This window comes from Erythrolamprus reginae, chromosome 8, assembly GCF_031021105.1.
Source record: "Erythrolamprus reginae isolate rEryReg1 chromosome 8, rEryReg1.hap1, whole genome shotgun sequence".
NCBI classification, from domain to species: Eukaryota; Metazoa; Chordata; class Lepidosauria; order Squamata; family Dipsadidae; genus Erythrolamprus; species Erythrolamprus reginae.
In genome coordinates, this window is record NC_091957.1 from 7,449,122 (window position 1) to 7,521,210 (window position 72,089).

Below are 72,089 nucleotides of genomic sequence, written 5' to 3' on the forward strand. Positions count from 1 at the left end.
GCTCTAGGGCAACGGCGAAGAGGGGCGGAGAGGGCGGCATACAAATCAAATAAATAAATAAATTTTAAAAAGAAAAAAAACCAAACCAGAAATGTCTATAAAAGTAAACTTGTGCTTTTATTTATCAATTTTAAAAAAAAATTACAATCAGACACCGTCCCATTGAGTTTTCAAAAACCATGGGCTTCTATTCTTTTTTTCTTTTTTTTTACAAAATGACACAAATTTAGCTTATTATTATAATCTTCCTCCTTCCCCACCCCCATTTATATTAATAATATTAATTTTTTAGGTGGAACTGTTTCCTCCTGTTTTCCTGGTACTGAGAAATGGATGGACGGACGGACAAAGAGATGGCAGAAAAGAGATATTCCAGAGGTTGAACTACTGGTTTGGAATAGACGCAGACACCGTTTTTTCGTTTCTTCTGTCTTTCGTTGTTTGTGGCTGGTTTGTTTAAGCGAGGGGGGGGTTAAGGAGAGAGAAGTCCTTCCGTCCTGCAGCTTCTGCTCCTTTTCCTCTGAGCCCCCCCCCCCGAAAAGTTTCAAGTCAACAAAAGCCCTCAATGAGAGAGAGAGAGAAAGAGAGAAAGAGAAAGAAAGACAGAGAAAGAGAGAGAGAAAGGGAGGGAGAAAGAGAAAGAAAGAAAGAAAAAGAGAAATACTGTATATATAGAGAGAAAGGGAGAGAGAGAAAGAGAGAGAGAGAAAGAAAAAGAGAAAAGAGAGAGAAAGAGAGAGAAAGGGGGAGAGAGAAAGAGAGAGAGAAAGGGGGAGAGAGAAAGGGGGAGAGAGAAAGAGAGAGAGAGAAAGAAAAAGAGAAAAGAGAGAGAAAGAGAGAGAGAAAGGGAGAGAGAGAAAGGGGGAGAGAGAAAGGGAGAAAGAGAAAGAGAGAGAGAGAAAGGGGGAGAGAAAACGGGAGAGAGAGAAAGAAAAAGAGAAAAGAAAGAGAGAGAAAGAGAGAGAGAAAGAGAGAGAGAGAGAGAGAGAATGAGAGACTGCATAGAAATACATCCCTCCCTCCCTCCCTATTCCAAAATTATCTTCTTTGGTGCAAAGAAAACCATCTATGGACAAGGAAAGAAGAATGCTCCACTGAGTACGCTACATTCTGAATTTCCCACCCTCAACCCACCCCCCAGGAAAAAAAAAATAGAAGCTGGTCAAAGAGAGCCAAAGTGGATTCTCAGACAACACTGATGCTTTGGTACACGGTCTCAGCTTTGTCACCAATCTCTCTCTCTCTCTCTCTTTCTCTCTCTCTCTTTTTTTCAATTTTTCTTGGGGTGGGGTGGGGAGAAAGCACCCCGTCTTTTTTATTTCCACCCTTTTGTTCTGGTTTTTCCTCGGTCAACGCCAAAAAAGAAATGAAAAATGAAAAAAACAACAACAATCCTTTATGCTCTCTTCTGCCTTCCTTCCAAGTTCCTAAAGCTGGAAGGGCGCAGTTTCATCTCCGCAAATGGAATGGAGTGCTCGTGGCCTTTCCAGTGGAACCAGTTGACGCCCTGAAAAAGATGAAAGAGATAAGATGAGGTCGGAGGAGAGGGGCAGTCGATCACACCAGGAGCACGGATGGGGAGGGGAGGACTTGCCACAGCCATCTTCCTGTGGGCAATTCGCCATGGCCAGCTTGCTACTCACGGCCAACTCACCATGGACAATTAACCATGGCCAACTTACCATGGCTAACTCAATATGGGCAACTCACCATGGGCAACTCACCATAGCCAATTAACCATGGCCAACTCACCATGGCCAAACCATGGCCAACTCACCATGGCCAAGTTCCTATGGCTATCTCACCACAGCCAACTCACCATGGCCAATTAACCATGGCCAATTAACCATGGGCAACTCATCATAGCCAATTCACTATGATCAACTCACATCATGGCCAGCTCACCATGGCCAATTCACCATGGTCAATTAACCATGGCCAATTCACCATGGGCAACTCATCATAGCCAACTCACTATGGTCAACTCACATCATGGCCAAGTTGCCATGGCCAATTCACCATGGTCAATTAACCATGGCCAATTAACCATGGCCAATTAACCATGGGCAACTCATCATAGCCAACTCACTATGGTCAATTCACATCATGGCCAAGTTGCCATGGCCAATTCACCATGGTCAATTAACCATGGCCAATTAACCATGGCCAACTCATCATAGCCAACTCACTATGGTCAACTCACATCATGGCCAAGTTGCCATGGCTGACTCACCATGGACAATTAACCATGGCCAACTTACCATGGCTAACTCAATATGGGCAACTCACCATGGGCAACTCACCATAGCCAATTAACCATGGCCAACTCACCATGGCCAAACCATGGCCAACTCACCATGGCCAAGTTCCTATGGCTATCTCACCACAGCCAACTCACCATGGCCAATTAACCATGGCCAATTAACCATGGGCAACTCATCATAGCCAATTCACTATGATCAACTCACATCATGGCCAAGTTGCCATGGCCAATTCACCATGGTCAATTAACCATGGCCAATTCACCATGGGCAACTCATCATAGCCAACTCACTATGGTCAACTCACATCATGGCCAAGTTGCCATGGCCAATTCACCATGGTCAATTAACCATGGCCAATTAACCATGGCCAATTAACCATGGGCAACTCATCATAGCCAACTCACTATGGTCAATTCACATCATGGCCAAGTTGCCATGGCCAATTCACCATGGTCAATTAACCATGGCCAATTAACCATGGCCAACTCATCATAGCCAACTCACTATGGTCAACTCACATCATGGCCAAGTTGCCATGGCTGACTCACCAAGGCCAATTCACCATGGGCAACTCACCATAGCCAATTAACCATGGCGAACTCGCCCTCACTAAGTCCCGATGGCCAACTCGCCCTGGCCAAGTCCTGATGGCCAACTCTGCATAGCCAATTAACCATGGCCAACCCACCATGGCCAACTCATCAAGGCCAATTTGCAACAGCCAACACATCGCAGCCAATTCGCTGTGGGAAAGCTCACTGTGGGACAATTTTACCAATTCTGTTTAATTGTTTAAAACGAATAAAAATTAGTTTATTTTTTGCAATTCACATTTCATTCTGTCCCTTTTTTGTTTAATGATTTCATTCCATCCATTCTTTGACATTAGTGTAACTCTTGTCCCCCAGTGAGTTGAGTCCTGCAGAGTGAGTTGGTTGTGGCAAGTTGGCAGAAGCTTGTAAACCGTGGGGAGCGATGTGGAGTCTTTGGTGACCTCTGAGCTGGGTTGTTTTTCTTGAAGGCCATACTAGGAACATCTTCTAGGCCAGGGGCAGTGTTCCCTCTATTTTTTTGGGGGGGGGGGGGGGCGGAAAAGTATAGTGTCTGAGCGGCAGTCTCTTCGGGACTGGGCAGCACAGAAATAATAAATAAACAAACAAACAAACAAACAAATAAATAACCCACCCTGTTTTGCCTCAGAGAATTTCAAAATAAAATACTGTACTGTGTGTCTATAACAGTGAGCTCATAATAGGGCAACTCTATCAATATCAAAATGCCACTTAAATAGTTGAGCTAGTTTCAAACTAGATTTTGATTTTCTTTCTCTCTTCCTTACTCCCATTCTTTTTCTTTCTCTTTTCCTTCCTCTCTTTTTTCTATCTGTTTCTCTCTCTTCCTCTCACTCTCCTTCCCTCTCACTCTTTCCCTCTCGGCTTCTGGGCAGGTTTGGAAAACTCTGAGTTGATGATGATTTTTAAGTGAGCAATTGCTCACTGCTCAGCTTAGAGGGAACTATGGCCAGGGGTCCCCCAAACTTTTTACACAGGGGGCCAGTTCACGGTCCCTCAGACTGATTGATATGGAGGGTCGGACTATTAAAAAAAACCTATGAACAAATCCCTATGCACACTGCACATACCTTGTTTTAAAGTAAAAAGCAAAATGGGAATGTACTATTTAGAGGGGGGAGAAGGTCTGAAATTCATATATGTTTATGTTTTGTTTTTAATTTTCTTTTGTTAACATCTGATTGGCTATACAAGGTTTTCTTGGCTTATGAAAAATGTATAAAGAAAGAAGGAAGCACTTTAGCATAATGGTTAATAAGTTAGAAATATAATTGGTGTTGCACTTTTTGAAGGAACATTAAGGAGGAAATTTAATTAAAAGAAAATGAATGTAACTGGATGACAAAATTAGAAAAAAAAACTTTTGCAACTTTTTTGATGATTGATATTAGTTACTAACAAAATACCGCATTTTATTCATAGAAAATTAGATGGTACACTGTGTTGTTTGAATGTATGTTGAGAGAAAAATTAAAAAAAATTACCCCCAAAAAAACAGTCCTTCCTTCCTCTGTCCCTCCATTCATTTCTTCCTTCCTTCCTTCCTTCCTTCCTTCCTTCCTTCCTTCCTTCCTTCCTTCCTTCCTCCCTCCATTTTTCCTTCCTTCCTTCCTTGTTCCCCCCATTTTCCTTCCTTCCTTCCTTGTTCCCTCCATTTTTCCTTCCTTCCTTCCTTCCTTCCTTCCTTCCTTGTTCCCTTCATTTTTCCTTCCTTCCTTCCTTCCTTCCTTGTTCCCTCCATTTTTCCTTCCTTCCCTCCTTCCTTCCTCTCCACTTCTCCCTCCCTCTCTTTCCCTTTTCTTTCTTTCTCTCTCTCTTTTTCCTGTGCTCTTGTCACTCACTGTCGGGTCGGATAAAGGGCCTCAGTGGGCCGCATGTGGCCCACGGGCCGTAGTTTGGGGACCGCTGTTCTAGGCTAATGGATGAAAATGGACTCATTGAGAACAACTTACTTGGCTGTGACTGTTGTCTCCATACCGACCCATAAGGTTGACTCGGTGGCAGTTTTTGTACCAGAATGCCCCTTTGTATGATAAGGCACAATTTGTGATGGCGGAGTCGTTGTCCTTGTCGAAGGTGGAGAACGAACGCCCACTGTGGTACCCCATGGAATCACCTATGTGATGGGAAGAGAGGAATGTTTTCAAATAAGGATAGTCATATACCCTGTTTTCCCCAAAACAAGACATCTCCTGATAACAAGCCCAGCTGGGCTTTTGAGTGCATGGCAATAAGGCCAAGGACTTATTTCAGGATTCAAAAAATATATAAGACAGGGTCTTATTTTCAGGGAAAAACAGTAATTAATGGGGATTATTATTACTATTAGGTCATGGAGCACTGGGTTATTAAAACAAGAGACAGACGTAGCTAAGAGAAGAGAATATGTGCTGCTCAAGGTTTCTCGCAGATGTTTCCTTGCTCAACTAAGTAACATCATCAATTCCACCAATTCCACCAGGAAGTGGGGTTTTCAGAGAGTAGTAGTAGTACTGTGTCGTCTTTGGTGCTTTGGACTTGGTTAGGTTCTTGCTGACATTTGATTACCTAACTAAGTAGCATCATCAGTGCTAGAAGGGAGTGGGGTTTGTGGAATGGAGGAAAAAGAGAAAGGGAGGAGGAGGAGGAAGCAGAAAAAGAGGAAGAAGAAGAAGGAGGAGGAGGAGGAGGAGGAGAAGAAGAAGAAGAAAAAGAAGAAGGAGAAGGAGGAGAAGGAGGAGGAGAAGGAGGAGGAGAAGGAGAAGAAGAAGAAGAAGAAGAAGAAGAAGAAGAAGAAGAAGAAGAAGAAGAAGAAGAAAAAGAAGAAGAAGGAGGAGGAGGAGAAAAAGAAGAAGAAGAAGAAGAAAAAGGAAAAGAAGAAGAAGAAGAAGAAGAAGAAGAAGAAGAAGAAGAAGAAGAAGAAGAAGAAGAAGACGACAACGACTATTGTGGGGTGCTTGGTGCTCTCTGAGCTTGGTTGCTTTCTTGCTGATTTTTCATGACCCAACTGTATAATATGACGGCTAGAAGGGAAAACGATTCATGACGAGGAGGAGAAGAAGAAGGGAAAAGAGTAGGAGGAGAAGGAGAAAAGAGAAGGAGGAGAAGGAGAAAATAATAGGAGGATGAGGAGAAGGTGAAGGAGAAGAAGAAAAAGTAGGAGGATGAGAAGGAGGAAAGAGTAGGAGGATGGGGAGAAAGAGAAAATAATAGGATGAGGAGAAGGAGAAGTGGGGAATTGGAGGACATGGAGGTGGAGGAGGATTATGGGATCATCAGTACTCTTTGAGCTTGGCTGTTTTCTTGCAGACATTTCATGACCCAAGTAGATAACATTCCCCAATGCTGATGATGCCCTGATTGCTCATGGATGATGTTGCCTAGTTGAGTCATGAACCATCTGCAAGAGAACAACCAAAGAGCACCGAGGACCTCAGAGAAATAGCTGCCAATCCTCCTTGTCCCAGAACAAACAGAAAGATCTACCTGCGTCACCACTGTAGCCATCTACTTTCAGCCGATAGCGTGTCCTGGCATCCCCGACGGTGAACGTGTTGTAGAGAGCGTAGGCAGTCTCGCCGCGGTCGCGCAGATCCACCCTCAGCTCATAGGGGCCTTGGGAAGTGATTTTGTGAAGCTTGTCCAGCCCTGCAAACAACAAAACGATGGGCATTTTTGTCTTACTCTAAGGCAGTGGTTCTCAACCTTTCTAAAGCCGCGACCCCTTAATGCAGTTCGTCCTGTTGTGGCAACCCCCAACCATAAGTCTAGCGCCAATTCTCCCAACAGAGCTTTAAGCTGATTGGCAGGAAGGTCAGAGGGACAACCCCACTGTAAATGCCTGATTGGTCAGATTGTAAAAATGTGTTCCAAGGCACCAGAAATCGACATTTTAGTTCCTATCATTGTAGGAAATTTGTTTTTTCCCATGGTCTTAGGCGATCTATGTGAAACAGTCGTTCGACCCCCAAAGGGTTTTTTAGGAAAATGCACATTAGAACTCAAAGATTCATCTGTCAAGGAGATTTGTTGTTGTTGTTGTTGTTGTTTTAAAAAAATCAAAATCTGCAACAGAATGGATTGTTCATTGCAACTTCTTAAGTTCTTAAGATCCAGGTATGGAGGAACTGAGACATCTCCCCTGGGCTTATACAGTTTATACATGGTATGTTTGTGTGTATGTTTGCTTTTAATAATGGGGTTTTTAGTGTTTTTTTAAATTATTAGATTTGTTCTTACATTGTCTTTGTTATTGTTGTGAGCCACCCCGAGTCTACGGAGAGGGGCGGCATACAAATCTAATTAATAATAATAATAATAATAATAATAATAATAATAATAATAATAATTTAATGATAATGATAATGATAATGATAATGATAATGATAATGATAATGATAATGATAATGATAATGATAATGATAATGATAATGATAATGATAATGATAATGATAATGATAATGATAATGATAATGATAATGATAATGATAATGATAATGATAATGATAATGATAATGATAATAATATAACTTACATGGATGAATTGCATACAAAAAAAGTGGCATACCATATTTTTAAGAGTATAAAAAGCACCTGAGTATAAGATGCATGGCAGTATTAGACGCACCTTAGTTTGGGGAAGGAAAATAGAGGAAAAAATCTACCCATCAGGTATTCATCTGACTAGCATCCTTAGTCTGGTCAGTTTCTTAGACTTAGCATTCTAAGTCCGGTCAGTTTCAGCATATTATTTTATCCCTGGGTCAGGGCTGAAAAAAATCCTTTTTTCAGAGGGAGTAACAATGAAAACAAGCCTGCAAAAACATAGGAAAAAGACTTCTTCGGAGGGAGTAGGAATGAAAAAATCCTGCAAGATGGGAAGATCATTAGCACCTGGTTAGGGCTATTAAAAAAACCTTCTTCGGAGGGAAAAGCAATGAAAACAAGCCTGCAAAGACAGGGCTAGGAAAAAAACTTCTTCAGAGGGAATAGGAATGAAAAAATCCTGCAAGCTGGGAAGATTGTTAGCACCTTGTTAGGGCTGAAAAAAACCTTATTCAGAGGGAATAGCAATGAAAACAAGCCCGCAAAAATGTAGGGTTGGGAAAAAAACTTCTTCGGAGGGAGTAGGAATGAAAAAATCCTGCAAGCTGGGAAGATCGTTAGCACCTTGTTAGGGCTGGAAAGAACCTTATTCAGAGGGAATAGCAATGAAAAGAAGCTGCAAAAACTTAGGGCTGGAAAAAACCTCTTTGGAGGGAGTAGGAATGAAAAAATCCTGCAAGCTGGGAAAATCATTAGCACCTGGTTAGGGCTGAAAAAAACCTTATTCAGAGGGAATAGCAATAAAAACAAGCCTGCAAAAATTTAGGGCTGGAAAAAACTTCTTCAAAGGGAGTAGGAATGAAAAAATCCTGCAAGCTGGGAATATCATTAGCACCCTGTTAGGGCTGAAAAAACCTTTCTTCAGAGGGAATAGCAATGAAAACAAGCCTGCAAAAATTTAGGGCTGGAAAAAACTTCTTCAAAGGGAGTAGGAATGAAAAAATCCTGCAAGCTGGGAAGATCGTTAGCACCTTGTTAGGGCTGGAAAGAACCTTATTCAGAGGGAATAGCAATGAAAAGAAGCTGCAAAAACTTAGGGCTGGAAAAAACCTCTTTGGAGGGAGTAGGAATGAAAAAATCCTGCAAGCTGGGAAAATCATTAGCACCTGGTTAGGGCTGAAAAAAACCTTATTCAGAGGGAATAGCAATGAAAACAAGCCTGCAAAAATTTAGGGCTGGAAAAAACTTCTTCAAAGGGAGTAGGAATGAAAAAAATCCTGCAAGCTGGGAATATCATTAGCACCCTGTTAGGGCTGAAAAAACCTTTCTTCAGAGGGAATAGCAATGAAAACAAGCCTGCAAATCGTTAGCACCCTGTTAGGGCTGAGCAGCACTGATATAGAAGAACTAGCAAGTCTTGATTGGCTCCATGAACTTCGTATCCACCTACCTATCCAGAACTCATTGTTGGGATCTCCAAAACCACTCTCGTATGTCCTCCAGTTCTGGTAGAAGTTGACTTCGCCGTTTTGCCTTCTCAAAAAGACCTGGAGAAATCCCAATGCAATCACAGTAGTCATTTAAGAAGAGTTGTAAACGACCTGAACAGAACACTGACAAGGACAAGTTACTTAACCTTCCTTAATAGGGGTTCTTAATAGTGTAGGAAGTTAGCACCCACCCCTCTCCTAGGAAAAGGAGATCTTGTAGGAAATATGAAAAGGGCAAAATATGTCCCCTAAAAGGGAGGTAGAAACTCAGCCCCCGCACCTTTTTCAATGGGCCATTAAGTCCTGGACCAGTCTATTCTACGTAACAAAGATCTACCTCCTTCAGGTTGAGCCATAGTAGGAATTGCCTGAAAAGCCAACTCCACATAAACTCTCTACTGTATGGATTTAATATTCAGAGAAGTTAAAGTATGGCCAAGGGTCCCTCAGAGGTATGGGAGAAGCTTCTACCCTGTCTTAGGTTCTCCAGGTACTGGTGCAAATCACACACACACACACAAACTGTAAAGAAGGGCGGAGGAAAAAGCCCAAGAGAGAAATACGTACAATCCAACCGCCTCCATCAGAACTCATGTCGCAGTACACTTCGAGAGGCTGAGATTGATTGCCGTTGAGATAGATGGTGTACAATCCAGAAGCAATTTCTCCATTCAGCAGAGCTTGGGAGCAGTCCTTGGGATAAGGGTACAGAAGCCCAGCTGCAGAGAAGAGAAGGGAAGTCAAGGCATGTTGCAAATTATTATTCATATCTGTTCTGCCTGACTGGCTCAGCAATGTGTAATAATCCAATGAAAAGAAATCAAACACACAGGTGCTTTGGTAAGCAGCAAACTTGTATTAGATAAACAAAAATAGCTTACTCAAAAAACAGTTCTTAATGTCCGAAAAACAATGCAAGGCTTACTTCAGCTGCATACAAAAAAAACACAGGGAAAAACAAACAAAGACAACCTGGAATGAACAAAGACGTTTCAGGAGTCCTTTTGAATCTTTGGAAGTGAACAGCAAGTCCCAGAGTTTTCACCTCCCATTTGTCTGACAAAGCTGGGTTGAAAACTCCAACGGCACAGAAACTTCGAAGCAGGAACCACAAAACAACACAGATAAACAGCCACAGTTTGCCTTGGCCCCTGTTCCCTTTTTATCCCCTTAGCCTTCATTAAGGGAAGCACACCCAGCCCTGGTGCTCCTATAATGACTTATAATACTTCTTAAAGCGATCCCTTTGTTGCATAGCTCTTTGGTTATGTAAATCAATATATTGCTCTGCAGACGAACTGAGCGAGGCCAAATCCCCTGGGCTGTCTGCTGAATCCTCCTGGCTGTCTGCCACATCTTCCTGGCTGTCTGCTACATCTTCCTGGCTGTCTGCCACATCTTCCTGGCTGTCTGCTACATCTTCCTGGCTGTCTGCCACATCTTCCTGGCTGTCTGCTACATCTTCCTGGCTGTCTGCCACATCTTCCTGGCTGTCAGCCAGGCTCTCACATTCACTTTGTGCCGCGTCTCTCCCATCTGTGGGAGCAACAGCTGGCCCAGGCCCAAACACAACAATATCTACTGACTATCTGCTGGATATCTGATAGAATTCCACATTTCCTTTGAGTATGCATATCCTTGATAACTCAGGGGTCACCCTGCATATTCATTTATAAGGGGAACAGAAGCTGTACCATTCCCCATATAAATGCATTGAAAAGAGCGTGGATACGTCTTTCTTTGGAAACGCTAGTCCCTTACTTGTGGTGAACGTGGTCTGGATGAAGTTGCTTTTTAACGTGTGGAGCAGGGCCTGGAGCTTTGCGGTGTACAAAGTGGAAGAACTCAAGTCCACCAAGGCGTAAGAAGTAGATTCGGGCCCCAGGATCACTTCCTGCCAGAGAAATAAATGCAGAAGACAAAAAAGAAGAAGAAAAGAATGAAGATGGACGCGGGTTGAATAATTCGTGCAAATTAAATGCAACAGTTCCGTAGGCTGATGGAACCCGGGCTGCAATTTTTATCCCAGGTTTACTCCATTCCCATCCCTGGATTTGGAATGCTACTTATCCAAAAATTACATGTGAACATACCGTATCTAAAATGTCTCTAGTATACCTGATCTAGTCCTGAATGGTTTGGAGCTAATCAAAATACACAGAGCTGTGAAAATGGAGGCATTGATCGACAAATTGACTGTTTTCTAGAAGGTCATAACCAGTGAAGGGCTGCAATTTTTTTTACTACTACCCTGTGGGCTTGACTTATTTTGTGGGTATGGTTCACTGGCCATGTGACCAGGTGGGAATGGCTTGACGGTCATGTGACCAGGGGGGATGGCTTAAAGGACATGTGACTGGCTTAAAGGTGGCCAACCCTTCCTGGCATCGGACCAGAATATCTCCGGGACCACCTCCTGCCGCACGAATCCCAGCGACCGATTAGGTCTCACAGAGTTGGCCTTCTCCGGGTCCCATTGACTAAACAATGTCGTTTGGCGGGTCCCAGGGGAAGAGCCTTCTCTGTGGCAGCCCCGACCCTCTGGAACCAGCTCCCTCCTGAGATTAGAACTGCCCCCACCCTCCTGGCCTTTCGTAAACTCCTTAAAACCCACCTCTGTCGTCAGGCATGGGGGAACTGATATAACTTCCCCAGGCCTATATTGTTTATGTATGGTATGTTGTGTGCATGTTTTTTAAATTATGGGTTTTTAGTTTTAATTATTAGATTTGTATTGTACATTGTTTTTTTCTATTACTGTTGTGAGCCGCCCCGAGTCTACGGAGAGGGGCGGCATACAAATTTAATAAACAAACAAACAAACAAACAAATAAATAAACTTGACGTCACTCACGTCCAGGGTTAGGGTGCCTGTCCTCTCCTCGCTTCAAGAGAGATACAATTTCCCTCTCTATTTAATATTACTGAACCTCCAAAATATACTATTTAATTCTATGTATCTATGCCCTATGTGTACATACATATTACACACAGGCACACAAAATATTATTTATTATACACAAAAATATTATTTATTATATAAAGTATATGTACACACACACGTACAGAGCTCTTCCAAAATGATACACATTCAACCTCATTTACTGCGATAGGAAAAACATACCCAGAGCCCAGAAGGGAAAAAAAGAAAAAAATTCAACATTTTTCTACCGGTTCTGTGTACCTGACCATACCCATAGGAGCCCATCACTGGTCGTAACCCACCAGGACTAACTTCAGAACTTCATTTGCATTTGAAAGACAAAAGCCACTCTTTTGAAGACAGCAAATTGAAGACAGTTTAATTTCCACTGCTAACATCCATGCTGTCTTCACAATATTATGGAAGCACCGTTGCCTTCCATTTTATCCCTTTTATTTCGCAGTCTAGCCAATGGAAAGGTCAGGAGAAAGTCCTTTAAATGCCACAGACAGAGCAGAGATACTCCATTGATGGACCAATTCTGGACCAATTCTGGACTTCCTTACCTTGATTTTGCCATCGGCAGATTCATAGATCAGGAGGTAGCCTGTGATGGAGCCCTGGGGCGGCTTCCACGTGAGCAGAGCTGTTTCAAACTGGACATCAGAAGCAGTCAAAGATCTGGGAGCATCAGGACCTAATATTACATAAGAAGAAGATGGATTGCAGAAATCCGATTGATGGAACCCCATCAGCATAAATCTAACTGGTAACAGGTCATCAAGATCTGGCAAAGTAGAGATGATGTGTCAACCACATCCTTAACAATGCCCAAGAACCAAGAATGACACATATAATTACTCAAATAGTTCCTTTTATTGTTTTTCGCCTACAGACGGAATCTTGCCAGACTAAAGCAACTTATTGGCATAACTTGAGACAGACTCTGGGAATTGCTAAGGGGACGCCATTTTAACTCCCTTCCCATCAACCAAACTTTCCCCTTTTGCTGTCTGGAAAGCAGTCTCTCCTTTCTGGGGATCCAGACTACATTTCCACCACATCACTTAAAACTTTTGAAAAAGTGCTAACTAGTTTGAGAGGCCCAAAATGTACAAGAGGCCTGACCTCACTCTGCAATCTTTATGAAATATTTTCTTTCTACTGAAACGAAAGGATGGATTTTTTTCAGCATTCTAGGAAGCTTCCCTTCAGGTCTGAAGCTTCCCAATAGGGGTTTCATTCCATTTAAGACAAGACAAGATACCTGTATTGTCACTTTTTTCTGTGAACACACTGGTACACATTAGAAAAATGAAATTTGAATGCCTGCTCTTGAAAGAAAAATAAATATATAACCATGCACGTACACACACACACACACACACAAACACACACACACACACACACACACACACAAACAAACATATTCTCTCTTTCTTCTTCCTCTTCCTCTTCTATCTATCTATCTATCATCTATCTATCTATCTATCTATCTATCTATCTATCTATCTATCTATCTATCTATCTATCTATCTACCTACCTATCATCCATCTATCTATCTATCTATCTATCTATCTATCTATCTATCTATCTATCTATCTATCTATCCACCCTTCCACCCACCCATCTGTCTGTCTGTCTGTCTGTCTGTCTGTCTGTCTGTCTGTCTGTCTGTCTGTCTGTCTGTCTGTCTGTCTGTCTGTCTGTCTGTCTGTCTATCTATCTATCTATCTATCTATCTATCTATCTATCTATCTATCTATCTATCTATCTATCCACCCACACCACTCACACACCCATCTGTCTGTTTGTCTGTCTATCAATCTATCTATACACCCCCCCTCTCTCTTTTAATCACAGTCCATTTTGAACACATTGATAACCATCTGTCTGAAGTTGTGTAGGGTTTCCTGCCTAAGCAGGGGGTTGGACTAGAAGACCTCTAAGGTACCTTCCGACACTGTTGTTATTATTATTACTTAACCGAAAGGAGTCTTCAGTGTTAACAAGGCTGATACTAAATGATACATATTTATATCTCCCTTTACTGTTTTGGAAGCTCCCCGAATAGCAGGCTGCTTTGGGACATAGAAAACTGGATTAGAGGTCATAATTTGATCCAACTTCAGGGATCTCAGTAAATGAGACAAAACCCAGCCAGGTTACCTGTGATGAAATTGGTAGAGAGGACCCTGCTTTTCTGAGAGCCTTTGATGGCTTGAATCTTGAGGGTGTATTCAGTAGCTGGTCGAAGGCCAATGAGATCGTATTCCATGGTGTTGCCGGATACCCTCTGCGTCACTTCTGTCTCTAAACAACCAAGAAGGACAAAACATGTGATAAATGAGCAAAGCGTGGATTGTTCCCCTTGCTTGGCTTATTCTAAAAAACAAAACAAAACCATGAACATTCATTCATGCCAGTGTTTCCCAACCTTGGCAACTTGAAGATATCTGGACTTCAACTCCCAGAATTCCCCAGCCAGCATTTGCTGGCTGGGGAATTCTGGGAGTTGAAGTCCAAATATCTTCAAGTTGCCAAGGTTGGGAAACACTGATTCATGCAATGCTTGTGGATGTTGATAGATTTCATGCAGGAATAATCTGTGCGGTGCAGAGTAGAGTTGCTGAGCTCAGTGTGGTGTATTAAATGTAAAAGATGGCATTGGAAGGTTGGTTGGGGGAGAGGGGGGGAGAGAGAGAGAAAGAAAGGGAGAAGGAAAGAGATATAGAGAGGTGGGAGTGTGGGAGAGAGAAAGAGAAAAGTTTTTCTAGGTTTGTTTGTTTGTTTATTCTTCCTTCCTTCCTTCCTTCCTTCCTTCCTTCCTTCCTTCCATTCATTCATTCATTCATTCATTTAATCAATCAATCAATCTATCTATCTATCTATCTATCTATCTATCTATCTATCTATCCATTTACTTACTTACTTACTTACTTACTTACTTACTTACTTACTTACTTACTTACTTATTTGATTTCTATGCTGCCCTTCTCAAAGCGACTCAGGGCAGCGTACAATGTTATAAATACAACAATACATAAAAGAAATCTAATTTGCTTTAAAAGACTGGTATAAATTGCTAAAAGTGTTAAGACCCCATATACCAGTGATGGCAAATCTATGGCATGAATTGAATTGAATTCTCCAGAACAATCAGAATTTACCTCCTTCTGCAATATAGGAGATCAGGTATTCGTCCACTGCAGCGAGAGCTGGTTGCCAAACTGACAAAGCTTTGGAATCCGTAATGTTCACTACTCTCAGTCCAGATGGACTATCCAATTCTAGAACAAGAGAGACAATAGTGTTAAACTGTGCGCAGAGCAACCCTTGAGTTATCAAGGACATGCACATAAAACGGGATATTGCAGTAGATATGAGCAATTATCCAATCACACATGGAGATACGTTAAAGTACATCTAGGGTTTACTTTAAGAAATAGCACATTCCAAATAAACAGTCCAGGTCATACACGTTCAAATCAATCAATCTCTAGAAATACAATAATCTTCTTACAAACACATCAGAATATCAGAAAAAATAACACAGAGATCACTATCAAGTCAAAGAGTCAATCAGAATGAAACAACAGAAGGTCCTTTTTTTGATTTTTTTGTATGTCTGTTTATATGTATTTATGTTATGTTATGTGTGTATAAGTATAATCAATGTTCTAAATGTATTTTTAATATTTATATCCAATACATTTAAAAAAACCACACAGAATGAAACAACAGAGAGAATATGCCATGATCTCTAGCTCCCTCTTATGGCAACTTGCAATACTACAGCCAATCAGAACACAGCCTACATTTTAAAGCTATATTACATCAATCCATACAACCATACATCGTTGGCTTGTTTATATACAGTGATCCCTCTATTATCGTGAGGGTTCCGTTCCAAGACCCCTCGCGATAATCGATTTTTCGCGATGTAGGGTTGCGGAAGAAAAAACACCATCTGCGCATGCGCACCCCTTTTTTCTATGGCCGCGCATGCGTAGATGGTGGAGTTTGCATTCCCCGCCGCCCATGCAAAGGGGAAACCCCGATTTGGCTCCTCGCTGCTGCTGTGCTACCGAGCAGATCAGCTGCTGGGCGGCCGAAGGAACCTTCCCTGGGTCTTCCCCCTCTTGCTGGCAGGCGGGCGAGCGGCGGGCATCAGCGAGGAGCCGGGGTTTCCCCTTTGCGTGGGCGGCTGGGAAGACCCAGGTTGGGGGTTCGGGGGGGTGCTGGGAAGCCCCCCAGGCCGGCTGCGACCTTTTAAAACAGCCGTGCCGCTTCCCAGCTGACTCCTGAAGCCAAACGCGGAAGTGGTTTTTAAAAAAATTAATATTTTTTTAAAAATCGCGATATAGCGTTTCGCGAAGATCGAGATCGCGAAACTCGAGGAATCACTCTACCACCAACCCAACCGTTTGGACAGAGTACTAAGAAATATTACAATAAACAACAACTCCGTGGCATAGAAGTAACTCCCAATGATGCTTTTTTTTTTCCAAGAGGCATCTGGACTTTCTTGTTTTTTTCTTTGAAGATGTTTTGCCTCTCATCCAAGGAGCTTCTTCAGCTCTACAATAATAAGGTTTCCAAAAAAAAGAAGACAGAAGAACCCACGCGGTCCCTCCTAAATTTCTCCAGGCTGCCCCAGAATATGAGAAGTCCAAGAAGAACACGCAGTATCTGGACATGTAGTCCCAAAAATAAAAATAAAATAAGAAGAGGAATGGGACAAGGGACTTAAAAAAAACATGTTAAAACAAAGCAGCCGGGCTTATATTCCCTTGTAAAAAGAGGCCCCTGGCTTAAAAAATATTCAGTCTGAACTCATCAATCTGTCTCTGCGGGACAGTTCCTCTGTTTTTCTTTCCAACCCCAAAGCCATTTCTGGGGGAAAACAAAACAATGATTGGGGATGGCGAGGGGAAGGTTGAACAGAAGGCCAAAATCCAGTGGCGATTTTTCATCCTCTGCTCCCAGCTTCCTTGGCGCTCAATCAAAGGAGCTGTCATACTTTGCCTGAAAGCCGGGGAATATCTCGTCTTGGTTGGGGCTGAATTGGCTTGGCGAGAGGGTTGAGTTATGGCCTGATTACCAAGGGAACAGCTCATTGCTTAAACTGTTCCACATCTGTTTTGCCATCCATTCTCAAAGAGTAACCACCTCTGTGCAAATGGAGAGGAATGAAAAGGGTTGGAACGTTGACGTTTTGAAGAGTGCAGAGAAGAGTGTTAGCAAAAACTTCAGAAGAGAAGGATTCGGGGGTCGTGATTTCTGACAGTCTCAAAATGGGTGAACAGTGCGGTCAGGCGGTAGGGAAAGCGAGTAGAAGGCTTGGCTGCATAGCTAGAGGTAGAACAAGCAGGAAAAGGGAGATTGTGATACCGCTGTATAGAAACATAGAAACATAGAAACATAGAAGACTGACGGCAGAAAAAGACCTCATGATCCATCTAGTCTGCCCTTATACTATTTTCTGTATTTTATCTTAGGGTGGATATATGTTTATCCCAGGCATGTTTAAATTCAGTTACTGTGGATTTATCTACCACGTCTGCTGGAAGTTTGTTCCAAGGATATACTACTCTTTCAGTAAAAAAATATTTTCTCATGTTGCTTTTGATCTTTCCCCCAACTAACTTCAGATTGTGTCCCCTTGTTCTTGTGTTCACTTTCCTATTAAAAACACTTCCCTCCTGGACCTTATTTAACCCTTTAATATATTTAAATGAGCACTGGTGAGACCACATTTGGAGTACTGGGTTCAGTTCTGGAGACCTCACCTACAAAAGATATTGATAAAATCGAATGGGTCCAAAGACAGGCTACAAAAATGGTGGAAGGTCTTAAGCATAAAACGTATCAAGAAAGACTTAATGAACTCAATCTGTATAGTCTGGAGAACAGAAGGGAAAGGGGGGGGGACATGATTGAAACATTTAAATATGTGAAAGGGTTAAATAAGGTTCAGGAGGGAAGTGTTTTTCATAGGAAAGTGAACACAAGAACCAGGGGGCACAATCTGAGGTTAGTTGGGGGAAAGATCAGAAGCAATGTGAGAAAATTATTATTGTTGTTAGCCGCCCCGAGTCTACGGAGAGGGGTGGCATACAAATCTAATAAATAAATAAATAAAATAAATAAAATATTATTTTACTGATGCTTGGAACAAACTTCCAGCAGACATGGTTGGAAAGTCCACAGCAACTGAATTTAAATATGCCTGGGATAAACGTCTATCCATCCTAAGTTAAAATACAGGAAATAGTATAAGGCAGACTAGATGGACCATGAGGTCTTTTTCTGCCATCAATCTTCTATGTTTTTATGTTTCTATGAAGATGGTTAAGGGGCTGGAGGCTAAAATGTATGAAGAAGGGATGCAGGAATTAGGTATGTCTAATATAATGTAAAGGATTTAGAGCAGTGTTTCCCAACTTTGGCAACTTGAAGATATTTGGACTTCAACTCCCAGAATTCCCCAGCCAGCGAATGTAATTTATTTATTTATTAGTAATTTCTGCCCTGTACGTACCTGTAACTAGAGATCCAGAGAGGGGAACACTTTCTTCGAAACCTTTGATCGCTACAACATTGACGATATATTCTACGCCAGGGATCAGATCTACCAGCTTGACTCTACTCCTGTTTCCATCCACGGTCAGAGATTTGAGGTCATCTGAAATAGAGGATGAATAAAGCCGTCAGTTTAGACTTTTACAGAGGGGTACTAAAAAAGCAAAGACCCCACCCTGCCAACAAAAGTGCGTATAGTCAAGGCTAAGGTTTTCCCAGTTGCAACGTATGCCTGTGAAAGTTGGACCATAAGGAAGATTGAGTGCCAAAGAATGGAGGCCTTTGAACCCTGGCCCATTGCCCTTCCTGTTGCCAGTATGGAGTTTTGTTCAGCAGATATATAGATTCATTGTGCCCAGAGAGAGAAATATCTGCCTCTATCTAGGATCGAGCCCTGACCCGGTTACCTAATTTGTGTTATGAAATGTGTGCAAGAAAACAACCGATCTCAGAGAGCTCCAAGATCTCACAGTCTCCCTCCTCCTCCTCTTTCTCCTCCTCTCCGCAGACCTCACTCCCTTCTAACATTGTTGGTATTACCTGGTTGGATCATAAAACGTCTGCAAGAAAGCAGCTAAGCTTAAGTTGTTCTTTCTTTGACAATCAAACACACTTTCTCATGCACAGTGTTACTTTAGGTTACTTTACACTTTCGCAAGCCCCTTCCTTTAATGCAGTGCTTCCCAAATATTTTCTATTATGCCACCCCTAGTGTTTTGCCCCCCCCCCCGGTGAATCTGCTGATGAAGGCTCCTCTGATCAAGAAGGCATGAATGACAGGGAGGAGGAGAGCGTGGCAGACAGTTCAGAAGGAGATCAATTATCTAGCTCCTCCTTGGATTCGAAACAAGAGTTAATGATACAGCCATGCATGAGGAGAGCAATGCATAGGCAACAACAACTGAGACATTATTATCAAAGAAAATGAGGCCACCTGTGGTTGGGTGGGGCTGTGGTCATTAGTGAGGCTGCTATAAATAGCAGCCTGTGGGTTTGGCCATTGTGGAGGACTATCTGATTGTTGTGTTTCGTGACTGCTTTACTGACTTTGACCTTTTGTGTGCTGATTTTCCCCCGCTTTGAAACTAAACCAGAGCAAAATGTGTTTCACTTTGTGAAAGAAGAAGGACTGTGAATTGCCTCAAAGCTGCAAGCTAAGTATCACAGAACTGATAAGGGACTTGTACAAATTACCAGTTTGTTTGGAGAGGGCTTAGATTAAGTGAATTTTCATTATAAAGAACATTGTTTTGAATTTTCAAACGTGTGTGTGTGTCTGAAATTTGTACCTGTGAATTTTTGGGAGAAGTCTACCAGAGAGCCCGACAGAACACCTAGTAAACATTTAGTGCCCCCCCCCCCCAACTCTCTGCCGGGACGATTGCAATGTTTGGCACGTTTTCGCTGAAAAATCTCAAACGGCTTATCAGGGTGATTGGGGTGTAATGTGTTTAAGTGACGTCTTAATTTATTTGGCTTCAGGCTGTCCACTGCCAACATTTTTAGACATAGTAAACATAGCAATCTTTCCTTGTCTCCCATCATAGTCTCAATGAATCCAAGTGCAACCTACGCTTCATCTTATTTCCTCGCCTTAGCTTTTGGGAGACTTACGTTTGTCTCATTATTTCTGTCTCTCTCCTCCTTTCTTTTTATTTTTAGACATAGTAAACATAGCAATCTTTCCTTGTCTCCCATCATAGTCTCAATGAATCCAAGTGCAACCTACGCTTCATCTTATTTCCTCGCCTTAGCTTTTGGGAGACTTACATTTGTCTCATGATCTCCGTCTCTCTCCTCCTTTCTTTCATCCCTGTTAAATATTTTTCCATGGTGTCTTTAGGGGCTTGTTATCTGCATTTCATATCTCCTGCTCTGTGCTGTTGTTCGGTGTAAAAATACCCTACTCCCTGCAGCAAAAACATAGCACGTTTCCGGGGTTGCGTGCCCCTCCCTGACATCACTCCATGCTGCCTCCCCAGGGGGACCCCTCCCCAATATTTGAGAAGCACTGCTTTAATGTAATACATTCTGCGCTTGGTTTAATCAACCTGTTCTTCAAAGCAGAACATAGGATTAGCCAAGGTAGGCAGGAAGCCCTGATTCTTACCTCCAGGTTCTGCACCATAGGAAATTCGGAAACTGTCAACCCGCGTCAAGGGAGGCTTCCAGCTAACCACCGCTGAACTTTCTGTTATTTCCGAAAAAGAGATCTCCTTCGGGGATCCCACTGCTGTATAGAGAAAGTGATAGAAACAAAGCAAAGGAGTTAACACACATTTTCAGGAGCTCGGTTGAGCTGGGAAAAATTCACAGAGGATCTCAGGAGCAGGAGCTACAGTAAAGATTGTGTTAAATCCAGTGTTATGACTAGAACGAAAAGCTCCATAAAAGAAAAGTCTTTGTTTGTAAACAAGTCTCTCTTCTTTATGTGTGTGTAAAAAATTTTTATTTTTATGGAGGAAAGCAAACAAGCCTCTTCTTGACAGCCCTTGTTGACTTTTAATAGTAAACTTTTTGGCAGGGGGAAATACCGGGGATGAATAAACACGGCAGAAAAATAAAACCATCTTAATTTTGGACAACGAAGAATCTTGATTCTGAGTATTATGGCATCCCTGAGTTATACAGAACGTTTAAACATCATAGCTGTACATGTAAAATTGTGGAATTTTGTGTTGCTCGAATATGCTTACATTTCTTTTACCCTTTTTTCTAATTTGTCTGTCTCCAAAAGATTTTCTTTTAACGTCCCTCAAAATGAAAGTTAGAAAGAGAGAAAGAGAGACAGACAGACAGAGACAGACAGAGAGAGAGAGAGAGACAGATGGACAGACAGAGAAAGAGACAAAGACAGAGAGAGAGAGGCAGAGACAGAGAGAGAGAAAGACAGACACGGAGAGAGAAAGAGACAGAGAGAGACCGAGACACAGACAGACAGACAGACAGACAGACAGACAGACAGACAGGCAAAGAATTAAAATCCATGATTGGGGTATTTGCATTTCAAATGGTAGTGTCTTGATTACTTAAAAAACATCAGGAAGAAATAAGGTTGAAAGATCTATATCTAATTTAACAAATGTTAACTGTTTACTGTTAGCTTGTTTGTTTATTACTTATGATTCTAAAGGACTAGTTGGATGTGCACAAAATCTCAACCTTTCCATATTCCATTTCTAAAACTTATCATTACCCCAACCCTACAGGAAATAAGCTTTCCAAGTCTACTGATTTAAATAACAATAAGTACGCTCTTTGGGTTGGGTGCCCGGGAATTTCCACAAAATTATTCCTGTTTTTTTTCCTAAAATGGGGATCGTTTCTATGTATGCTGCTTAGCCTAAACAAGGATCACATTTGAAACCCCTTTTTTTTTTGGTACAGCAAGAAAATAAAACCGTATTCGAAACCTTTGAAATATAGACGATTAAGAAGGGTTAGTTCGGTCAAGAGACATAAAGGGAGAGAGGAAAAAATAAAGGCACCCTAGAAAGAGAAAGCATACAAGAAAGCTTGAATTATTAGTCTCTGTGGACACAATACAACAGAGTCTCCAACACACAAGTCTTGTTGAAAAGATTGAAAAGTAGGCCAGAGCATTTTTGGCTACTTAAACCAAAGCACACAATAAGTAAAAATTAGACCAGAGGGGTGAAAAATGTGGATTCTCTGAGTTAGAAGGTAAGACAATTTTCTACCACAAAAAAAAGGAGAATCTAGATAAATGAGGGTCATGTTGAGAATTTAAATAAATATAAATGAGCACACACAATTCTATGATTCCATGTTTATCCTCATATACAAAGGGGCCTCGTTGGAATTCATTGTTGGAATGTGTTTTTATGTGACAGACAACTGCAGTAGTATTCAGCCAGTAGATGGCAGTGTTTACAAGTTTGGATCTATGGTATATTCTCTATGCTCTTTCCTGTTTCCTGTTATATTTAAACCGTTGAGCAGTAAAGCACATGGTGACGGTAGAGTAGTTGAGCAGTAAAGCACATTTCTTTGCTCTCTGATACTATATATAAATAGAATTCCCAACAGGCCTGTGTTGAGAGCTTATCTGAGGATTGTACTCAGCATTATTACTTGGAAAAATACAGGTTGTCCCCGACTTATGACCACAATTGAGCCCAAAAATTATGTTGCTAAATGAGGCATTTGTTAAGTCAGTTTTGTCTCATTTTATGACCTTTCTTGCCACAGCTGTTAAGCAAATCACTGCAGTTGTTAAATTAATAACAACCTGGCTTATTCATGGATTTTGCTTGGCAAAAGGTCGTAAAAGCTGTTCATATGACCCTTGGACACTGCAACCGTCATAAATATGAACCAGCTGCCAAGTGTCCAAATTGTAATCATGTGGCCATGGGGATGTTGCAACAGTCATAAATCTGAAAAATGATCATAAATCACATTTTCCACTGCCATTGCAATTTTGGCCAGTCACTAAATGAACTGTGGTAAGTCAAGAACTACCTGTAAATGCAATAGGCGCACACACACAAATGCAAACACAAATACGTATACAGGCATGCAAGTGGCCAAATGGTGTGATTGTGTTCTTTGACAAGCCAGAGGCTGGACTGAGGTACCTGTCATAGCAATTGCATTTATAGGCTGGGAACGCCGTCCGCTGATAACTCCATAGAGATCTACATAATATTCGGTCCCTTCTTTCAGCCCATGGATATCCTGGGTTCGTTGATGACCTGGCACGATCAACTCCAGAGGATCTAAAAGCCTTTTGGAATCTCTGATTTTAAGGACAAAACTGTCAAAGGTCCCTTCGTCCGCCGTCCAAGACAGACGGAAACCATTGGGGGTAGCGTCTGATACCAAAAGGTGATCTACTTCGGGTTCGGCTTCTGCAATGGCAAAGGAGTGGTTTTTTAATGTTGTTTTGGGGAAAAAAAGAGAGAGAGAGAAAGAAAAAAAAGAAAAATATCCAGTAGAGAATCTAGTCCGGGTTAGCTTAGGAGGTGAGCATTCCAACCGAAAGTCCAGAGGGATGTAAACAAACACCGTGCTATTTGGAAAGTGGGGAGGAAAATACATTCAGTGGTTAATAGGAAGATCCATTCCAAACCGAAGATGGAGGTCGCATGGCCGATCTTCATGGGATTCAAACTTGCAGCAATCTGTAAAACCCACGTTTTCCCCCACCATGCAAAATGAAACATGCTAGTAGTAGCAAGAGTGACATTCATCCATTCCCGAGGGAGAGACATGATAGCAGTGTTCCAATATTTGAGGGGCTCCTAGGAAGACGAGGGGTTCAAACTATCTCTGAAGTACCTGAAGGCAGGACCACAGATGGAAACTAATCACAGAGAGAACGAAGGTGAAATTTCCTAACAATGAGGACAATTGACCAGTGGGACAACTTGAATTCAGAGATTGTGGGTAGTCAATGACTGGAGGTTTTTAAGCTGAGACTGGGCAACCCTTTGTCTGAAATGGCATAGGATCCCCTGCTTGAGCAGGGGAACTTGGACTAGAAGACCTCCAAGGTCCCTTTTAGATTCTGATTCTGGAAGACTGGAAAATTTAAGACTACAGCAATAGCAATAGCACTTATATACCCCTTCATAGTGCTTTACAGCCCTCTCTAAGCAGTTTACAGACTCAGCATATCTCCCCCAACAACCTGGCTCCTCATTTTACCCACCTCGGAAGGATGGAAGGCTGAGTCAACCTTGAGCCGGTGGTGAGATTTGAACTGGTGAACTACAGCCAGCAGTCAGCAGAAGCAGCTTGCAGTACTGCACTCTGACCACTGCACCACCACGGCTCAGTAACAAACCTAATTTGGATGTTGTGTGCATGTTAATTTTCAAGGGGACAAATCAGTGCAGATAGTCCTCCATTATAACAGTTTGTTTAGTGGCCATTCCAAATTACAATGAGCTGGAAAGAAGTGATCTAGTCATAAGTTTTTCATGCTCAGTATCGTTGTGGTCCCGTGATCAAAATTCCATGACTACCTAATACTAATCATCTTTAAAAGTGTGGGGATAGTTGGATGCTTGTACTTAAGGAAGCAGTAAATTCCTATATGTGTCCTCAACTAGGTTGCACCTCGGATCCTATAAAATTCTCCATCAGGAATGAGAGGATGGTAGATAAACCCTGTACACGAGTGTTCATATACAGTAGTACCTCTAGATACGAGCTGCTCCACATGCGAGTATTCCAAGTTACGAGCCGCGACGTGAGCAAAATTTCTGTTCGACCCGAGCTCAAATTCGGGATACGAGCCAAGCTTCTGCTAGGTGGTGCAAAAATCTCCTTGCTTCCAGTTATCTCGGTGCGAAAAGCAAAGTCTAAAGGCATTCGTTCGAGATGCGAGTTGATCGACTTACGAGCTCGGGTCTGGAACGAATTAAACTCGTATGTCAAGATACCACTGTACTGGGTTTAACTTTGAGTAAGATAATCGGTTCCAAGTAATGTGTCCATCACAAATTGAACTCCAAGGTGTTCTTTTCAACTCCAAACTGGGTCAAGCCGAATGCATGTCAAAATGTCCAAGAGTACAAACAATCCCACACCCCAATCAAATTCACGCTTAACAAATGCACTGTAGGATTGAGGCTCAGCAATGGAGCATTTAAAGTCCCACATACAGTCTTTAAGTTGCTCTCTTTGGGATAGAAGAACAGTTGAAGATTAGAGAAGACAATGCTCAGCTAGACAAAGCAGGGATGGCAGGACACATCCAAAAGTGAATTAATTAACTGTTCTTTGAAACCAGGTTGGTCAAGAGCTGACAACTTCTGCGACGCGCAAGTAACATGTCCTTTTGATGATGTTCAACTTTGGATGATAGCGAGCTTGCCTTTATATTGGAAACAACGATGCTAAATGAAGATCACCACAAGGATGGATCCTAAGGTTGTTTAAAAGATGGAGTGCTGAATTTTGGAAGTGTCCCCCCCAAGTTTAGCCAGTTATCTAATACAACAGTTTAGAAGTCTAGGAACTAACCTAAACATCAGCTTAATCATTCTGGATTATATCGTTTTCTTGACCTTCTTTTATAGACATTGCTTTTCCAAAGATAGAGTTGAGATATTAAATCCGACGAAAGATAAAACATGACTATTCTTTTGACTAGGATGTCAAAGATATTTGAATGGAACAACTTGCCTTCAGATGTTGTGGGTTCTCCACCACTGGAGGCTTTCAAAAAAGAGACTGGACAAACATGTGTCTAAAATGATACAGGGTCTCCTGCTCAAGCAAGGGTTTGGACTAGAAGAACTTCAAAGTTCCTTCCAACTCTACTCTTCTATGTTCTATGAATGATTTGACATGTCTCCACCTTCTGTTGCTCTTTAAAATGTTGGTCCATCGAGAGACAGGAAGGAAATGGAGAAAGAGGTGATAAAAGAGATATATTAGTGAAAGGGTCAGTAAGTGGTACTGAAGGAAGTCATGGTTCCATGGTGAATGGAAAAGATGCGAAAGACTTTCCAATGGTGAGAAGGGATGAGCATTCCAGTTTCATGATTTTTTTTCAAAAACAAATACCTGTTAAGGCAACAACGCTTAAGGGTCTTGTTCGGCGGCCATGGATCAAGCCATAAAGAAGGACTTCATACCCAATGCCTGTTATGAGACCTCTAAGGGTTAATTGGCGCTGGCTTCCAGGAAGAAGGAATTCTTGGGGGTCTAGCAGCTTGCCAGAATCTACCACGATGACCAGAAAGCTTTCAAAGGCATCTTCTGATGCCATCCAGGATACCGTAAACCCGTACGGATTAATCCTGGAAACCGTGAGGTTATCCAATGAGGGCAACGCTTCTGCGGAAGGGGAGAAGGGACAAGGAGAGCTAAGTTAGACGGAGTCATGTGGGCCGTTTGATACAAGCCACAGGTCTCTCTGCCACAAAAGAAAGGATCAATTTAAAATAATGATATCCAATGTCTACTCCAGGGATGGCAAACCTATGGCATGGATGCCACAGGTGGCACGCGGAGCCATATCTGCTAGCATGTGAGCTGCTGCCCTAGCTCAGCTCCATCGTGCTGATTTTTGGCTCACACAGAGGATCTGGGAGGCCGTTTTTGGCTTCCAGAGAGCTTCCAGGGGGATGGGGGAGGGCGTTGTTATCCTCACCCAGCTCCAAGGAAGCCTTTGGAGCCTAGGGAGGGCGGAACACGAGCCTACTGGGCCCACCAGAAGTTGGGAAACAGGCCATTTATCTAACCTCCAGAGGGCCTCTGGGAGGTGGGAAAAGCTACTTTCGCCCTCCCCACGCACTGAATTATAGGTGTGGGCACTTGCACATGTGCAATAGCATGCACGCATGGTCTTTCGGCGCCCAAGGAAAAAAAGGTTCACCATCACTGGCCTAGTCTGTGGGGTTAACTATGGGAAGGTCATTGGTTGTGCATGTGCCTTGTTATCTTTGTGGGTTGCCAAGTGTGTGAACAGCATACCGACAGCCTCCATTGAGCATACTGACTATAATTAGAAGGAGTCTGGTGTTTGTGTTATTCTTGGCTAGGTTTGGGGAGCACGTTGTGTTAATTTAGACCTTCAACCAGATGAGGACATTATGATTATGGGATAGATTGAGTAAATTCCAAAATGACTACATTTGGAAGCCAGTATGAAAGGCTACCATGAAATTCTGGGATCATTAATGGCCAGGATGGCTTGTTCTTTGAGCTTGTTGAGCTTTTGAATGTTTCCTCACCAGGTAAGATGACATCCTCAGTGGGTCTTTGGTCGAAGCATTTTATTTCTATAAATTTAAGTAAGTAATAAATAAATAAATAAATAAATAAATAAATTTCACCTCTGAGAATGTCACAGCCTGATGATGACACGTTCAGAAGCTCAACAACCAGTTTAGAGAATGTGCCATCGCCAACATCTACTACCCAAGCTACAAATATTTTTCTATCATTTCCAACAGGATCAGGAGAGCAGTGCAGTGGCCTAGAGGGGGAGCCCTGGCTTCATAATCAAGAGGATGTGAGTTCGATCCTAGGTAGTGGCAGATATTTCTCTCTGGGGCCACCATGAGAATATGGCAAGAAGAAGGGCATTTGGCCAGTAAACACTCAACTCCATTCAGTTGTCCAAACTCAACCCTACAAGGGATAACAGCAGAGAAGTCCTGCCATCTTCGGCACTAATGGTGCGCCCTCTGAGGCCGTCGCGGGTGCGCCCACGTACAGCAGGCGCACACGCACCCGTCAGTACAAGATTTTACTTCTGCACATGCACTGTAAGTGGAATCTCATATGAGGATGAACACATGAGTGAGATTTCGGCGATTGTCACAGATATTTTTGCTTCTGCTCATGCGCAGAAGCAAAAAATCGGCAAAAGTCGCTGAAATCTCACTCGGACGAGTGTCTTCACACAATATTTCCCTTGCTGTGCATGTGCAGAAGTGAAATCTCACATGGAGTCGCATTGGGGGCACACAGCTGCACACACCTCCCCAAAATCGCTACAGGAACGGAGCACCTTACCATTCCAGTGGCAGGTCTTCACTGGATTACGGGGTCATTAAACAGCAAAAATAATAATAATAATAACAACAATAAACTCCAATAGGCTCATTAATTTCAGCAGAGGAGTCTTTATGGCCCTCAAATGTGCTGGGATTGTTAATGCCTAACGGAAAACAAATTGAAACAAAATCAACCATGATTTTTTTTTTTTGCAAAGATAACTATTAGTGTCAAAGAGAGGAGGGGATCCTGTTCGGCCCCCACCTAGAGTTGTGCCCTGAGCGTAAACCTCATAATCCAAGTAATCTACCATGCCTGAGATGAAGGTGTCAGGAGCCTCTTCTGATATGGCCAACTTCAGAGGCGCCTGAGATCGGCGGAGACCTCTAACATTGACTGTCATGTGTGCGAACGCTTCCTCTCTTGTAGTCCAGGAGAACTCGCTCGAACGAGCGTTTGTGAGTGTGAAAGGGCCCAACTGTAGCTTGAGTTCTGAAGAGAGAAGGGACATAAAAGGGGAGGAAAAAAGAGACAACCATTATGGGTGGAGATCTGGCTGACGATGAAGGAGGTGTCCTGTTAGGCTGAGGATCCTCAATCAGCTTGGATGTAGGATTCAACTTGAGTTGTTTTGAGAACATCGTCCATGTCAAGGTCAATCAACCAGTGGCACAACTTGCCTTCAGAAGTTGTGGATGCTCCAATATGGAATCTTTTGAAAGGCTTTGTCTGAAATGGTCTAGGGCAGTGATGGCAAACCTATGGCACGGGTGCCACAGGTGGCACGCGGAGCCATATCGGCTGGCACGTGAGCTATTGCCCTAGCTCAGCTCCAACGTGCATGAGGGTGCTGGCCAGCTGATTTTTGGCTTCCAGAGAGCCTCCAGGGGGGTGGGGAGAGCGTTTTTACCCTTCCTTGGCTCCACAGAAGCCCGAGGAGGGCAAAACACGAGCCTACTGGGCCCACCAGAAGTTGGGAAACAGGCCGTTTTCAGCCCCCCAAGGGCCTCTGGTGGGTGGGGGAAGCTGTATTTCTCCTCCCCTGGCATTGAATTATGGATGTGGGCACTCACACATGTGCAATAGTGCACACACACGCTCTTTCGGCACCTGAGGAAACAACGGTTCGCCATCACTGGTCTAGGTTCTCCTGCTTGAGTAAGGGTTGGACTAGAAGGCCTTCAACTCTGTTGTTCTATTGTTCTGGGTTTGATGGCCCATTAGGCCAAAATGTAAACGTCATTTCATGGTGACTTTCAGAGACGTTCCAAGATCAAGGGGAAGGAGACAGTACTACGAAAAAAGATGCACGTGACTGTTTTGGGTGACGAGTGCTGGAGTGGCCTCAATTAAGGAGACATGCAAGACATTGAGGTTGTCAGAAAAGGACCAGCAAAAAAAGCCAGCAGGCAAAGGTTTTCCTGCTGCAATGCCCAAGATCCATGGAAGCATAAACCCAGCAAGGTGGCTAGCTTCCTTAAAAGGGAAAGAAGACATAGATAGAAGAAGACGTGACCATCCTCAGGGTCATGCGGTCTGAAGATTGCTTTCTCAGGACATCACACTCTTCCTGGCTTTGTTCGAAGCATGCGTTTGCATTCGGATCAGGCATAATCCTTAGGCTTCCGAGATTCTGACATGCAATCAGATTTAAGGAAATCTCTCAGAGATCCCGACGACCACAAAATTGTCTGGAATCCCCCAGAATCTGTGTCACAATCCCACTGGAGGCTTTACGAGGCCACCGCGAAAGCCTTAAGGAAGAGGGAGATTTGATTTTTCTGCTACGGATACCACTCTGGTATCACAATATAAACTAAACTACCTATACCTTTCTTTATCTTAACGCATATTTTATTGTGGTATATATTTTCCCAAGTAATCCTTTATGACTAGGTGTTACTGCTTTTCTTCAATAAGAACATCTGTCATCTATCCATTGACTTTCGTTGCTATGCGACTTAGTATTACTATACTGTAATGGTTATGTTCTATCTCTCTAAATCAGGTTTGTCATTTTCACTAATGTGTATAATTAATTAATTATTTAATTTAATTCAATTTCTGTTTGCATGTGTGAGTGATGAATTTAATGCCAATTTTATTTCATGTTACTTAACTATTTCCTCTCTTTGAGCCATTTATACCATCTTTCCCAGGCTGTATAGACATTTTAATAAAGTTAATTTGTTTATTATTTTTACTTTCTTAAATATTTTGAAGTATGTAATAAATAAAATCTAGACTTTACAATCGGGGGTGGGGGCAGTACAGCCTGCATGATAAATCATTGAAGTATATTTGAAATTAATTTGTTAATGAGAAAAAAGCATGTACTCATTTATATACTTGAGACAAATTATAGTCTGGTATATAATGAATATAATATAGAAATAGTGACTTTACTGCTAATATCTGTATGTACTATGATTAATTTAATTTTCTTTGATTTTCTTCTGCACCTACTATTGTGTTTTCTTTTTTAAAAGTGGAAAATTAATGACAATATTTAAAAAGAAAATATATGCAGAATGGTCAGACAGAGAAGACTTTACTGCTAATTGACTTTACTGCTAATATCTGTATATCTGTATATACTATGATTAATTTAATTTTCTTTTATTTTCTTCTGCACCTACTATTGTTTTTTCTTTTTTAAAAAGTGGAAAGTTAATAACATTTCAAAGGAAAATATATGCAGAATGCTCAGACAGAGAAGACTTTACCGCTAATTGACTTTACTGCTAATATCTGTATATCGGTATATACTATTATTAATTTAATTTTCTTTGATTTTCTTCTGCACTTACTATTGTGTTTTCTTTTTTAAAAGTGGAAAATTAATAACAATATTTAAAACGAAAATATATGCAGAATGCTCAGACAGAGAATAAGACGCTTGGGGAAAAAAATTGCATGCAGGTTTTTGCTTGGTAGGTTGCAGTATTGAAAATGCAGAAGCCTTCGGCGCACTGCAGCAGGCCTTTAGTTCGTACACCAAGTGCAAAGAACATCCCATGCAAAGAACCGTTTCCTAAGAAGTCAAGATCTTTGGGGGAGAAGCCAAGACTTCACAATGTGGGAAAACAAGGCAAGCAACTGAGAAAGAAAACCAAGATACGGCAGAAGTAGCACAACGGAAGTTGGAATCAATCCCAAGCACGTTCTACAGAGGTGCCAAGTAGAACAAACACTGATACATATATTGTCCTAAGCATTATGTTGCACATAATCCTTCTAGATATATGTATCTAGAAAAGGAAAAAAACGGAAGCGTAAATGCATGTTGATTGAAACGAGGGCATCCGTAACAGGAGAAAAGTTCCATCCATCCGACTGCCTTAATTGTGGGAACACAAGCACTGTGGTTGTGTTGTTTTGCCTGGTAAGCTCACTCAGGTCCAGTGATGGGGTCCTACGGGTACGGTTGGGTACGCAGAATTGGTAGAAAAAAAATGTATTTTTTTCTTTTTTTTCCTTCTGGGTTCTAGGTATGTTATTCCAATTGCAGTAAATGAGGTTGAATGTGTATAATTTTAGAACAGCTGTGTATGTGTGTGTCTGTACATATATATGTATATTTTTGTATGCCTGTGTATAATATGTATGTACACATATGGCATATATACATAGAATTAAAGAGTATGTTTTGAATATTGTAATAGTAACTAGATAGGGAAATTGTATCTCTTGGAGGCGAGGCCAGGCCAGGCACCCTAACCCTAATCCTTGACGTGAGTGACGTCAAGTTGGCCACCTTTAAGCCAATCATATGACCTTTAAGAGTCTTCAGAGAGGGGTGGCATACAAATCTAATAAATTGAATTGAATTGAATTTAAGCCACCTCCCAGTCACATGGTTGTCAAGCCACTCCCACCGGGTCACATGGTTGGCAAGCCACACCCACAAAACAAGCCACGCCAACAGTGTAGTAATAAAAAAAGTTTTTGCAGCCCTTCACTGCAAAAATCCCTAGATTTTTAGATTCCTCGAGTCAAGAGCAACTAGATGAGATGGGCTTGGAAGATTATAAATCAAGGAAAAGGAATCACAGTATAAGCAACTAGTGTAATAACACACCCTCCCAGTTCCTCCCAATTGGGACTGGTAGAGACCCACTGGTGATGTCACAATGACATCACGGTATAAATTTACATCATGACAGTGACAGGAAGAAGAATTTCATTAAATATCTCCTATGTGTACTTTTATCACACATAGAAAATTATTTGGACCGGGGGTGGGGAAAAAAACTCTTCTCCAACTTTCTCCTAACATGTTAGATGTCTGTGTGAATGGATGGATCTGCATTTTGTGCGGAAGGTAATATTTTATCATGCTAGTCCAGGGATCAGCAACCTTAAACAATCAAATAGCCACAAAAGTCCTAACCGGAAGTCCCCTATTTAATCCTAGAGCTGACCGGAAGTCCACTTCCCCCACCATAGAGTCTCCTCCTAGCACAGCATCCTTTTCCCTCTGCTGACTGGAAGTCGGTTCCCCCACCATAGAGTCTTGCCCTAGCACAGCATCCTTTGCTGACCAGAAGTTGGCTCCCCCACCATAGAGTCTCCTCCTAGTGCAGCATCCTTTACCCTCTGCTAACTGGAAGTCAGTTCCCTCACCATAGAGTCTTGCCCTAGCACAGCATCCTTTTTCTTCTGCTAACCAGAAATTGGTTCCCCCACCATAGAGTCTCCCCCTAGTGCAGCATGCATCCTTTCTCCGCTACCTGCCCTATCCAAAGGCCCTATTAATTGTGGAACAGACCAGCTACAAGGAGTTGCAGCAGAGGGATGAAAGAGCCACATGCGGCTCCAGAGCCTTTGGGTTGCTGACCCCTGCACTACTCCTTCCACTTAGCTCAAAATGAGATAGTCCAGCACCACGCTGACCATCTCTGTCAAACCCAACTATTAGTGGGTAACTTGCAGACTCATCTAACTCCAACTAAGTATATAAGACTTTCTGACAGTTAAATGGATTTGATGTGATCATTGACACATTTTTGAGGTTGCCAATAGGGCCTCAAATGTATGTTTTCTCATTTTTCCAAAGCTTAAGCTGGAACAACAACAATAAAAAAGTTACCTCCCGCCTTTCCCCGGTCTGCATGAAAATTTACACTAGGAGCCATCGGGAGATGATCTAGCAAGGGTCAAGGAGGAGATAGAACGGTGGGAGTGGCCCAGCTGAAAACAAAGGTTGAAAATTAAGAAAGGACTGGTTAATTTTTGAGGATCGTAATGTACCTGTTATGGCAGTTGTGCTTAATGCCTGAGTTCGGAAGCCACGAGTGACTCCGTAGAGGTAGATAATGAAACTGGTTTGAGGGGGGAGCCCCGAGATATGGGCAGTCCTTAAACTGCCCGAAATGTTGTATTCCATGGGTCCCAGCAACCTGTTGGAATCAATGATTTCAAGGGTAAAGATCTCAAAGTCGTCTTTGGCGGTCGTCCACGAGAGGTTGAAGCTTTCCGAGGTCACGCCCCAAATGGTCAGGTTTCCAACTTCGGGTTTTGCCCCTGGGGAAAAATAAACAACATTTGGGGAAATGTTTCCAGAGAGGAAAGAGGGGAGACAAAGAATGCAAAAACCGCACGCAGAAGAATGGAACGAGGGTCGCTTCTTGATATGTTTCACAACGGATGTGGTTTTGCCACATCTATCTCCATCCCAGGATTAGTGATGCATGTTAAGGCAACGCAAGAGCATCCGAGAAGTGAATTACCAAAGAAACAAGAGTGAAAACAGAATCCAAATCAATTACAATGGTACCTCTGCCTACAAACGCCGCTACTTATGAACTTTTCTAGACGAGAACTGGGTGTTCAAGATTTTTTTTGCCTCTTCTCACGAACTATTTTCCACTTACAAACCCGAGCCTCCAAAACTGTAACCAGAAAAGGCCGTGGGGCCTCTCTAGGAATTTCCTGGGAGGAAACAGGGCTGGAAAAGGCAGGGAGGAGCCTCCTGGGGCCTCTCTAGGTATCTCCTAGAAGGAAATAGGGCCGGACAAGGCAGTGAGAAGCCTCCGTGGGGCCTCTCTAGGAATCTCCTGAGAGGAAACAGGGCCTCCACCCTCCCTGTGGTTTCCCCAATCGCACGCATTATTTGCTTTTACATTGATTCCTATGGGAAAAATTGCTTCTTATCTCTAGAATAAATTAAGTTCATAAGTAGATTTTCCATTGTAATTGCAGAATTGAAGCTTGAAGCCCAGGCTAGCATCTTCAAGAGTTAGAAGCAAAAAGAAGTTATATTCAAGATCATCTCAATGGCAACCTTTTTTACTTTTTCTAGTACCAATTATTCTTTTAGAATAAATCCAAGAAGGGCAACGTAATGTCCAGCAGTGATGGTGAACCTCTTTTGGTTCGCGTGCCAAAAGCGTGTTTGTGCGTGTGTTAGCATGCGTGCACATGCCTACAGCCCTTCCCTCCCCCACACATACGTGGGCACCCCCTCTGTGCTGTCTCTGCACATATGCACAATCCACTCCAACCCCGTGCATTGAAGCCTGGGATGGTGAAAAAAATGGCCAAACGGACAAATGGGAAGTTTGGAAAAATGGACTTCCGGTTTGCCCCTTTGCACTCCGCAAAAAAATTCTTATTTTTGAAAAAGCAAATTAAAAAAGCAAAAAAAAAAAGACATTGTTAAAATTGAACGGGTCCAAGGATGGGCTACAAATTTGTGGAAAGTCTTAAGCATAAAACCTATCAGGAAAGACTTCAAGAACTCCATCTGTATAGCCTGGAGGACAGAAGGGAAAGGGGGGACATGATCAAAACCTTTAAATATGTTAAAGGGTTAAATAAGGGTCAGGAAGGAAGTTTTTAATAGGAAAGTGGACACAAGAACAAGAGGGCACAATGTTAGGTTAGTTGGGAGAAAGATCAGAAGCAACGTGAGAAAATGTTATTTGACTGAAAGAGTAGTAGATGCTGGGAACAAACTTCCAGCAGACGTGGTTGGTAAATCCACAGGAACGGAATTTAAACATGCCTGGGATAAACATATATCCACCCTAAGATAAAATACAGGAAGTAGTATAAGGGCAGACTAGATGGACCATAAAGTATTTTTCTGCCGTCAATCTTCTATGTTTCTATGCAGTTTCCGAACTGGTAAGAAAGGTAAGTAGATTTCACTGCTGGTTTTTTCTGAAAACAAAATAATAATGAAGAAGAAAGCAAAGTGGGCAGGTGAATCTGAAGAAGAATAGTGGAAAGAATACCTGTGGTAGACTCAACAAAGATGGGCTTTGTTTGGTAGCCCTGAGTTACTCCATAGAGGGTGATTGTGTAAAGAGTACTTGGTGACAATCCGGAGAGATTTATGGACCGTTCTGTCCCTGGAAGGGTGAGAGTCCGTGTATCTTCTGCTTGGTTGGACTCCCGCACCTGTAGGACAAAAGTCTCATAGGCCCCGTCAGCTGCTGTCCAGGTGAGGTAGAATCCATCCCAGTAGACTTTGGCAATGGATAAATTGCCCAGCTCAGGTTCTTCTTCTACAGAAGGACAAAAGAAGTCAGTTGGATAATCAACTCTACCGATCCAAGTAACCAGAGTTTGACCCTTTCGGCTTGTCACCGGTTACCTATTTATAAATCCAGCATCAGGTTTCCTCGCAACTCCTTGGCAACGTGGAGGAGAAGGCAAACGTACACCTGATATTAAGTTACGGCATCAGTAAAGCAATCGGTAAACTTGGGCTTCTGCCGAAGTCGATTTTTTAAAAACGAGCATTTATTCATTTATTTATTTTGTCAAGTATGTTATTGGGTCATTCTTGGTCAAGTGGACCCATTTGCAGACTCTTCCCCTCTCGTCCGCCTTCAATTTCAACGAAACTTTGCACATACAGTACATTCTTTATGGTATAAAACTGAGGTGTGCAAAATTATGGACCTAAAATTTTGCACACCTGAGTTTTATACCATAAGGGACATAGGTGCAAAGTTCCATTGAAATTGAAGGTGGTCGAGTGGGGGACACCTGGTCCACTTGACAAAGAATGACCCTGTTGGTAGTATACAAAGATATAGCAATGTTTATATACATGACACTAGTAAGAGAGAAACATTAGGACAGGGGACGGAAGGCACGCTGGTGCACTTATGCACGCCCCTTACTGACCTCTTAGGAATCGGGAGAGGTCAACAGGGGATAGTCTAAAAGGGTAAAGTTTTTGGGGTTAGGTGATGATACTACAGAGTCAGGTGGTGAGTTCCAGGCATCAACTACTCGGTTACTAAAGTCGTATTTGGAGCGGTTTACTTTAAGTTTGTATCTGTTGTGTGCTTTTGTGTTGTTCTGGTTGAAGCTGAAGTAGTCGTTGACAGGAAGGACGTTATAGCTACTACAATATCCATTTCATGATTTCATGAGATTTCATGAGATCTTTGGGGGTTTCCCTTCTGCTATGGAGAGGGAGGGGTTCCCCCACTGCTTTGGCGAAGTTGTTTAACCACACAGTGCTTGGCTCGTTCCAAGCAGTTATGGTTTTGTTATAAGGAGGCAATGCCAAAGTTCTAATATTCATGTTACCCCTGGGATTTTTCTCAGAAGCATGAATGTGGGTTTTTTTCACCCCCTTGTCTGTTTTATTGCTGACTGTGCAGATCTACCCAGAAAATGGTTTTATCTTAAGTATAAGGAAGGAATGGGCTCTCCCTGCCTTAGGTAGAAAAGCCAGATAGATCAGCAGACACCTCTTTCTTTAATCCAGATGTTGGGACAGTATCTGGAGAGAGCAGCAGGTTTCTCTGGGAGACTCAATATAGTCTAAGGAGGAGGAGGGGGAGAGGAAGATAAGGAGAAGGAGACGAAGTGAAGGAGAAGGAGAAGGAGAAGGAGAGGAAGTGGTGGAGGAGGAGAAGGTGGAGGAGAAGGAGAGGAGGAGGAGAAGGAGGGGGAGAGGGAGAGGGGGAGGAGGAAGAGGAGTAGAAGAAGAAAGAAGGAGAAAGAAGGAGAGGAGGAGAAGGAGGAGGAGAAGAAGAAGGAGAAGGAGAGGGAGAGGAAGAGGAGGAGGAGGAGGAGGAAGAAGGAGAAGGAGAAGGAGAAGGAGAAGGAGAAGAAGAAGAAGAAGAAGAAGAAGAAGAAGAAGAAGAAGAAGAAGAAGAAGAAGAAGAAGAAGAAGAAGAAGAAGAAGAAACAACAGCAACTAGGTCAAACTAGGCAAAAAATTTGCTGGACCACTGTCTTATTCAGCAACAGGGATTTTGGCTTCAGTTGGGGCCATATGCTTGAGGACTATCTGGACTTTGATTTTTTTCTTTTTTTTTCTTAAAAAAAACATCCATGAGAAGGAGGAGGTACCCAGAAGCCTTTCTGAAATTCAACACAATATTTGAAACAGATCCACATTTCAGTTCAGGTTTCAATTTGTCAAATCTAATAACAATAGCATTTTAGCACCTATATACCGCTTCGCTGTGCTTGACAGCCATCTCTAAGTGGTTTACAGAGAGTCAGCCTCTTGCCCCCAACAATCTGGGTCCTCATTTTACCAACCTCTGAAGGATGGAAGGCTGAGACAACCTTGAGCCTAGTGAGATTTGACTTGCCAAACTGCTGGCAGCAGGTGATCAGCAAAAGTAGCTGGCAGTACTGCACTCTAACCATTGCACCACCAAGGCTCTAATAAAAGGTACGGGGAAAAAATAGGTAACAAATCTAATCTTATAAAAGGTATGTGAAATAAAAGGTACGCCCTGAGTCCATTGGGAGAAGGGCAGTCTATAAATTCAAATAATTAATAGATAGATAGATAGATAGATAGATAGATAGATAGATAGATGGATGGATGGATGGATGGATGGATGGATGGATGGATGGATGGATGGATGGATGGATGGATGGATGGATGGATGGATGGATGGATGGATGGATAGAGAGAGAGAGACACAGACAGACAGACAGACAGACAGACAGACAGACAGACAGACAGACAGACAGGAGGTCATGGAATGTTTAGAAAGCAAAGTTCTGGAATTTGTGAGATAGATTGCAACGGTGGAGGACGTCAACACGGATATACCCTTTAGGAAATAATTATTTTTTCAATAGGGTTCTCCCAGCCAGATCTTTGGGATTTCAACTGCTGGAACTCTTTGCAAGGAGACATTTGGGAGGTAGCTGCTTACCCATCTGGAGGACATCAACGTTGAGGAACAAAGAGTTGAGAGGATCCAACAGAAAGTGTACTTACTGCTTTTGGAAAGCATGAGATCTGACACCTTTTAACCCCCGGTTGAAACAGGTTTTGATTGGTATGTGTGAGATGGTATGATTGCATGGACTAGTTTTAAGGGTTTTATACCATTATTAATGTTATAAATGGGTTTTATACTGTTTTTCAGTTTTATTGTTGTGAGCTGCCGTGAGTCCTTTGGGATTGGGCAGCATGCAAGTCAAGTTGAGTTAAGTCAAGTCAAGTCAAGTCAAGTCAACCAAACAATGATCTGGATGATTGAGAAATTTCACAAACAAGACTCTTCCTACTTCCTACCGCCCCGAGTCCTTGGAGAGGGGCGGCATAAAAGTCCAATTAATAAATAATAAATAAATACTTCTCAATGCACATACAGAAGACCAACTTCCTTACAGTGGCACCAGGGGAAAGTATGCAATTCACAGGTCAACCAGGGGGACATAAATGAGGACACAGAATCTGACCTACCTGTAGAACCGGTGACAGTCAAAGGCTTACTCTTGAGTCTGCCTTTTTCAGCCACGAGGGTGATGGTGTATTCTGTCCCAGCGTCTAGTGACCTGAGGATGTAGGATGTGGTATCAGCTGGAATTTCAATCTCGTTCTTCGTCCCCAGTGGGGTGACATACGTAAGGCGGTAGCGGTCAATTTTGGCCAAGGGTCTCTTCCAACGTAAAGTAAAAGCAGTTTCGGTAGGGTCTATGACTTCCAAGTCCTTGGGACTATCCAGATCTATATGTGAAAAGAAAGGGGAATTTTTATTTTTGGCTTTTAAGTTCCTGTAATGGAAAAGTCTTCTTTATAATGATGAGCGTGAGAATTGGACACTAAGAACAGTTGATCGAAGAAGAATTGATGCATTTACCTAAATTTACACATAACAACAGTAGCGAGAATTGTCTGCACAATATTGGAAAAATAAAAATGCACCAAGGAGGATTTAAGAGAAAAAATAACACTATGTGCGGAAATGGATAAATTAACCATGGAATTAAAAAATAGGATGATTCCGAATATTATGACTGTTAGGTCAGGTTCTATTGCTGGATGGAAAAAAAGGGAAACGTAAAGAGACACAGTCAAATAAAATAAATAAAAAACTGGGGGTTGAAAGTAAGAGGATCGGTGAGAAAGGAAAAAGAAAGGAGAGATACTAGAGTAAGATCAACGTACAGAAACTGTAAATAATATTTATAATAATAGTTATAATAGGGATTGTAAAAGAAATGTAGAAGAGGTATGTTGCACAACATCCGATGTTTTTAAATGTTTTTTGTTTGTATGTTTATGTATAAATAAAGAAATATTTTCAATTGAAAAAAAGAAGAATTGATGCCTTTGATGCATCAACTCTTCTTCGATTAGCTGTTCTTATTGTGGCGTGGTTATCCTCGACATACAACAATCCATTTAATGAATGCTATAATAGCAGGAGCACATAGACTTACATATCACTTCACAGTGCTTTACAACCCTCTCTAAGCGCTTAACAGAGTGAGCATGCAATATGGCACTCTAACCAGTATGCCACCATGGGAAGGAAGGAAGGAAGGAAAGAAGGAAAGAAGGAAAGAAGGAAAGAAGGAAAGAAGGAAAGAAGGAAAGAAGGAAAGAAGGAAAGAAGGAAAGAAGGAAAGAAGGAAAGAAGGAAAGAAGGAAAGAAGGAAAGAAGGAAAGAAGGAAAGAAGGAATAGCAATAGCACATAGACTTATGTACTGTTTCATAGAGGATAGCCTGTGTTGATAACATCAGAACTTAGACCAGTGGTTCTCAACTTTTCTAATGCCACGACCCCTTAATACAGTTCCTCATGTTGTGATGACCCCCAGCCATAAGTCAAGCGCCAAGTCTCCCAACAGAGCTTTAACTGATTGGCAGGAAGGTCAGAAGGACTCCCCCGCTGTAAATGCCTGATTGGTCAGATGTTTATTTATTTATTGTTTATTTATTTATTTATTTATTGGATTTGTATGCCGCCCCTCTCCGCATGTTCCAAGGGGCCAGAATAGAAGCTTTAGTTCCTAACACCGTGGGAAATATGTCTTTCCCCATGGTCTCGTGACCCCTATGAAACGGTTGTTCGATCCCCAAAGGGGACCCAGCCCCCAGGTTGCGAACCACTGCCTTTGGCAAAGACGAGCATCCAACAATTAAAGAAACTGTGTTTGATAGGATGGCCTGCAGAACACTGGCTTATGACATCTTCAAGAGTCGGACACATTGAATGGTTTGAAACGACACCGTTTGCCCAGGAAAATAAATCCATCAGGAAACCCACAGAGAGAAGTCCTGTGATTTGGCTCCCCTGCTCCCCCCTCCCCAATTATGTGTACCATATGGAGCATGTTCTCTTACGCAAGAGACAGCGGTGAGGAAATGAAAGTCCTTGAGCTCAAAACTGGCTCCTGGACACTCCATGGTTAGCCACAACTGGACCGGTGACATTTAGCTCCGTCCAAATGACTCTCAGAAAGTTCCTTTATGTGGGAAGAAGATGTGCATTTCCTGTTCGTGTCCCAGTTGTCTCTTTTCCCTTTCCCACTCCAAATTAGGGGTGGAGAAAGCTGATTTAAGTCTCTCTCTTTTCGGTCCAAACTCCATGCTCAGGATTAAACTCTGGCTCAGCAACGCAACTCTACCAAGTTACGTCTTTTTTCTTTCGGTCTTTCCGCCCGTTTTTCTGGTTTGGCTCACTTTTCTTTTCTTTTTTTGAGCTGTCCACTGTGTTTTCTCCCCTGTAATTATCTTTTGACCAATCAGAAAATTCTCTTAATTGGAGCCTCTGGGCTGGTTTTGTGAATTATGTCAAAGGGATGGGGGAAAGGAAGGGGAGGAGGAGGAGGGTTTGGGTAGCCTTAATGAAAAGCATGGAAAGATCATTCATTTGCCCACAGAGCTATGGCTCAAAATGATTTCTTTTTTTTTGCTGCTTGTGCCAGACATTGAGCAGTACAGAGAAAAAGGATACATGTGCATTTAATTATCCCGAGGCTCCCTGAAAGAACTCCACGGTGTATGCTACCTTTCTTGCTTAAACCTTATGGTGAGTATCTGTCATGGATATTTCCCGTTCAAAGCAGATAAAGACTATACTAGCAATAGCAGTGTCACTTAGACTTATATACCGCTTCACAGTACTTTACAGCCATCCTGCAACCCTTCCAGGAGAGGTAAGCCCCACATTTACATCCATGGGAAACAATATCCCAAATTTACAAGTGCAGAGATTATTATTATTTATAGCAATAGCATTTGGATTTGTATACTTTTACAGCCCTCTCTAAGTGGTTTACAGAGTCAGCCTCTTGCCCCCAACAATGTTCGGAAACTTCAGATCGTGCAAAATGCAGCTGCGAGAGCAATCATGGGTATCCCCATGTCACACCAACACTCCGCAGTCTGCATTGGTTGCCGATCAGTTTCCGGTCACAATTCAAAGTGTTGGTTATGACCTATAAAGCCCTTCATGGCACCGGACCAGAATATCTCCGAGATCGCCTTCTGCTGCATGAATCCCAGTGACCGGTTAGGTCCCACAGAGTTGGCCTTCTCTGGGTCCCGTCGACTAAACAATGTCATCTGGCGGGACCCAGGGGAAGAGCCTTCTCTGTGGTGGCCATGACCCTCTGGAACCAGCTTCCCACAGAGATCAGGATTGCCCCCACCCTCCTTGTTTTTGCAAACTCCTTAAAACCCACTTCTTCTGTCAGGCATGGGGGAATTGAGACATCTCCCCCAGGCCTATATAGTTTTATGTATGTTATGCTTGTGTGTATGTTTTCTTTTTAATAAGGGGTGACTTTTAATTATTAGATTTGTTGTATATTCTTTTAAATAAGGGTTTTTTAAGATTTTTAAATATTAGATTTGTTCTCTGTACATTGTTTTATTGTTGTGAGCTGCCCCGAGTCTACGGAGGGGGTGGCATACAAATCTAATAAATAATAATAATAATAATAATAATAATAATAATAATAATAATAATAATAATAATAATCATCATCATCATCATCATCATCAGTGCTGTGCTTAATGACATCACCAAAACCCATCCTTTTTTCCACTTTCCATCACAATCCAACATTCCTTTTGGTTCCTAAAGCTGGTTACAATCCAGCCAAAGTCTATTTCAGCCCACTAAGCTACTGTAGAGGCAGCACATTGTCCTCAGCCTCCAGAAATTTCCTTTCATCCTCTGCACAGAATGAACCAATATTTCTTACCAGTTCCGGCATTGATGGTAGAAGGAAAGCTCTCTTTATCTTCTTTCACTGAAGTTACTCCAATGCCGTATTCTGTTCCCGGTCTCAGGCCTTAAAAGAATGGATAATTTTGAATATCGCTTCTAATAAACAGTCTTCTCTCCCCCGCCCCACAAATATTGAAAACTACAGACATCAGTTGCTCTTGCGCAGAAGCAAAGAAAACCCACAAAAATCTCAAATGCGTGCATGTCCCCTTGCAAGATTTTGCTTCCTGTGCATGTGCAGAAGCTGGGGCATCTCCACATGTGCACGCCAGAAACCCGAAGCTGTGCACACAGCACATTGATAGCAGCAGCACTGGTAACCCCCACCAGGAAGGGACCTTGCAGGTCATTTAGTCCACCCCTTTCCCAAGCAGGAGATTCTTACATCTGTCTCTCCCTGTTCTATCCCAATAATTACAGCTTTTCAGATTCTCCGCAGACTCCAAGGATTTTAGCAAGGAAACAACAGTTGGCTGGCGTAACCTGGCTGAAACTTCAAACATCAACGGACTCCATTACAAAACATTGAAATTCCACCCTGAATTTCCCATTGGCCATGCTTAAATAACTATGGGGAGTGGTCAAATAATTCCCTAAAGTTAACAAACTACAGACTACTTCCTTTCCCCATACAATTATTCTTGTCTTTTTCTTAACCTTCTAAAGCAGGCATCTAGCAAAGGCTCATGGTCTTCCTGCTCCTCCTTAAAGTCAGACTCTACTGTCATAGGCACATCTGCCACATCTGGTGGTTCTTCAGATTCATCCAGGTCTATCTCTTCCTCACTCTCACTCTCTGCATCAGCTGGCAACCCCACTGGCCCAGAGTACCATGATGGGCCTGGCTCATCCTCCTCAGAATCTGTCATTACCAGAGGTGGACAAAGAGCACTCACAACAGTACCTAGGATTGAACTCATGACCTCCTGATTGTGAGGGCAAGAGCTCCACCTCTAGGCCACAGCAGCTGGAGGCACCTCCCTCCCTACTGAGCACACCTACCGGAGAGGGTGACTTTGGAGGTGGCCTGGTTGCTTCTGGGCACTGTGACCTCAGTGTGATCTCCGCCCGAGAGGGGGGCGTATTTGATCCTGTAGACATCTGGCATGGATTGACTGTTTTTCCACTCCAGGGTGATTGTGCGGTCCGTCTGAGAAATACGCCTCAGGTTTTGGGGAGCATCCAGATCTGGAGAGAAAGAGAGAAAGAAATCTAGCAGTCTCGGTTAACATCAGAGACACAGATGAATACAGTGTCAGCCCCAAACTGTGAAATCAACCCCACAGTACTTTTATTGAAGCTGGCTAGGTCATAAATTCCTTGTGTGTCCAATTACACTTGGATAGTAAAGAATTATATTTTATTCTGTTCTTTTCTGCACTGCTATGCTCTAATTCTATTCTATTCTTTTTTTCTATTCTATTCTATTCTATTCTATCCCACCCTACCCTACCCTACCTCTATTCTATTCTATTCTACTCTATTCTACTCTACCCTACCCTACCCTACCTTACTCTACTCTACTCTACTCTACTCTACTCTATTCTATTCTATTCTATTCTACCCTACCCTACCCTACCCTACCTCTATTCTATTCTATTCTATCCCACCCTACCCTACCTCTATTCTATTCTATTCTACTCTATTCTACTCTACCCTACCCTACGCTACCCTACCCTACCCTACCTTACTCTACTCTACTCTACTCTATTCTATTCTATTCTATTCTACCCTACCTCTATTCTATTCTATTCTACCCTACCCTACTCTATTCTACCCTACCCTACCCTACCCTATTCTATTCTATTCTATTCTACCCTACCCTACCTCTATTCTATTCTATTCTACCCTACCCTACTCTATTCTACCCTACCCTACTCTATTCTACCCTACCCTACCCTACTCTATTCTATTCTATTCTATTCTTAATGGTGAGCTCCCTAAATCTTTGTTCTTCAAGGACTGAAAGCTAGTGAACACAGTAAAAACGTACTCAAGAGGCAAAGCGAAAAGAACAACAAAAATTTTCATACCTGTGACAAAAGTTTCAGTGATGGGGTCACTCGTCATAACTCCACGCCGAGACACGAGGGTCACCTCATATTCTACGTGTGGCTTCAGATTTCCAATGGAATACTGGCTTTCATCTTCGGAGAGGTCAATGGACGTGCGGTCTCCTGGGGTATCCTTGGGCCCATAAGTCAGTTCAAGTCCATCAATCTCCGCCAAGGGCCTGAACCACGTTATGAGAACCGTAGTGTCTGTAACATCCTTTGCTTCCATCTGGCTGGGGGCATCCAGTCCTTGGGAGAGAAAACAAGAGAAGGCAAAGATTTAACACACCTGAATACAGAATAATATCCCATCATTAAAAAAAAAAGAATTGGAAAAAGGGTTGTGCAGTGGAACAAGATTTTGTTGAAAGAAAATCCATGGATTTTCACCCAGAATTCCACAAAATTCAACTCATGGACTCCTTCTTGAAGCTTAATAATGATAATGATAATGACAATAATAGTAATAATTTGGGACTTTGAATTCAAACGGACAAGGTTTTGGAACACTATACACCAGACCTCATGATTGTGGAAAAGAAAAAAAAGTGTGGATCATTGATGTCACCATAGCAGGTGACAGTTGAATTGATGAGAAACAACAGGAAAATCCTAGCCCATATCAGGATCTTAAAATCGAACTCCAATGACTCTGACATAAACCAATACAGGTGATTCCAGGGGTAATGGGCACACTGGATGCTGTGCCAAAAGACCTCAGACGGCATTTGAAAACAATAAACATTGACAAAACCACGATCTGTCAGTTGCAAAAGGCCACCGTACTTGGATCTGCACGCATCAGACAAAAATACACCACACAGTCCTAGACACTTGGGAAGTGTTCGACTTGTGATATTGTGATACGAAATCTAGCATATAAATCATGCTGGCTGTGTATTACTGTTTTTTGTGAATAAATAATAATAATTATAATTATAATAATAATAATAATAGGAGGAGGAGGACAAGGAGGAGGAGGAGGAGAAGAAGAAGAAGAGGAGGAGGAGGAGGAGGAGGAGGAGGAGGAGGAAGAGGAGGAGGAGGAAGAGGACAAGGAGGAGGATAAGGATAAGAAGAAGAAGAAGAGGAGGAGGAGGAGGAGGAAGAGGAAGAAGAGGACAAGGAGGAGGAGGAGGAGGAGGAAGAGGAGGAGGAAGAGGAGGAGGAGGAAGAGGACAAGGAGGAGGAGGATAAGGAGAAGAAGAAGAAGAAGAAGAAGAAGAGGAGGAAGAGGAGGAGGAGGAAGAGGACAAGGAGGAGGAGGATAAGGAGGAGAAGAAGAAGAAGAAGGAGGAGGAGGAGGAGGAGGAGGAGGAGGAAGAGGAAGAAGAGGACAAGGAGGAGGAGGAGAAGGAGGAGAAGAAGAGGAGGAGGAGGAGGGGAGTTGGAAGGGACCTTGGAGGTCCTTCGGGAGTTGGGTGGCATACAAAAACTACAAACAAGCAAACAAACAAAGTGGAACCCACCCCTGGCCATAATGACTACTTACTTGTGGTCACGATTTTGTACACAGCAGGCCCCCTGATCTCATTCTTCATGACCACCAGAGATACATTATACTGTTGTCCCGGGGCAAGACCTTGTTGTCGGTATGTTGTCTGAGGGCCCTTCAGGCTGCTTCGGATGGCCCCGTTGTCTTCCTCTTTCTGCAACGCAAGCCATCGGAATGAGCAAAATAAGGAAGGAAGGTAGCCGGGAAAGGAAAGCAGGGTTATCCCAGGGCAGAATCCTTGCTTACCAGGCTTTTAAAGACAATCTCCCACCCATGGAAAGGGAACCGAAAGGCATCCCACTCAACATCCACAGAAGTCTCTTTTACTGATTTGAACTTCAAGCCGTTGGGGGCCGGCAAATCTGGAAACCAGAAGGAGAAGGTTAGAAGACAGCACTGATCCAAATGGTATATTTTTATATATATATATCTTCACCCTTTTGTATATCTAGTAATCAGCGGTAGGCAAAGCTGGCTCTTCTATGACTTGTGGACTTCAACTCCCAGAATTCCTGAGCCAGCTTGGGAATTCTGGGAGTTCAAGTCCACATGTCATAGAAGAGCCAACTTTGACTACCTCGGTCTGGTTTAATGAAAAGAAGGACTAGGGAGTGACATGACAGCAGTCTTGCGATATTTGAAGGATTGCCACAAAGAAGAATGGCTCAACCTATTGTTTGAAGCACCTGAATGGCAAGAGAAGAAGCAATAGATGGAATCTAATGCTTGGACTAGAAGACCTCCAATGCAATGTTATTCAGCTGTCTTCCAATATTTCAGAGGTTGACACAAAGAAGAAAGGGTCAAGAGCCAGGGTGGCGCAGTGGTTAGAGTGCAGCACTGCAGGCTACTTCAGCTAACTGCTAGCTGTAGTTCAGCAGTTCAAAACTCACCACCGGCTCAAGGTTGACTCAGCCTTCCATCCTTCCAAGATGGGTAAAATGGGGACCCAGATTGTTGCGTGCAAGAGGCTGACTCTGCAAAACACTTAGGAAGGGCTGTAAAAGCACCGCGAAGTGGTATACATGTCAAAATTCTCTTGCTATTGTTATTCTCCAAAGCACCTGAGGGCAGGACAAGAAACAATGGGTGGAAACTAATCAAGGAGAGAAGCAACTTAGAACTAAGGATGAATTTCCTGACAATGGAATGGCTTGCCTCCAGAATTTGTGGATGCTCCAACACTGGAAGATTTTAAGAAGAGATCAGACAACCTTTTGTCCGAAATGGTATAAGGTTTCCTGCTTGAGCATGGAGTTAGGCTAGAATAGCAGTAGCATTAATTATTATTATTATTATTATTATTATTATTATTTTAAATAATTTTTATTACAATACAAAGATTTAAAAAGAGCAGATATATAGTATTTTACATATTATATCATTTCAGAGTGTAATTATTATTTGTATAGTTGTTGTGCTTAAATTCTAGATACTTTATACAGATACTTTATACAGAGCTGCCCCTGGTCCCGTCCCCCCCCGTTGAACTGTTGACCTAACAGTTCCATTTTTCCCTTTTGATATCAATATGCAGCTTATGGCATCAGCAGTTATCACACATTTGTTCTATCGTCTAGAGTCAGATTGGATTGATCTTGATTTTGTATCTCGGAATGATCTTCAGAACATCTTGTTTACTTACTACCATTATTGTTATTGTTTTTGTTTACTATTATTATTATTATTATTATTACTACTACTACTACTACTACTACTACTACTATTATTATTAATTATTATTTATTAGATTTGTATTGCCACCCCTCTCTGAAGACTTATGTACCATTTCATAGTGCTTTACAGCCCTTTCTCTTTACAGAGAGTCAATTTATTTATTTATTTATTTGTTTGTTTGTTTGTTTGTTTGTTTGTTTGTTTGTTTATTTATTTATTTATTTATTTATTTATTTATTTATTTATTTATTTATTACTTAGATTTGTATGCCGCCCCTCTCCGAAGACTCCAACAACCTGGATCCTCATTTTACCGACCTTGGAAGGATGGAAGGCTGAGCCAACCTTGAGCCTACTGAGATTCGATCTGCCAAGCTGCTGGCAATCAGTGAGCAGCAGAAGTAGCTTGCAGTACTGGACTCTAACCACTACACCATGGAGGCCTCCAAGGTCCCGGGGCAATAATTGGGATCATTTAGTTATTGTAGGGTAAAGATGTCACTATGAACCACACTGAAAAATCTGGAGATAGTTTAAGCCTAGTTTGCGTTGGCTGTCAATTTTTGAGCTGCTCAATCTCCTCTATCAACAGGCAAACACAAAATTTACAGACTAACTGACGTAGCATAATTAAACTAAATTCAATAGCATAAATTACTCACTTGGCCTTTAAAGTACTTACAAGTAGCAATCCGGGCATCAATGGGGATGCTTTTTTTGTTCCTTAGGATGGCAAAAACGCGGATGAAATATTCCACGCCCGGTTCCAGCTCCTGGATGGTGGCTGACGTTTCATTTCCAGGTACCCGGAAGTGAAGTTCTAAGCCATCAACGTTAGTCGGAATGTAGCTGATGAGATATTCATTGACCACATTTTCATTCTCCCATTCCAAGTTGATGGTCTTGTCAGTCACTTCCGTAACTGTCAAATCCCTCGGAGGAGATACTGTCGTGAAGATTTGAAGAAGAAGAAGAAAAGTCATCCGAGAAGTGCAAAAAAGCAAAGGAACTTGTCTTTCTAGAACCAAAACCCAAGGTAGGAAAAACTGACCTACAGACCCAACAAAAAACTACCGTACCAATTGGATCTATAAATGTAGAGTTATCAGCTCTCTTCTCCTAAAGGTGATGTATTTGTCTACAAGTGCCATTATTCTCAAGATGGTATGAACGTTTTGGATGAACATTATAAGGTTATAGCCAGGGGTGAGCAGTAGGCAGGACGGGGTGGAACACAATTCCACTGGCAGAAATGAAGATGCGTGCACAGCTCCAGCTGATTGGCGGCTGTCACTTCCTGGATTACTGGTCTCAGCTCGGCTCTCCTTTCCCCCCCTGCTGCTGCCACTGCATCTGCGCTCCTTGCTTTTTTCCTCTTTCCTCCTTCCTGGCCTCGGACAACTTCCCTCTATCCTGCCCGGCTTCCATCCAGCCTCATGCAGCCACCTCCCACGTGAGGTGCAAACAGAAGGTGTGGGTGGAAGCAGCGCTGACAGCATTTATGCCTCTGGCAGCACCCGTTCGCCTAGCTACCCAGCCTGAGATGGGGAGGGGGCGACCCAGGAAGGAGAGCGTGGGAAACGTGAAGCAAATTGCCACCCCAGCGAGTGACACTGATGAGGTTGTAAATCGAGGACTTAACAGTTCCCTTGAACTATGATGACTGTTCAAGCCACTCCCACCTGGTCACATGGCCAGCAAGCCACCCCTACCTAGTCACATGACTATTAAGCCACACCCATAAAATAAGCCACACCTACAGTATGGCACTAAAAATTTTGGCTGCCCATTACTGCTTATAGGATCGTGATGGCAGGCGGCACGCAGAGCCATACTTGCTGACACGTGAAGCTATTGCCCTAGCTCAGCTCCAGCTCAACCAGCTGATTTTCGGCTTGGTGTGGAGGCTCTGGGAGGATGTTTTCAGCCTCCAGAGGGCCTCCAGAGCTTCGAGGATGAAAAATGGGCCTACTGGGCCTACCAGAAGTTTGGAAATGGGCTGTTTCAAGCCTCCAGAGGCTTCAGGCCCAAAACAAGGTGCACATGTGTGTGTGTGTGTGTGTGTCATGTGCACATGCATGTGAAAGTGGGAGGCATGCGAGCATGCATGGGGTAGGGCAGCACATGGGTGTTGTCACACATACATGCACAGGGGGTGGAGCGCATTGGGGGCATTGAGTTATGGGTATGCGCTTTTGGAACCTAAGCAAAAACAAGGTTCGCCACCACTGTTATAGGAACTGCACATCTAGATTCTCCATGCATCTTTTAAACTCTGTGATTCGGTAGAACTTACCATCCGAACAGTCGGCGCCTATGAAACCTTCTTCACAGACACATCGCCCAGCTACGCAATGGCCGAGATCATTGCAATTGTTGGGGCAGGACTGTTCAGCACAAGCGGGGCCTTCATATCCTTCATCGCATCGGCACACGCCATCAATGCACTGCCCTCTGTGGTTGCAGTCGTCAGGGCACTTCCGTTGACCGCAGTCGACGCCGGTGTAGCCCTCATCGCAGACACACTGCCCGTTCAGACAGCGGCCTCGGTTGTTGCAGTTGTTGACGCAAGCTAGCTCCCCACAGTCCTCCCCAAGGAACCCTTCGTTGCATTCACAGACCCCGTTGACACAGCGTCCGCGACGGTTGCAGTCTTGGGGACAGGTCCGTTCTGAGCAGTCTTTGGCGGTGTACCCTTCATCACAGATGCATTGCCCATCGACGCAGCGCCCATGGTCGTTGCAGTCGTTGGGGCACCGCAGTTCATTGCAGTCAAGCCCAGTGAAGGCTTCTTCACATACACACTGGCCATCCACACACCTCCCCCGCTTGTGGCAATCGTTGGGACATCTACGCTGGCTGCAATCCTCCCCCACAAAGCCTTCGTCGCATACGCACTGCCCTTTGATGCACTGGCCGTGGTGGTGGCAGTCATGGAGGCACCTCAGATCCCCACAATCCTCCCCCATGTAACCCTCATTGCACTGACACTTCCCACCGACACAACGGCCATGGTTGTTGCAATCCTTGGGGCACCTTAGTCCGCTACAATCCTCCCCCGTGAAGGCTTCGTCGCACACACACTGGCCGTTCACGCACTGCCCCCGGCTGTGGCAGTCATTGAGACACCTCCGCAGAGAACAATCGTCCCCAGCGAATCCTTCATCGCATACACACACACCGTTCTCACAGCGTCCGTTGTGGTGACACTCGTTAGGACAGGCCAGGTCCCCACAGTCCTCACCTGTGAACCCCGTTTCACAGTAGCAGGTGCCGTTGATGCAACGACCCCGGTCGAAGCAATCGTTGGGGCAAATGAGCTCGCTGCAGTCCTCTCCCGTGTACCCTTCATCGCACACACATTCTTCTTCCACGCAGCGGCCCCGGTTATTGCAGTTGTTAGGGCAAAGGGCCTGGCTGCAGTCCACCCCAGTGAAACCTTCCATGCAGATGCATTGCCCATTCACACAACTGCCAAAGTCACTGCAGGGCACCAAGCAGACCTCGAGGCTGCAGTCCTCCCCCGCGTAACCATCGAAGCACACACATTGCCCGTCCACGCATCTGCCTTGATCATTGCAATCCCCAGGACAGGCCAGCTCTCCACAATCGTAGCCAGCATAACCATAATCACAAATACACTGGCCGTTGATACACTGGCCTCTCTCGTTGCAGTTCTGGGGGCATTCTGGTTCGGAGCAATTTGGTCCTTTCCATCCTGGTTCACAGATGCAACCACAAATGTCATTGCTGTAGTTTCCTCGTCCGTTGCAGTAGGGAGTCACATCGATGGTACCTGTCGAAATAAAATAGCACTGACTTACATACTGCTTTACAGTATATGAATACAAAACTATTTATGTAAGTACCCTATTTCCCACCAAAGAAGACATCCCCTGATAATAAGCCCTATTGGGCTTTTGAATGCATGGGAATAAGGCCAATCGCTTATTTCAGGGTTCAAAAAATATATATGAAAGGGTCTTATTTTCAGGGAAAGATGATAGATAGATGATAGAACATAGATAGATAGATAGATAGATAGATAGATAGATAGATAGATAGATAGATAGACATAGATAGATAGATAGATATAGAGAGATAGGATAGATTAGGTAGGTAGGTAGGTAGATAGATAGATAGATAGATAGATAGATAGATAGATAAATAGATAGATATGGTAGATTGATAGGATACATTAGGTAGGTAGGTAGGTAGGTAGGTAGGTAGATAGATAGATAGATAGATAGATAGATAGATAGATAGATAGATATGGTAGATAGATAGATAGATAGATAGATAGATAGATAGATAGATAGATAGATAGATAGATAGATAGATAGATATGGTAGATAGATAGATATGGTAGATAGATAGATAGATAGATAGATAGATAGATAGATAGATAGATAGATAAATAGATAGATATGGTAGATTGATAGGATACATTAGGTAGGTAGGTAGGTAGATAGATAGATAGATAGATAGATATGGTAGATAGATAGATAGATAGATAGATAGATAGATAGATAGATAGATAGATAGATAGATAGGATATAGATAGCTAGGTATGTAGGTAGGTATGTAGGTAGGTAGCATTAGCATTAACATTTAGCATTTAGGCTTATATAACGCTTCACAATGCTTTACAGACCTCTCTAAGCGGTTTACATGACCAGATTATCTACGAGACCACCTTCTGCCACATGAATCCCAGCGTCCGATGAGGTCCCACAGAGTTGGTCTCCTCAGGGTCCTGTCAACCAAACAATGCCGGTTGGCGGGACCTAGGGGAAGAGTCTTCTCTGTGGGGGCCCCAGCCCTCTGGAATCAGCTCCCCCGGAAGATTCACACTGCCCCCACCCTCCTTGCCTTCCAAAAGAGTTTAAAAACTCCTCTTTGTCGCCAGGCCTGGGGTCATTAGATCCTTCCCCCTGACCAATGATTGTTTTTTAGTGTGAATTGAATGAATGTTAATGAATGTTTTAAAGTTAGATTTTTTAAAGATTTTTAATTATAATAATTGGATCAATTGTATTATTATGTATTCTATATATGCTGTGAGTTGCCCTTAGTCCTCGGAGAGGGGCGGCATACAAATCCAATTAAACTAACTAAACTAAACAGAGAGTAAGCAATCTGGGTCCTGATTTTACCAACCTTGGAAGGATGGAAGGCTGAGTCAACCTTGAGCCTACAGAGATTCGATCTGCAGTGATCACCACAAGCAGCTTGCAGTACTGCTCTCTAACCACTGCACCACCGAAGTAGATAGGTAGATAGGTAGATAGGTAGATAGGTAGGTAGGTAGATAGGTAGATAGGTAGATAGGTAGATAGGTAGATAGGTAGATAGGTAGATAGGTAGATAGGTAGATAGGTAGATAGGTAGATAGGTAGATAGGTAGATAGGTAGATAGGTAGATAGGTAGATAGGTAGATAGGTAGATAGGTAGATAGGTAGATAGGTAGATAGGTAGGTAGGTAGGTAGGTAGGTAGGTAGGTAGATAGGTAGATAGGTAGATAGGTAGATAGGTAGATAGGTAGATAGGTAGATAGGTAGATAGGTAGATAGGTAGATAGGATATAGATATACACACATAAATATATTTTACAATACTGCTTTAAAGTTGGTCATTTGCATCCTTTTAGAGCAGGGGTATCAAACTCAAAGCCCATGGGCTGGATCTGGCCCATGGGGTGCTTAAACCTGCCCCACAGGGATGGCCTGGAAATAGCAAAGTCCATCTGGTAGCCAAAATGGGGCATGGAGATGGCCTCCTGCAGCCTCTCTGCACCCTGTTTTTAGACTCGACGGCTTCCTGCAGCACTTTACTGGCCAAAATGGGGCACAGAGGGCTTCATGCCATCTCCCGAACCATGATTTTGCTCTTAACATATTGCAGGAGGCAATCCAAGCCAAAAATGGGGTGTGGGGGCCACGCAAGTCCCCCGCACCCTGTTTTGGCCAGTTTTCATCTCCCTACCAATCCCATGGCCAAACCATGGAGGAGAACTACAATATTGATCCAGCCCCCCTGAACAAATCAAGTTTGACGCCCCTCTTTTAGAGGGTTGTTGAACCACTTGGAGGTGCTTCAGCTGTACAATTTGGGATGAGCACCCTTTGAATGGTGTGGGAGTAGGAATTAATTTCCAATGGGAAAAGTTGCAGACTACAAGAACTCATTTGCACCACTCAGGTGACTGATAAACCTCCAAGTGGCCTCAAGGACTCTCTAAAGAGAATGCAAATGACCAGCTTCTTGCACTGAATAGAATAGAATAGAATAGAATAGAATTCTTTATTGGCCAAGTGTGTTTGGACACACAAGGAATTTGTCCTGGTGCCTATGCTCTCATCCATTCCCCATCATTTTTTTAATTGATTGATGGATTGATGGATTGATTGGGTTTATATGCCACCCCTCTCCAAGGACTCATCCTGTCAGAACTGAAGAAGCTTCTTGGATGAGAAGTGAAACATCTTCAAACAAAAACAACGACAACAAGAAAGTCCACTTTCTTCCTGAGAAAATACCTTCGGGACATGGTTCTGAATGCCAGTCAGGAACTACCAGGCCAATACCTGTTGTGCTGTCCAGGGTGCTGAAACCAAATGTTCTAGAGCTGTCTCGCTTTTTTTAAAAAAATGTCTTTTCCCTTATGGGGAACAATCAAATCCTTGATGAACAAGGCAACCTATAAGAGATGGTTGGTGGACAGTCAACAAAGGGCCTGTAACATCTCTGTGGTTCTTGGTCAAGAAATCGAGGAAATCTTTCACCATAGCTGGACATAATGAAATGGAAGAAGAGGAATAACTCCCTTTTTTACCATCCTGGTGGCAAATCTTATGGGGGAACTTGGAGGTGAAATAAGAAATACAGAATAGGCATATTTAATTCATTTTACTTCTGTTCTAATCATTTTAGAAGTTACCTCTTTAGTGATGTTATTATATCACTGGTATTTGAGTTCATGTGTGTGTGTGTGTGTGTGTGAGAGAGAGAGAGAGAGAGAGAGAGAGAGAGAGAGAGAGAGAGAATATTCTAGCATAGAAACCTAGTTTTGAATACCTCCAGGAAACAAAATTATTGATGCCCTTTACATTTATTGATTTATTTCTCATGTTTGAAAGTAATGAAGGGAAGGGATTTAAATACAAATGGGACATGAACAAAATATGGTCTACCACAAAAGGATCAAAGAGGAAATATGTGGGAATTCTAGTTCTTCTATTTTGGGGGGCAGGATTCTAGTTCTTTTATTCATTTGTTTGGGGATACTAATTCTTCTATTTTTGTTTGGGAATTATAGTTGGTTCAAAGGACAAATATTTGGGATTCTTCTATTTGTTTCTTTGGGAATTCTAGTTCTTCTATTTCTTTGGGAATTCTAGTTCTATTTTTGTTTGGGAATTCTAGTTCTTCTATTTTTTTGGGGGGGGATTCTAGTTCTTCCGTTTCTTTGTTTGGGAACTAGTTCTTCTATTTCTTGGAGAACTCCAGTTCTTCTATTTTTTCTTTGGGGACTCAAGTTCTTCTATTTCTTTGGGAATTATAGTTCTTCTATGTTTTTACTTGGGAATCATAGTGCTTCTATATTATTCCATTCCACCTTGCTTCTGGGTTCCCTTAACTTACCTTTCGCCGTTTGGGCGCTGGAACAGCACCCTGACCCACCGCCACACTGTTCCCGCAGAGAAGATACCAGCTCTTCCAATTCTTCCAGTCGGCCTAGGAGCTCCTTGATATCAGGGGCCGCCGCACACCCGCAAGCCCGTCGCGGGATATTGATGCGGTGCGTGAACACAATCTGATTGTCTTCGTTCAACGTGTGCTCCTGATGGTGTCTGCCTGGCTCGGATGGGAGTCTGAATTCTGAGTCTCCACTGGGAGGGTCCAAGTCCACCGAGCAAAGGGAACCCACAGGGACGTTGATATTGTAGACGTGGTTGAAGACTACAGGTTGGTTATCCTCCGGCAGCGTCACGTTGATCCCCGTTTCCCTCTTCTGCCGAATAATTCTCTTGATGAGTCCACCACTGGCATCTTGATGGAGCAGAAAGATGGCCACCGAAGCCATGACCCAGGCAGATAGGGCCATCCTCAGTTCCTCCGGAGGACTCTTGGTAGACAAAGGGCTGTTTTACGTTGCAAAGGAAAGACGGTGGCAAACCGAGACGTTCAGGGTGGCCTCTGCTTCTGGCCCTGCAAGAGTTAACACGAGATATAGACTCCGTTCATTTGCTGTGAAATCAATACCACACAATGCTGGAATGACCTGCAGGAAGGGATGGGCACTGAATTGGGAAAGCCTTCCGTTGGCAACACAACACAAAAACTCTGGGACTGTAATGAAAAGAGGTGGAAGAAGAGAAGGCGATACATCAGGTCATCACCAGGACGCTCGGCGGAAATCGGGACTTGATAGCAAATCAATTCGGGGTGAATGAATCGGCTGTCCAAAAGCTGGGAAACTGAGCCTAAGCTGAAGAAGGATGTTGCCTCCCGTGCCAACTTCAGCACAGCACAGAAATTGGCACCTAATTAAAAAAAACCCAACCCTGCTTTTACGAGACAGTTCCTAGCTAGTTTCTACGGTAAATAAAGTTTTTATTGAGATTTTTACAAGAATGGCTTGGTTTTTATTCTTCGAGACTCAAATAAAGTGTGAATGCAAAGAGAGAGAGAGGAGAGAGAGAGAGAAGGGAGAGAGAGAGAGGACAGAGAGAGAGAAGGAAGAGAAAGAGAGGAGAGAGAGAAGGTAGAGAGAGAGAGAAAAGAGACAGAGAGAAGGAAAAGAAAGAGAAGAGAGAGTGAGAGGAGAAAGAGAGAGACAAGGAAGAGAGAAAGAGAAGAGAGAGAGAAGAGAGAGAGGAGTGAGAGAAAAGGAAGAGAAAGAGAGAGAGAAGAGAGAGAGAAGGAAAAGAGAGGAGAGAGAAAAGGAAGACAGAGAGGGGAGAGAGAGAAAGAAGGAAGGAAGAGAGAGAGAGGAGAGAGAAGAGAGAGAAGGGAGAGAGAGAGAAGAAAGAAAGAAAGAAAGAAAGAAAGAAAGAGAGAGAGAGAGAAGCGATGGGAAAGGAAAAGAGTGATAAAATTCTACATTCTTTTTCCTTCCTCATTCAGATAATCTCTCTCATCTTGCAGTTTCCAGGAACATTCTCTCCCACTCCAAAAAAAAAAAAAAAAGGCTCCAGACAGCTCTTATTTTAAATAAAAACCCTGCAGATTGAAAACAGCAGGTCCTCGCTGGAGTAAAAGAAGAAAGAGCTTGTTCTAAAAATGGAAATAGAGCGGAGGAAATAGGCCACTGGAAACAACTCCTGGAAAGTAAGAGAGGGAGAGCTGACTTTTTAATTTAAATTTATTTCATCTGCTTTTTCTGGCTGCTCTTTGGAAGCTCAGCATGGGGTGCTGAACTTTTTTCAGAATGTGTCCTTCAATCGATGCTCACTGACAGTAGGAAACCTTCAAGTCAACCACTTCTCTTTGTGATCTTTCCATGTTCCAGTGGTGGGATACTATTTTTTTACTACTGGTTCTGTGGGCATGGCTTGGTAGGCGTGGTGTAGCTTGGTGGGCGTGGCAGGGGAAGGATACTGCAAAATCCCCATTCCCTCCCCGCTCCAGGGGAAGGATACTGCAAAATCCCCATTCCCTCCACTCTGCAGGGGAAGGACACTGCAAAATCTCCATTCCCTCCCCACTCCAGGGGAAGGATACTACAAAATCTTCATTCCCTCCCCACTCCAGGGGAAGGATACTGCAAAATCCCCATTCCCTCCCCGCTTCAGGGGAAGGATACTGCAAAATCCCCATTCCCTCCCTGCTTCAGGGGAAGGATACTGCAAAATCCCCATTCCCTCCCCACTCCAGGGGAAGGATACTGCAAAATCCCCATTCCCTCCCTGCTTCAGGGGAAGGATACTGCAAAATCCCCATTCCCTCCCCACTCCAGGGGAAGGACACTGCAAAATCCCCATTCCCTTCCTGCTTCAGGGGAAGGATACTGCAAAATCCCCATTCCCTCCCCACTCCAGGGGAAGAATACTGCAAAATCCCCATTCCCTCCCCACTCCAGGGGAAGGACACTGCAAAATCCCCATTCCCTCCCCACTCCAGGGGAAGGACACTGCAAAATCTCCATTCCCTCCCCACTCCAGGGGAAGGACACTGCAAAATCTCCATTCCCTCCCCACTCCAGGGGAAGGATACTGCAAAATCCCCATTCCCTCCCCACTCCAGGGGAAGGATACTGCAAAATCCCCATTCCCTCCCCACTCCAGGGGAAGGACACTGCAAAATCTCCATTCCCTCCCCACTCCAGGGGAAGGACACTGCAAAATCTCCATTCCCTCCCCACTCCAGGGGAAGGACACTGCAAAATCCCCTAACCAATCAGCTTTATAAACATTGCTGCATTCTTGGTGCTAAAAGTGATTTATAAGTCATTGTTATGTATTAATATGTTATAAGCCACCCTGCTTCTCAGGGGAAGGGCGGCCTAGAAATCGAACAAACAAACAAACCAATTCAAAATAATAAAATGTTCTCTGCATATGAAGAAATGAAAAAAAAGAAAAGACTGTCATGTCCCCCTTCTTCTCTGTCACCTGAAAGAAGCGGAGATAGCCTCTGGTTCACCCCACTAACTTTGCACATGGCTTTGCGCATGGAGATTCAAATCAGCATTCCTAGCATCATGAGACAGCGTACAAGTTTCCCATGGTCTCCTACCCCATCTCAGTTTCTTTAGGGAAGACATATGTCTTGCTGGCAAATATCAATGACTTTGAAAACTTTAGGTTTTTGGAAAGTCCGACTGCCAAGTTACACATAGTTGGGAGCTTTTTTTTCCTTCCTTTTTTGTTTGCAATGACTTCACTGTGGATCGGGCCAACACCGTTAGACCCTCCGTTTCATACTTACAGAGCTTGTAATTCTTTCATTCCCTCTCCTCCCTCAAATAAATCAGAGACGTGAATGCAAAATTTAAACATAAAGTCTGCTGTTCATTTCCAGGATCTTTCGGGGTTTTGCCAAAAATACTCAAGCTCCAATTCAGAGTAAGGCCTTTCTGGAAAAAAAAAAAGATTTCTTTTCTTTTAAAAAAAGAAAGAAAAAAACCCTATTAAACGTTCTTTGTTGTTGAATGGCTGCTCTACTGTATAAAACTCACATGGCTTCTTTGTAGGGTCAATAGAGAGAGTCTGTCTGCTGTTTTGTTGCTCATGGAACAGAAGTGGGGGAAATTAAAGCCTCCACCAAGGAGAGATAGAAATCCTATATTTGGCCAGGCTGAAAACGGGGAAATGGGATGGATATAAGCCAACAATAATGTGAACCTAAGCAGGATTTGATATTATACGTTTTGAAAAAAAGGAGGGGAGTAAGTAGTGTGACTGGGTCCATTAGTACTTGGATGTATATATATTTTTCATCCTATCCAAATCACAGGAGGGTCCTAAAACAGTGATCAGGGCTTGATTAAAAGGATGTCGGAAAGCATCTTCTCAACACAAGTTGCAGGATTGTGCACGCTTAACACTCATTCATAAATTAATTAGGATTTAATTTCATTGAGAAGGAGAAGACGGTGGTGGAGGAGGAGGAGAAGAAGGAAGACGAGGAGGAGAAAGAGAGGAAGCAGAAGAGGAGGAGGAACAGTAGTAGTAGTAGGAGTAAGAAGAGGAGGACGAAGAGAAGGAGGAGGAAGAGGAGAAGGGGAAGGAGAAGGAGCGAAAGCAAAAGAGGAGGAGGAGGAAAGAGTAGGAGGAGGAGGAAGAAGAGGAGGAGGAGGAGGAGAAGGAGTGGAAGCAGAAGAGGAGGAGGAAGAATGAGTAGGAGGAGGAAGAGAGAAAGGAAGAGGAGGAGGAAGAGAAGGAGGAGGAAGAGGAGAAGGAGCGGAAGCATAAGAGGAAGAGGAAGAAAGAGGAGGAGGAGAAAGAAGAGAAGAAAGAGGAGAGGAAGAAGGAGAAGGAGAAGATAAGACAAAGGAGGAGGAAGAAAAGGAGAAGCAGAAGATAGACAATGAAGAGAAGAAGGATGAAAAGAAGGAGAAGGGGAAGGAAAAGAAAATAACTGAAGTGAGGGATCTTTTGGCAAGGTGCCCAGGCGGTAAAATCCCCCCTTCACTTAATTGCAACTCAAGAGAATAATTAACACATTTTTGGTAATTCATTTAGAAGTGGGATTTGTTCAACAAGGAAATGGCATTGCACTGCTCAACGTTCAATGCAAACTGAAGTTGAGGGGAACAGTTACAAAGTAGTCTATTCCTCCCTAAGGAACCACCAGGCACCAGAAATGATGTTTTTTTTCCCTTTAAAAAATAAAAGATAACTATTGCATGAAATATAACCACTTGCGCTCTTATTATATGAGGGTCAGCCAGAAAGCAATGCACCACATTTTTTTTTTCAGCCTAAAATAATGGCATGAATGTGAAACTTTAGATATACATTATTTGAAATGTAAGGAACGTGTGTGTAAATTTTGTGTTTCTTCAGACAGACAGCGTAGCTCAAGCAGTGTTTTGAAATGGTATCTGTAAGTGATGTACGTTACAAGCAACGTGCTGTCATTGAATTTCTCACTGCAGAGAAAGAAACTATTGGGAACATTCACAAACGTTTGTGTACAGTTTATGGAGAATCTGCAGTCGACAGAAGTACGGTTAGTTGCTGGTTAGACAGTTAGACAATTTGAGGACAATGAAGAGGTGATTTGCACAATACAGAAATGGCTTTGTGACCAGAATAACGAGTGTTACTGACAGAACATGTCTTGCTGGAGGAAGGCCATAGAACGGGACAGAGTTTATGTGGAAAAATTGGGAGTGAAAAAACACCATTCTTTCTTATGTGTAAGTTTCATTGTGTTCAATAAATGATTACTGAAGAATAAAATGTGGTGCATTACTTTCTGGGTGACCCTCGTACGTAGATCTCCAAAAGATCTGAATAATCCCCATCACTGCTCAAATCTCCCATTCTTGCGCCTAACGTATTTAAAATTTGAAGGAGAGATAAATTTCCCAGCTACCATGAGGCCACTGAGATGTTTCCTCCATGGCTTCATGTTAATGCTTCCCTCAGGCCTCACAGTTTGATGGCTGGCTGACCTAGTTCTGTCAGAACTTGTGAAAATCAAGGTCTCACCTTCTTTTTGAAGGAGGAATGGAAAGTCAGCCATTTGGTGGAGAAACGGAAAGGGCTGATTTCCTTTTTTTCCCTATCCCACAAAATGAGAGTAGGAGGCCAAAACAGACCAGGGGTAAATTTAGCCTCAGAGGCCCAAGGGTGAAATTCAGCAGGTTGTGGAGAACCGGTAGCAGAAATTTTGAGTAGTTTGGAGAACCGGCAAATACCAACTCTGGACTGGCCCCAGAATGGGGAAGGAATGGGGATTTTGCAATCTCTTTCCCCAGCCACACCCACCTAGCCACAACATGCCCACCAAGCCACGCCCACAGAACCGGTAGTAAAAAAAATGGGTTTCGCCACTGCTCAGAGGTGTCTCTCTCAGAAAGAGAAGGAAGGGAAGGGAAGGAAATGAAAGGAGGAAAGGAAAGAAAGTGAAGGGGAAGGGAGGAAAAGGAGGGGAGGGGAGAGAATGGAAGGGAAGGGAAGGGAAGAAGGGAAGGAAATGAAGGGGAAGGGAAGAGAAGGGAAGAAAAGGATGGGAGGGGAGAGAATCGAGGGGAAGGGAAGGGAATGAAAGGAAAGGGAAGGAAAGGAAGAAGGGGAGGGGAAGGGAAGAAAAGGAGGGGAGAGAATGGAGGGGAAGGGAAGGGAAGGAAGAAGGGGAGGGGAAGGAAAGGGAAGAAAACGGGGGAGGGGAGAGAATGGAGGGGAAGGGAAGGGAAGGAAAGGAAAAGAAGAAGGGGAGGGGAAGGGAAGGGAAGAAAAGGAGGGGAGGGGAGAGAATGGAGGGGAAGGGAAGGAAAGGAAGAAGGGGAGGGGAAGGGAAGGGAAGAGATGGGAGAGAATGGAGGGGAAGGGAAGGAAAGGGAAGGGAAAGAAATGAAAGGAGGAAAGGAAAGGGAAGAAGGGAAAGAAAAGAGAAGGAAAGGAAGAAGGAAGGGGAAGGGAAGGGAAGTTGGGGAGGGAAGGAAATGAAGGGGAAGGGAAGGGAAGAAATGGAGGGGAGGGAAGGGAAGGGAAGGGAAGGAAAAGAAAGAAAAGGGAACGGAACGGAACGGAAACGGAATGGAAGGGGAGGGAACAGAAGGAAAGGAAAGGAAAGGAAAGGAAAAAGGGAGAGGTTGCAGATTGTTGAGGTCTATATCCTGACTTTATACACCACTTAAAGAGGGATGTCAAACACTGTGAAGCAGCATATAAGTCTAAGTGTTAAGCGCTTTAATGCTTGTATAGCACATACTCTTAGCCGTCCTCTCTCCGAACCTTTCTTCTCCTTCAAAATGAAGAAGAAAAAACAACTACGTTGGAAGGAACCAAACCAAGCTAGGATTTTGTAAAACCCTGCCAATTAACCACTGTGCAAGCAGAACGAGTAGATTCGGGTCTTACTCAGCATCAAAGATTTTATATTATTTTTATTTTTTGACTCTTTTGGTTTGTCAGCTAGCAAGCTGGACGGGATTCAGAGAAGCACTCTAGATAGGAGCCAACTCCAGCCAAGAAACAAAGTGAAAGGATGCAGTTGCTGAGTCACGTTTTAAAAAGATTGTGAGTAAGGAGGAGAGAATGGGAAGGAGGACAATCCATTCCGTGTGCCATGACCCAAGACAAGATGCCATGGCTGAACATCTAGAGATCTTCCTGAGGGCAGAGGTGGGCTTCAAAAACTTTAGCAAGGGGTTCTCTGCCCAGCTGCTGTATGGGCGTGGCCATGGTTGGCGTGGCCTACCCAGCCTCCTGCACCATAATGCATAATGGTGCCTCCCTTCCTCCCTTCCTTCCCTCCATACATCCCCTTCCTTCCCTTCCCTTCCTTTCCTTCCCTTCTTTTCCTTCCTTCCTTCCTTCCTTCCTTCCTTTATTCCTGTCTGCTTGCCTGCCTGCCTCCCCTATTTCACTTTCTCCCTCTCTCCCCTATTCCTTCCTTCCCTCCCTCCCTCTCTCTCTTTCTGCCTTCCCTCTCCCTCCTTCCTTCCTTCCTTTCCTGCTTCCTGCCTGCCTGCTTGCCTGCCTGCCTTGCCTCCCTCCCTCCCCTACATCATTCCTCTCTCCCCCTCCCTCCCTCCCTTCCTTGCTTCCTTCCTTCTTTCCTGTAGCAAACAATACCATCTTAACTGTGTCCTGTCAATCTTGTCTGACTTAAATGGCAAATTTCTTTTCCCTAGTTGGATCTTCTTCTTCTTCTTCTTCTTCTTCTTCTTCTTCTTCTTCTTCTTCTTCTTCTTCTTCTTCTTCTTCTTCTTCTTCTTCCTCCTTCTTCCTTCTTCCTTCCTCCTCCTCCTCCTCCTTCTTCCCCTTCTCTTCTCCTTCTCTTTCTCCTCCTTCTCCTCCTCCTTCTTCATCGTCATCATCATTGTTATTATTATTAAATTAAAGCAATGCAAGATTTTCTAATGAAGGAAGAAACATTCCCATGAGAAACAGAGGTGGAGTTCCTTCAGAAAAGAATGTATACAGTATTTTTATTTTAATGAGATGGATGGGTGGGACTCTCCATAACTACTTAGGATACACCAAGTTTTCCTACCATTTCTAACAAAACAAATTAAGAGGCAGGGGTGATTTTCCTTGTGCATCTACCCAACACCTCCTTTTAGACAGACAGACACCCCCTTGTCAAGGAATGGAACACCCCGCTCCCTATTTACATCATACTTGAAAGAGAGGGGGGGGATTTCCTGTTTCTTGGATGCATGCCCAGGTTTAATTTTTCCCACATGTGGAACAAATTCACCCTGGACAAGGAGCGTCTGAGAGAAAGAAATGCAGCAGCCAGACCGAAGGTTTCCTTGAATATATTAAAAGGGATATTTCCTTCTCTCTTTCCTCTCTCTCTCTCTTCTCTCTCCTTCTCTCTTCCTTCTCTCTTCCTTCTCTCTCTCCTCTCTCTCTTGCTTCTCTTTCTTCCTTCTCCCTTCTCTCTCTCCTCTCTCTCTTCTCTCTCTCTCTCCCATCTCTCTTTCTTCCTTCTCCCTTCTCTCCCTCCCTTCTCTCTCTCCTCTGTCTCTCTTCTCTCTCTTTCTTCCTTCTCTCGTTTCTCTCTCTCTTTCTTCTCTCTCTCTCCCTTCCTTCTCTCTCTCTTCTTATTGGCAAGAGGAAACTTAAAGAGAAACTTAATGGTAACTTTGCTTGCTTGTATATGCACATATACAGTGTGAATTCCAGACGGACGAGCTGTATTCGAGAATTGGTCTGGCAAAGGTTTTGTACGCCCTGGCTAGCAGTAGCGGGGAAGAACCTTCACAAAATTTCCTCCCCAAACACCCAAAACTTTAACCTTAGACTATCTACAGTCAACATCATCCCATTCCTAAAAGGTCTGTAAGGGGCATGCAAAAGTGCACCATTGTGCCTATTGTCCCTATCCTATTATCCTATTGTCCTAATTTACCTGTACCTACCTTGCTAATGTTTATGTTGATATCAATACCTACTATCTTGTACATGTTTGACTGAATAAATAAATAGATAGATGAATAGATAGATAGATAGATGGAGGGAGGAAGGGAGGGATGGAGGGATGGAGGGAGGGATGGATGGATGGATGGAGGGATGGAGGGATGGAGGGATGGAGGGATGGACGGACAAACAGACAGACTGACAGCTCTTAATGCTTTTTTGGCCATACTGTTACACTGGGCTCTGGGGACGAACTTTGAAACAATGGAGTTGAGGTACCAAAAAGCTGTAGGCAGGCAATTCTTCATAACACAGGTTTGGATAATCTGTGTGACTGTTCACCTACAAATTATTTCTACCAGCCCGATAAAATCCGATAGGGTCAGCTTGCTTTGGCCACCATCACTTAAGCAATGCCATTTGGCAGGACCTCTGAGATGTATCTTCCCTATTGCTCATTGGAATAGCATGTCCTGCATCCCTGAGATGTGGTTGGCCCATCCCTGCCTACCTTTTAAAAGGCATTAAAGAGCTGGCTTTCCCCCCAGGTAGGGAGTAGCCCATTAGAATGGTTTATTTCTGGCACATCATACCTTAATGTTTTTGTGTCTTTTTAATATTTATTGACTGTTTTTTGAATAGAGTCAATCACTGTTCATTGATAGGTTGCCCTGAGAGTCAAGGAGGCTGCTCTGTAATGTAAAATTAACTAACAAATAAACAAAACTCTGGCAAATAAGAATAACTCCATCCAGTGAAGGGCTGCAAAAAATTCCCTTACCACACTGTAGGCGTGGCTTACTTTGTGGGTGTGGCTTGCTGGCCTTGTGTCCAGGTGGGAGTGGCTTGGCAATCATGTGATAGGGGGTGGATTAAAGGTCATGTGACTTAAAGGTGGCTAACTCGACATCACTCCCATCAAGGGTTTGGGTTAGGGTACCTGGCCTCTCCTCGCCTCAAAGAGATAAAATTTCCCTCTCTATTTACTATTACTGAACATCCAAAATATACTATTTAATTCTATGTATTTTTGCCATATGTGTACATACATATTACACACAGGCACACAAAAATATACATTATCTACTGTATAAAGTGTATGTATGTACACAACACACACATACACACACACAAAGCTCTTCTAAAATTATACACATTCAACCTCATGTACTGCGATAGGAAAAACATACCCAGAGACCAGAAGGAAAAAAATATTTTTCTACCGGTTTTGCGTACCTGACTGTGATTGACTTCTGAAAGCCCTCTAAATATTATTGAAGCTTAACTTGGTGGTGGCCAAGTGCTGAGGCAGGATTTCCCTTAGACCCTCCTTCACTCTCATTATAACCTTCCTTCCTTCCTTCCTTCCTTCCTTTCCTTCCTTTCCTTCCTTTCCTTCTTTCCTTCCTTCTTTCCTTCCTTCCTTCCCTTCCTTCCCTTCCTTCCTTCCTTCCCTTCCTTCCTTCCCTCCCTCCCTTCCTTTCCTTCCTTCCCTTCCTTCCTTCCCTTCCTTCCTTCCCTTCCTTCCTTCCCTTCCTTCCTTCTTTCCTTCCTTCTTTCCTTCCTTCCTTCCTTCCCTTCCTTCCTTCCCTTCCTTCCTTCCCTTCCTTCCTTCCCTTCCTTCCTTCCCTTCCTTCCTTCCCTTCCTTCCTTCCTTCCTTCGTTCCCTTCCTTCTTTCCTTCCTTCCCTTCCTTCCTTCTTTCTTTCTTTCCTTCCTTCCTACCTCCCTCCATCCCTTCCCTTCCTTCCTATCTTTCTTCCTTTCTTCCTTCCTTCCTCTCATCCTCCCCTTTTCTTCTTTTTCTACCCTCTTCATTCTTCCTAGTCTTCTCTAAGCGGTTTACAGAATCAGCCTCTTTCCCCCAACAATCTGGGTCCTCATTTGACCCACCTTGGAAGGATGGAAAGCTGAGTCAACCTTGAGCCGGTGATGAGATTTGAACTGCTGAACTACAGCTAGCAATTAGCTGAAGTAGCCTGCAGTACTGCACTCTAACCACTGCACCACTTCTTAACAAAGTTTGACACCCCTGTTCTAGAGAATCACAAGACAAATACCTAAAGTCAATGTTTTGATTATCATATATGCCTAGAGATCTTTCTCCTATCATTCAGCTGAGGTTAAACTAGGGTTGCCTTAAACTGATGGCAGATGCAGCATAGTTCCCTCTAAGCTGAGCAGTGAGCAATCGCTCACTTAAAAATCATCATCAACTCAGAGTTTTCCAAACCTGCCCAGAAGCCGAGAGGGAAAGAGTGAGAGGGAAGGAGAGAGAGAGGAAGAGAGGAAGAGAAACAGATAGAAAAAAGAGAGGAAGGAAAAGAGAAAGAAAAAGAATGGGAGTAAGGAAGAGAGAAAGAAAATCAAAATCTAGTTTGAAACTAGCTCAACTATTTAAGTGGCATTTTGATATTGATGGAGTTGCCCTATTATGAGCTCACTGTTATAGACACACAGTACAGTATTTTATTTTGAAATTCTCTGAGGCAAAACAGGGTGGTTTTTTTAATTTATTTGTTTGTTTGTTTGTTTATTTGTTTGTTTGTTTGTTTGTTTGCTTGTTCGTTCGTTCATTCATTCATTCATTCATTCATTCATTCATTCATTCATTCATTTATTTATTTATTTATTTATTTATTTATTTATTTATTATTTCTGTGCCGCCCAGTCCCAAAGGGACTGCCGCTCAGACACTATGCTTTTCCGCCCCCCCCCCCAAAAAAAATTAGAGAGAACACTGAGATGTAGTACTTCTGTTCAACCTTTCTAGAGGAATACAAGAGTTGCTTTCTTTTTATGCTTATATTCTGCCGCTGTTAACAATCTCTAGACGCTATATTGAATCAAGGAAATTCAAGATAACTCAAGAACTGTCCCCTCAATTCCTACCTTTGCGTGGTAGGAAATTCAGGGAGGCATTTTCACTAGCTCAAACTGAACCTTTCTGAATCATTCAATGGATCTAAGCGTGCATCATAAATAAATTACTTCTTGCCTGCTTTAGACAAAGGGCTTTTGAAAACATGCTCGCAACTGTCTTCAAGGGAGAGAACAGGATTTCGTTGACAAAGGAGGGGGAATAGGAGAAAAGAAGCAGCAAGCTCATTTCCCTCCACATTTAAGAGTTTCTTGACAGTTCCAATCCTCACCTGCCTACCCCTATTCAATCAGAGTTATTTCTAAGTAAAATAAATTCAACAGGGCTGCCGCTAAGGTTCTTCATAGTTTGTTTGCTTTTCAATTCAGGCATTCTCGGGGAAACACTGAAGAAAATAGTGAGGAGTTCCACCTGCCCAGATGATATAGAGATAGGTAAGACTTGTGTTTCCATGCAGGAAGAAACAAGATGAGTGAACCTCTCACCTCCTTCTAATCTCATTCTAATGGGCAGAGCTTTTTCATCAGAGGGACTGATGGAATGGAAGGGCGAGCAATGTAGTGTCCTTCAGACGTTGGATCAAAAGTGGTTTTTATTTTTGAAAAAGCAATTGGACTGATTGAGGAAGAAGAAGGAGAAGAAGGAGGAGGAGGAGGAGGAGGAGAAGAAGAAGAAGAAGAAGATAGAGGAGGAGGAGGAAGAGAAGGAGGAGGAGGAGGAGGAAGAGAAGAAGAAGAAGAAGACAGACAGACAGACAGACAGACAGACAGACAGACAGACATCTTGCTTCCTTTCTTGGAAACTCCATCAAGTTATAACCTCTTTTGATACAACAATGACCTGGATGATTGAGAATCGTCACAGACATTTGTCCATACATCTCATGCCCATATGGGACAAACGTCCTTCAGATGTTGGATAACCTCGCCCATCAGACTTGACTATTGGCTGGAACTGATTATAGTTGGAATCCAAATACCTCTAGAAGGATACAGATTCTGAACTTACAGTTCCTTGAAGCCAAATCTCTCCACACTGTTCCCTAACATATTTGCAAGAATATCTCCAACTTCAGAGAGATAATATCAGATGGCCTCTCCGAAAGACACCTTCAGCCATGGACACCCATTCTAAATTAAAGAATGAAGACTTCAAACGCTCAGTCAAGAACAAGTCTTGAGTGAGTGTTTATACTAGTCTAGTTTGTACTCTAACTATGGCATACAAAACCTTTGCCAGACCAATTGTCAAATACAGCTCGTCTGCCTGGAATCCACACTGTATATCAGACATTATCACAATTGAGTGGGTCCAGAAGTATTTCCCACTCCTCTACTCACAATAGAATTCATTATGTCACCCAGCTTGAATTTGGGGTTTGGACAACCTGGGACTACACCGTCTGTACATAGTATAGTACATAAAATTGTCTGCTACAACGTCTTACCTGTCAGCTTCAACTGCAACAATACATGGGCAAATAATAGATGCAAACTCAATTCCCCAAACTCGATTGCAGAAAATACAACTTCAGCAACAGAGAGGCAATGCCTGGAATGCTCTACCAGACTCCATTGTTACATCCTCAAACCCCTATAGATTCAATCTTGAACTTTCTACCATGGACCTCACCCCATTCCTAAGAGGTCTGTAAAGGGGCGTGAATAAGTGCAGCAATGTGCCTACTACCCCTGTCTTATTTGTACTCATTTCCTGTGCTCATGTCCATGTTTATACTTACACCTGTTGCCTTGTACCTGTTTAACAAACCAAATAAATAAAACAAATAAGTCCTACTGGATTCAGCTGCAGCATCGGGCGCTCACATTTCCAAACATCAGGCACTTTCATTGCAAAGCTCTACTGTGTAATATTACAGTTTCTTTTTGAGTAGGAGAGATATGGAAACGTTCTGCAGATACAACCCACCGTCTGCCACGAAAGCAGAAAACACATGTCTGGCGAGTTTGAAAGCCGAGCCAAATGCTACAGAGCGGGTTCTTTCTGTCTTCAAACTCACCCTCCCCAGCTTTGTCGGAAGAAGCCCCATTTGCACAGATAAACCATTCAACAAAGAGCAGCACGGATGGGTATCAGATAAAGCATAAGCACAGCGCATTGCTAGCTATGGACTTAAGGGCTTGCTCTTTTTCTGTGCCAGAGGGGTGTGTGAGTGGGTGTGGGCTGCTGTGCTTTCTGTGTTAATTGCTGCTCATTTGCCATGTTAGACGGAACAACTCTGTCTGAGAACTCATTTTTCCCCCCTGGTTTTAATTGAAAAGAAAAACAACAAGCACAAGCTTCTTCTTTTAATCTCTCCGCCTGCAAGTTTTTCATCCGTTCTGAAAATTGGTACCCCGTTCCCAAACCCAGTGGCTACCAAAACACAACTTTGGACCAGAAGCTAGAGTTGGTTCTGACATCACACCGCCTGACTTTCTGGAAGACGGACCAAGCTCCCAACAAGTCAGAATGAGTCTTTTGAATGCAACATTATTCCCTTCTCTTAACATAAAACTCTTTCTTAAGAGCTTGGCTTTTCTGTACGAATTTGCCGGGCTCCTTCAAGCATCCAGACATTAAAAAAAAAAAATAATAGCAGAGTTGGGACCTTGAAGGTCTTTTGTGGACATTGGGCGCTCTCATTTCCAAACGTCAGACACTTTCATTGCAAAGCTCTACCGTGTAATATTACAAAAGGTCTTTATTTTAATTGTGGGACTTATAAGCTGCCCAACCCCAATTGGTCTTCTAGTCCAGCGTAGGCTGTACATCCCATCAAAGATGTGAAACCCGAATCACCATTATGCACGATTCCCATTCATCCCCTCCCCAATATTCATCCCAGGGACATTTTAAACAAAATTATCCCCACCTCCCACAACGTCCTAAAACCCACAACGTTGTGGGGGGTGAGTGGACTGAATATAAACATGCCTGGGATAAACATATACTGCTCAAAAAAAATAAAGGAGACACTTAAACAAGACAATATAACTCCAAGTATATCAAACTTCTCTGAAATCAAACTGTCCCCTTAGGAAGCAACACTGATTGACAATCAATTTCACACGTTGTCAGCACATTCATCTTTGTACAGAACAAAGCATTCAATGAGAATATTTCATTCATTCAGATCTAGGATGTGCTCTTTGAGTGTTCCCTTTATTTTTTTGAGCAGTGTATATCCATCCTAAGATAAAATACAGGAAATAGTATAAGGGCAGACTAGATGGACCGTGAGGTCTTTTTCTGCTGTCTATGTTTCTATGAATGGATGGATGGATGAGAAAGAGAGGGAAAGGGAGAAAGAAAAAGAGAGAGAGGATTTAAAAGAAAAACCTCCTTGCCTTTTGAGATGTTCTGTCTTCTTCTCAAGATCTCCAAGGGGATGTTAGGGTCCTTGATTGCTCCCGAAGTCAGCCGAGTTGTCTCATCTTGTAGACGGGGAAAGCAAGAAGAAGAAGAAGAGTTTGAGAGCAGCAAAAACTCCCACCTTCTGTTGGCTTCTGTAAACCGAGGTCCTTCTTAGCTCGCTCCCCGCTGTAACAGGATGCCTCGGAGATGCAGACAGTTAGTAAATTAAAGGCACAGTTTTCCTCTGAAATTACCCAGGCACATGCTTATATATATAGGGCCAGACACCCAAGGGGATTTGCATGGAGTTTATGGCCAGGAGGAAAAAATGACCACCTCCCCTTTCCTCCCCCTCCCTCCTTCAGCACCAAGCCATGTGCGAGTAGGGAAACCACTTCAAGTTTGCAACTGACTCAAGGAAGAGGAGGAGGAGATGGAGAAGGAGGAGGAGGAGAAAGAATTACTCCCAGAGGTTTTTTTAAAAAAAAATAAGTATTTATTCACAAATAGAAAAAACAATACAATTCAAACAGAATAGTAAACGACTATTACAAACATGTAATTAAGAGGAAGAAAAGAAATGGTAGGGAGAAGAAAAAGAAGGAAAAACCTAGCAAAAGAGAAGGAAGAGAAACAAGAAAGATGGACAGAGAGAAAAAAAGAGAGAAAAGAAAATAGAATAAAAAGAAAATAGAAAAAGAAAGGAAAATGGTTACATTGTACATCATTTCAATTTTATTTGCATTCCTGGTGAATCGAAAAGCAAAGTCTATATATCTCCTTGTTGCTTTATCTAATCCATATATCAATTGTTTACATTTTATTGTGTTATTTATAGTCATCAATTATATCCATATATTATTAACTTGGTTTATTAGTTATTTATTCTGGTTTCAAGCCATTCATAAAGATTTTTCCCAAATTGTGCAAAAGTCTTTCTCTTGTTTATTTTGCAGTTCAAAAGTGAGCCTGGACATTTCAGCACAATCCGTAAGTTTTGAATATTGATGTTCCCCTCCGCTGAAGGGAGGCCGGATTTATTCTGCCACAAGGATACACCAACACCTTCCGACCGACTCTGCTCTCCACATGTGTGGTGCATGTGTGCATTTACCCCCTCTCCTCCTCAAACCCCCTACCACCACTCCCCACATGCCTCTTTCATGTATTGGGTGGATGAAAAATTCCATCCCCGTTTTTCAGTCTCATTCTATTGCTGTGACAAGCTGTGTTTCCCTTGGCGCTTTGTGAAAAGGGATGGAGAATTTTTTTTTTTGGGGGGGGGGTTGTTGTTTGTTGTTTGATGTTGTTGTTTCTTATTTAGAAGTTATATGACCGCCCTGGAGGAAATGCAAGCTAAGATCAAGACTAAATCTGTTAAGAGGAGGAAGAGGGAGAAGAGGAAGAAAAGGGAGGAGGAGGAAGAAGAGAAGGAGGAAGAGAAGAAGAGGGAGAAGGGGAAGAAGAAGAAGAAGAAGAAGAAGAAGAAGAAGAAGAAGAAGAAGAAGAAGAAGAAGAAGAAGAAGAAAGAGGAGGAAGATGTGAAGGATGAAGAGGAAGAGTAGGAGGAAGGGTAGAAAAGGAAGAAGGAGGAAGAGGAAGTCATGGAGGAGGAAGAGAAGGTGGAGGTGGAGGAGGAAGAAGAAGACAAGGTGGAGGAGGAAGAGAAGATAGGGGAGGAAAAGGAGGAGGAAGAGAAGGTGGAGGAAGAGGAGTTGGAGTTGGAAGAAGAAAGAGAAGCTGTATCTATTCAAGCAGTTATGTGT

At 43.0% G+C, this 72,089-nt stretch overlaps 1 protein-coding gene across 1 annotated transcript; it reads right to left on the reverse strand.

Annotated features, from left to right (window-relative positions):
• Window positions 1–1,136: 1,136 nt before the first annotated feature.
• Window positions 1,137–55,741, reverse strand: TNC (tenascin C). The gene is made up of 23 exons (XM_070758200.1): window positions 55,184–55,741; window positions 49,834–51,333; window positions 48,220–48,483; window positions 46,107–46,222; window positions 45,858–46,014; window positions 44,345–44,614; window positions 43,314–43,499; window positions 42,286–42,375; window positions 38,530–38,793; window positions 35,084–35,356; window positions 33,096–33,368; window positions 22,961–23,233; window positions 20,470–20,592; window positions 18,319–18,462; window positions 14,945–15,064; window positions 13,944–14,087; window positions 12,340–12,470; window positions 10,612–10,744; window positions 9,418–9,569; window positions 8,811–8,907; window positions 6,302–6,463; window positions 4,789–4,952; window positions 1,137–1,507 (listed from the first exon to the last, which is right to left on the reverse strand). The coding sequence occupies exons 1-23, from the start codon at window positions 55,644–55,646 to the stop codon at window positions 1,397–1,399; spliced, it is 5,610 nt and encodes a 1,869-aa protein (XP_070614301.1). The 5' UTR covers window positions 55,647–55,741; the 3' UTR covers window positions 1,137–1,396.
• Window positions 55,742–72,089: the final 16,348 nt, after the last annotated feature.

What these genes read in the sequence shown, in the direction of transcription:
- TNC (XM_070758200.1), bottom strand. Translation starts at nt 55,646, where the DNA reads ATGGCCCTATCTGCCTGGGTCATGGCTTCGGTGGCCATCTTTCTGCTC. An exon ending in GACTGTCACCGGTTCTACAG is followed by an intron (nt 35,357 to 38,529) that starts GTAGGTCAGATT and finishes GTCCTTCTGTAG; the next exon opens with AAGAAGAACCTGAGCTGGGC. An exon ending in CTTTGTTGAGTCTACCACAG is followed by an intron (nt 33,369 to 35,083) that starts GTATTCTTTCCA and finishes ATTTTTCCCCAG; the next exon opens with GGGCAAAACCCGAAGTTGGA.